General features: G+C 44.4%; 2 protein-coding genes and 1 pseudogene across 2 annotated transcripts; 2 read left to right on the plus strand and 1 right to left on the minus strand.

Annotated features, from left to right (window-relative positions):
• Positions 1-11,568: 11,568 nt before the first annotated feature.
• Positions 11,569-19,192, minus strand: LOC136527303 (LRR receptor-like serine/threonine-protein kinase ER1). The gene is made up of 27 exons (XM_066519991.1): positions 18,874-19,192; positions 17,954-18,083; positions 17,795-17,866; positions 17,628-17,699; positions 17,475-17,546; positions 17,309-17,380; positions 17,156-17,227; positions 16,848-16,919; positions 16,695-16,766; positions 16,541-16,609; positions 16,371-16,442; positions 16,174-16,245; positions 15,966-16,037; positions 15,810-15,881; positions 15,630-15,701; positions 15,475-15,546; positions 15,269-15,340; positions 15,118-15,189; positions 14,974-15,045; positions 14,818-14,889; positions 14,667-14,735; positions 14,485-14,556; positions 14,327-14,400; positions 14,105-14,233; positions 13,549-13,896; positions 12,893-13,266; positions 11,569-12,270 (listed from the first exon to the last, which is right to left on the minus strand). Exons 1-27 carry the CDS (start codon positions 18,962-18,964, stop codon positions 11,893-11,895), a joined length of 2,958 nt encoding a protein of 985 aa, XP_066376088.1. The 5' UTR covers positions 18,965-19,192; the 3' UTR covers positions 11,569-11,892.
• Positions 19,193-35,660: 16,468 nt separating this feature from the next.
• Positions 35,661-44,849, plus strand: LOC136525785 (G-type lectin S-receptor-like serine/threonine-protein kinase SD2-5). The gene is made up of 3 exons (XM_066518653.1): positions 35,661-36,432; positions 42,957-43,024; positions 44,433-44,849. Exons 1-3 carry the CDS (start codon positions 35,661-35,663, stop codon positions 44,847-44,849), a joined length of 1,257 nt encoding a protein of 418 aa, XP_066374750.1.
• A 3,809-nt stretch (positions 44,850-48,658) lies between these two features.
• On the plus strand, positions 48,659-49,469 carry LOC136525786 (uncharacterized; annotated as a pseudogene).
• Positions 49,470-72,089: the final 22,620 nt, after the last annotated feature.

Raw genomic sequence — 72,089 nt, forward strand, 5'->3', positions numbered from 1 at the left:
AAGTAATCTTTGGATTCCCAAGTAGCTTCTTCTTCAGAATGTTGATTCCAATGTATCTTGTAAAACTTGATTATCGTTCTTTGTGTGACATGATCTTTTTGATCCAGAACTCGGATAGGATATTCGAAATAGGTCAAATCAGGTTCAAGTTCCACTCCTTCAACCTCAATATTCTGCTTAGGCACTCAGAGACACTTCTTCAATTGAGAAACATGAAACACATCATGTACAGCTGAAAGATGTTCAGGTAGCTTCAAGCGATATGCCACTTTTCCATACCTCTCTAAAATTTGAAATGGCCCAATATATCGAGTTGCCAACTTGCCTTTAACACCAAAACGAGTAACCCCTTTCATCGGTGATACCTTCAGATATACAAAATCTCCCTTGTTAAACACCAATTGTCTACGTCGTTTATCTGCATAACTCTTTTGTTGGGACTGAGCTATCTTTAAATTACTTTATATTTGCCTAACCATGTCTTCTGTTTCTTTCACAAGGTCAACTCCAAAGAACCTTCTTTCCCCGGGCTCAGACCAACTCAGTGATGTTCTGCATCTACGACCATAGAGTGCTTCAAATGGAGCCATTCTAATGATCTCCTGATAACTATTGTTGTATGAGAACTCAGCCAAAGGCAAACATTCATCTCACTTCTTGGAATAGTTAAGAACACAACATCTTAACATATCTTCAAGTACTTGATTGACCCTTTCAGTCTGACCATCGGTTTGTGGATGATAAGCTGTACTATACAATAGTTTGGTACCTAACGAAGCATGCAATTGTTTCAAAAAACTAGAGACAAACTGTGTACCCCTATCTGACACTATAGTCTTTGGTACTCCATGTAGACTCATGATTCTTGCTAGATATATCTTGGCATACTAGATAGTAGGATATATACTCTTGACTGGAAGAAAATGTGCTGACTTAGTTAGTCGATCTACAATGACCCATATTGAATCAAAACCTTTTGATGTCTTGGGTAGACCAACAATAATGTCTATACTAATATCCTCCCACTTCCAAGCTGGAATAGGTAATGGATGTAACTCTCCTGCATACCTCAAATGTATAGCTTTCACCTTTTGACAAGTATCACACTTGGCTATATACCGGGCAATTTCTATCTTCATTTTGATCCACCAAAACCTTTGTTTCAAGTCATGGCACATCTTATTACTTCCTTGATGAATAGATAGCCTAGTAGCATGTGTTTCTTTAAGAATTGACTGTCGCAACTCTAGAACCTTTGGTACCACTAAGCGATTCTTGAACCATAACACACCTTCATCATCTACTTTGAAGCATTCCGCTTTCCCATTCTTGATTCTTTCTTTGATATGGGCTATACCCTTATTTTCTTTCTGAGCAGCAATAATCTGATCTCGAATAGTGGCTTCAACAGTTATAATGGCCAAACTACCTTGTTGAATTACCTCTATACTCAACTTTTCCATCTCTTGGCATAAAGTCAAACCCATTGTTCTTACTGTCAGAGAATTGCAATGACTCTTTCGACTGAGGGCATCTGCAACTACATTTGCTTTACCAGGATGGTAATGTACTTCCAAGTCATAATCCTTAATCAATTCTAACCATCTTCTATGTCGCATGTTCAAATCCGATTGAGTAAAGATATACTTTAAACTCTTGTGATCTATGTAAATATGGCATGTATTACAAAGCAGGTAATGCCACCAAATCTTCAGAGCATGGACAACTGCTGCTAACTCTAGATCATGAGTGGGATAGTGCTCTTCATGTTACTTGAGTTGTCTGGAAGCATAGGCAATGACTCGGCCTTCTTGCATCAATACACATCCAATACCAATACCAGAAGCATCACAATAAATGTCAAACGACTTCTCGATATTAGGTTGGGCTAATACTGGTGCAGTGGTTAACAGTCTCTTCAAAGTCTAGAAAGCTTCTTCACATTCAGATGACCAGACAAACTTGGCTTGGTTCTTCAACAACCTAGTAATGGACTTGGATACTCTAGAGAAATCTAGAATAAAACGACGGTAATACCCCACCATTCCTAGAAAACTCCGAACCTGATGAATAGTGGTTGGCGGTTTCCAATCAAGCACATCCTTAACTTTGCTTGGATCAACAGCAACTTCTTCAGCTAATAAGACATGTCCAAGAAAATGTACTTCTTTAAGCCAGAAGTCACACTTACTAAATTTGACATATAATTGATGTTCTCTTAAGCGGGTCAGGACAATTCTAAGATGTTCCGTGTGTTCCTTCTTATTCTTGGAATAAACTAGGATGTCGTCAATAAACACCACCACAAACTTGTCTAGCTCAGACATAAATACTGAATTCATCAGATACATGAAATGAGCTAGGGCATTTGTCAAACCAAAAGACATTACCAAGTATTCATATAATCCATATCTCGTGGTAAATGCTGTTTTGGGAATATCTTCAGGTTTAATCTTGATTTGGTGATAGCCTGACCTTAAATCAATCTTAGAGAAAACTTTGGCTCCGGCTAGTTGATCAAAAAGCAAGTCTATCCAAGGTAAGGGATACTTGTTCTTAATGGTCACTTCATTCAACGGATGATAGTCAACACATAACCTCAGAGTCTCATCTTTCTTTTTCACAAAAATTGCAGGGTATCCCCAAGGTGATGAACTAGGTTGAATAAATCCTTTCTCAATCAACTCTTGCAACTGAGTCTTCAACTCGGCTAATTCCTTGAGAGGCATCCTATAAGCTCTCCGAGAGATCAAAGCTATTCTAGGCTTTAACTCTATGTTAAATTGAACATCCCTATCTGGTGGTAGACCGGGTAAATCCTCAGGAAAAACATCGGAAAATTCATAAACTATCAGGATATCCCTAATCTCCTTGACAAAAGTTACACAAACTCTTTCTACTGATCTCTTTAAGGTTAGAAGTTGGATAAGAAGCTGAGAATTACTATCAGGCAAACTCACCCTTAATGTCCTATGCAAAGCATCTATAACAGCCTTATGCTGATACATCCAATTCATTCCCAAGATCACATCTATATCTTGATCCTTGAGAATAATCATGGTAGTGGGAAAAATATGCCCACCTAGGTTTATGGGTACCTAGTATACCATTTCCTTAGTACATAGACGTCCCCGGGCGACTGTATAAAGAAACTTTCCTTTGTTTCCCCAATTAGAATTGCATGCTTTACGACAAAGGTTCTATTGATGAATGAATGAGATGCACCAGAATCAAAAAGCATAACAGCAGGGTGATTGGCGACAGGAAACATACCCATCATCACTGGCCCCCCTTCTGGAATTTCTCCAGCTTGAATATAGAACACCCGTCCTGTCTTGCTCTCATCTTTGCCCTTCTGAGTTTTTTGATTATGGTTCTTGTTCTGTGCTTGACCTTATTGTTGATTAGCAGGGGCCTTCTGATAATTTTGATTAGCCTACTTGGGATACGGACATTCCCTGGAGAAATGATCGGTCCTTCTATAATTGTAACATGGATAATTGTGACCCAGGGACGTTGGAGCATTGCCACCAGGAGCATTTGTGTGTTGGGAATTCAGGTAGGTTATAGCAGGATGGACATTTGACTGCTGCTCGGCTTGGAACTACAGCGGACGATAAGGAGGACGATAATGGTTGACTGGATGATAGATTTCTTTTGCCTCTTTTGATTTCCACCAAAAGATCCAGATGGCACACTCTTCTTTTTCTTGATCTCCTTATGTTGCCGATACTTTTCCTCAGAAGCAATTGCAATATTCACTGCCTCATAATAAGTAATATTGGCACATGTAGTCATCATTGTCTGTAATTTGGTATTCAGTCCTCTCATGAACCATTTATTTTTTTTGACAGATATATTGACATGTTCAGATGCATACTATGACAGGTGATTGAATCTACCCACATATTGCATAACTGTTTGATCCCCTTGCTTCAAAGCAAGGAACTCATCCAGCTTCATGGCTATCACTCCTTCTGGAATATAATGAGCTCTGAAGGCAGTACGGAGCTCAACCCAAGTTATTAGAATGCCAGCTGGTTGCATAGCCACTAGATTTGCCCACTAGGCACCCGCTGCACCTCTAAGTTGCTGGGCAGCAAACACAGGCTTCTACATCTCCATGCATGGAATAAGATCAAATTTCTGCTCCATGGTCCGAAGCCAATCATTAGCCTCTAGTGGTTCATCTGCCTTAGTGAACACTGGGGGTCTTGTATCTATAAAATCAACATACGTAGCTCCTGCCTGTTATGATTTCGGCCACGGTTTTCTTGCACCATATTCTGATTATGCACCATATTCTGATTACTCTGAGCTATCTCTCGAAGCAATCGAGCATTTTCTACGGTCACATGGACCAGTGCTGCTATAGCATCAGCTAAAGTTGGCGGAACTGGTGGTGGATCAGGAACACCACCCTCTTCATGCGAAGAACTAGGAATATCCGAAGCACGAGTACGAGACATCTATTCATAACAAACCAAACTTTACTCACAAGCTTTTATTGAGATATAAAAGAGCTCACTGCAAACACATTACATTAGGTTTACTTATTTAAGCACAAGCCCGCACCTAAATAAGACTATTTAACTTAACTAGATCTCCTATTTTACAACTCTACTCTTCTCCTTGACCACATCAAACCTTGTGATCGGTATCCATCCCGAAAACATTTCCGCCTTCATTATCACTTTCATCCTTCATCACTAATTCTTCTGGATCTTCTTCTTCTTCTTCAAGTTCATCATCATCAGCAATGATGACACTAGGGTCCATTGCATCAGCTTGAGGTTCATGATTTGAATCTAGGAGGTTGCTCAGCCTATGGACTTCTTCATGCAAAGTAGTATTATGTTTTTCTAAATCTTCTATATAAAATTCTAGTTCATGCGCTCTAGCTCTAGCTACATCTTCCCTATGCCAAGCCTCATTTCTCCCTTCTACCATACAAACTAGCATACGCTCATAGTTCTTATAAACGGTGGTGCTACACTTCAATTGATCCTTTAACTTGCCCAGCCGAATGGTATCCAAGGCTCTATCCCTAGTAGCATGTGCTAACTCTGCTGAAAGCCTTTGTATCTCTGCCTAGGGATCAGGCCTAGAGTTGCTACTGCTAGCACCGTCATTTCTAAGGGCAAGCTAGTGATGAGGAACTCCTTTAGGTCCAACGGACTTATGGGACATTACCTTGGTGCGAGCCATACTGTAGGAAGCAAGATTAATCCAATTAAGGCCATCAGATCAAAATCTAAAGAGCAGCCAGGATGGATTACATAACTCAACCTAGACTCACTACCCAACCTAGACTCAGGGTGAAGGAAGTAACAAGTGAATTAATCAAGATGTATGAATCATTCTTACGGACAAAAACATCAAAGCTTATAAGGTACATAACCACAGTTATTTTTATATAGGGCATAATAAGATTACTACTCCACTACACAAAGCCTTTTTAATCAATTAAGGAATGGTGAGAATGAAATAAGATAAGCCAGAAGCAATTTGGACCAAATTAACAAGTTGTATTTATTTGTCCCAAATCATTTTGAAGTTTTTGTAAAACAATACAACAAAGACTTTGTAATGATCGCTCTGATACCATTCTGTGGCAGAACCTCCTAAATTATAGGACCCACATGCACTTGTCATTGTCCAACGACCTTTGACAACTATGCATATGTTCCTGGTAACTTAAGAAGTCTGTCGGGTGTCCTCGGGGAACCCCGAATCATCCACTATTTCCGAGCAGGATCACATTACAGAGTCATTGTAGTATTACAACATTTATTCAATTATATACATCAGAGTAAAATAGTGGAAGTCTTACGATAACTTAATTTACAAACCAGTTGTTTCAAACCTTACAAACTAAGTTCGATAATTATTACAAACCATAGTAGTAGTGGAGTGGCATAATTAAGATAAACATAACACACAAAATAAGCATCCTACCCAAGGATTACACATTCACTTATCGTCATCGACAGGAACAACAGTCATGCAGCAAGGTCCAAAACAGACCTGCTCATGAGGCTCACCTGCAATAAGGGTCAAGGAACCCTAAGTACAAAAGTACTCAACAAGACTTAACCAAAATAAAAACTGAGAAGACTCAGGAATGTAGGCTCAGAGATTCAAGGTATGGCTTTAGCAATAATCAAAGTTCTTTTGCGTAAAAGCTCCTTAGCAAAACTCTTTATATCAACATTTTTATCTACAAAAGATCATATACAAAGCTGACATGATCCGTAATGAGATCATGAAACTTCATATCCAACACTTTCTTAATCCTTACTCAAGTTCCAGTTATTAACTACGATGATGAACAGTGAGTTGAGTCTCCATAACCGAGGAGCAACGATGATTCGAACCGATTATTAACCCAGCTAGTGATTCTAGACCACACGACATATGCAGGTCCCCAACTTACATATATCAACCTACCCTCGGATCTTCTAAAATAAGAACAGGTCTGCGCCACCCGAGAGTACAGTACTCCACCAATCTAGCCCATTGCCACGTGGGTACACGCTATTCCCGCCATCTCTCCACTCCTAGTGCGCGAGTAGCCATTCTCGTAATAGAATAGCCGAGTTAAGGCTTACCAGAGTATGTGGTTAGTACTACAAAGTCTCATCTCATGCAATTCAACAATGGACGGACCTTAATCGACACAGGCGAAAAGAAGCTGCTCACAAGACCTCCATGTCTTGTGGCTCTCACACACCGAGTCCGCCCGGTCTAGATTTATTACTTCACGTTCTCATATCTCATGATAACATAAGTAACCAAAGATCCATTTAAAACTCACAGGTGACAGGTAATCACCCGGCTAAGCATGACTAAGCATAACTAGGCATTTACGAATTAAAACTGGTAACAAGGTAGATATGGACAAACAAGGTTGGTAATGCACTAATTAGGTTTCCACTTGACTCCTAATCACTTAATGCAGTATAGAAAAGCAAAAGCGATAAAATTTGTAAAACACAAGGTAGGGTTAAATGCATCCGGGGCTTGCCTTCGTTGACGGAAAAGTTAGATTCCTACGGCGTTCCACAATTATCTGATCCGACCTCAACAGACGGATTAACCTTCTCCGCAACTTGATTAACTACCATGTGTTCACCTTCATTCACTACACATAGTAATAATGCCATGTTTAACATGATGCGGAATACGAAACATGATGCTTGATGATGGATGTAAAATTAACAATTCGAATACAACTTTCCTTCGCGGTACAGTTGCAAGTCAATCGAACTAAACCTTTTTCGTAACACATACATCAATTGCCAAGGATCATTACCAACTAATGATTCAAGGTCATCACTCAATCCAAAATTTCAAACAAAACCTAAATCATTAAAGGTTACTATTTGCTTTTATGAATTAATTATTTAATTAAAACTTATGAAATAAATCAACTTATTCCAATTGAGCTCAAAATTTTTGTAAATGTTCATCACATAATAACTAAGTGGCAAAACAATTTTCATAATTTTTGGATAATTAATTTAGCCTAGAAAAATCATGGAAACTCATTTATTAATTAATTGAGCAATTTTTATCACATTCAAAAAATACTAAAAACTAAAATTTCATATTTTTCCTAAATATTATTTATCACAGAGAGGTCACACAAAAATTTTCATAATTTTTGGAGCTCTAAATAAATCTACACAAAAATAACAAATTACAACACTATTCAAACATTTCAGAAAAGGAGAAAATTCATTTTTCAACTACACAGTTGCTGGCAGGGTGACCCCACATGTCATCCCCGACCTCCCGCTTTGACCACGACGGCGACGGCGCTGACCGATGAAAACTCACCGACGGTGAGACCAACGGCGACGGCCAAAGTACCAAAACACTCCTCACACCACCCCGCATCGCTTGAAGGCACTAGCTTGAGCAATTATAGCGAGTTACGAGCTTGACGTCGGCCATGGCGGACGCGGCGGCTTAGCGACGCCACACCGGCGAAACAAGGCCGGTAGAGTGTAAACAAAAGGCACGGGAAGGTTCAGCAGCTCACCACGAACACGTTGGAGCAAAGAGCGAGACCAGAGAAGCAATGGTGATGCGGGTCGACGTTCACAGCGGCCACGGCAGAGCAAACTTCGGCGACGGCGGTGCTCAGGCGACTGTGATGGACAAAATGAGCAATCAACCGGCCATAGAGCATCTCGGGAACAAGGTGGAGCTAGAGGTGCACTGAGCAAGAGCAAAGGCTCACCGGAGAGCGCTGGCCACGACGGCACAAGCACGATGGAGAGGTTGCCGGCCGCGAGAAAGAAAGGCGGCTAGCGACGATTCCCGGCGAAATCAAGTGACCACAGTTGGATGGCTAGGCGCGCAAGGAGTAGGCGAAGCTATTGAGCGCTTTGCTGCGATGGCACAGACGCTGGTCGACGGTGAGGGCTCGACGGAGATGATCGGCGACGTCGGGAAAAGCAGAGCAAAGAAAGGAAGAACGGCAACGGCGTCTGAGCTTTATAGAGCAGCCAAGGGATCAAGGAGACGACACGCAGTGGCCTTCTCTGCGCCAGCGCGAAGCCAAGAGCGGCCACAGGCGCGTCTGGAACCGAGCAGAAGGATGCCGGCGGTGGGGCGGTGGTCGTGGTACTGTTCCACTTAATTACAGAATTGCCATTCGTTTTAAAATCCAAATTACTCCCAAATTTGTATAACAACTCAAAAATCTCCAAAAATAAAAGTTGCTCAAAATCCAAAGTTCTACAACTTTGCTTTTATAACCACCCCCTAATTCGGTCTACATTTTGAAATGAACTTTGGAATTCAATTAGGGGACTTTTAAAGAATTTCGCCTTTTTAAATTACTTCAAATTTTTCATAACAACTTTGAAAACTCCAAAAAAACAAACTTTACATAACTTGACAAGCTCTACACTTTTGTTTTTAGGCTCAACCCCAAAATATGCTTAGATTTTGAAATGAGTTTTCAGGGTAGGATTTAAATACCGAAAATCAGGGTTTTCTTGAAAATTCAAACCCAAACCAAATTTTGAACTTGATTCAAACAATACAATTCAACACATACCACATAAAGGTAAACTTGTTTTAGTGTATGCATATCAAAATTTTCACTAAATGCCAAATGCTTTGCAATGCATATGATGGCATGGCAGGTTTTAGTATTTAAACACCCGAGGTGTTACAGTCGGGCCGGGTCGGGCCAAAAAACGGGTCTCGGGCTGCATGGCCATATATAGCTGAAGCCTGAAGGAATGCGCTCATCGTCGTTCGTAGGGTGACCGCAAAGCGCTGAACGAATGCGCTGACGGGTGGGCCGTGGGCCACACGCTGAACGAATCCTGCTGAAATCGCGCATGGGCCAAAAACGCACGTGGCAGGGGATAAGGTGGTCGGCACGCCGACCGGTCGGCGCCGACGGTTTCCACAAAAAAGCACCCAAGCTAGCTGCATTGTTGAAGGGTGTGCACAAGTAGAATTTAGCCCATGTAAACGTTTTTCATTGATGATTGAGAAAGGGGAAGATGGGTGGGGTCGCAGGGAGAGCAGTAGCAGTGGTCTAATGGACTGGAGGCGTGGTAGCCGGAGGCCTTGAGCGATTATTAGGGATGACCGGACGGATAGAGATGACACCACCCACAAAAGGGGTGGTCGACGGCATCACAAGGTAGCGTCTAGCGTGGTGGATGTATCCAGTCGTCAGCGACGTCCGACGACATGTGCCCTGTTCGCTTGGCTGATAAGTCATGGCTGAAAGTACCGTTGGCTGATTTGTTGTGAGAGAAAAATAATGTTCGTTGACTTAAAAAGTACGGCTTATAAGCCAAGCGAATAGGACAATGATAGACGACGCCAGCCCATTGGTAACGATGGAGGAAGACGACAACAAGGGCCTCGTAGCCCGGGTGATTCATTCGTTGGGTGTGGTGAGACACAAGCACTACTTCCAGTGGCGGAGACAGGGGGAGGGTTGAGGGGGGGCACCCCATAACATTTCATGCCCCCATTAATACACTCCATTAATTAGCTACTTAATGGACCAATAACTAGTTAATGATGTTATTTTTATTCAAAATTTCTTCTCTAATAACATCTTATATAATTAAAATTGACTTTTTTTATTATTTTCTTCATCTCTTTTATTCCTTTTATTTATTATTTTCCTATCAAACATCTAGTTCGTCCTCACAGTATACTCTCCGATTAGTTTTCTAAATGTAATTAGTGTTTTCTTGTTTACTCTCCCTCTAAATTGAACGCTAATAGCATTTATATTATTTAGAATTAGTCTTCATATTATCCTTCTTATTTTCTTTGTTCATGTTATTATTGTGATCCTTTTTCTAGTCTAAAAATTAGATTGATCGAGTGAACGTTAAAGACCTAGGGCTAATTAATTTTATTCTTTCTTTTGTATCGTAACACAACCATTTATTTGGTTGTCATTTGTATACTCTGGCTAAACCACCGCTTAGCAATCTTGGGTAGCCGTCGGGCCCATCACTGAAGTGCAAAGGGGGTTTTTAATTGTATAAAAGAGAAACACTAAGAAATTTTAGATAAATATTTCTACATAATAAGATTTGTTTGAGCATGTAAAAATTTCTAGCTTCACTATTGTATATATATTTTGGCTGTGTATATATCTTCTCACACATGATCATTGGTTGTCGGTATGAACGCCCCCCTATGTTAAATCCTGGCTCCGCCGCCGGCAGCAACCAGAGTGGCATCATTCTGTTCGCTTGTTCGTGTTTTTCTCTCGCAACAAAACAGCATTAACCAACTTATAAATCACAGAAACTATAAGCGAACAAGGTGCTGGGCACTGCCGACGGTTTCTTGTGCGCTACCGTCTCCCAGCCTGTCCTACCACAGTACGCCAGAGGCCAGAGCCACGGCCGGGCGAGCTCCTCCTCATCCCATTCCCGTCCGCCCTCGGGTTCACGAGGATCGCGTTGCGCTGCTGCTGCACCGCCCCATCCTCCTCATCCTTGGCCCACGCATCAATCAGTCACCACCACGCTCGGCCCCAGCAAGCATCCTGCGCTGCCCCCTCACCTCGCATCATTTACGACGCCTCCCTGACACGCTACGGCCTGGTGCGTCCGTCCATGGGCTCGGCGACATCCGCACAGCACGAGCACATGCCGCTCTCCAGGTGCCCGGGGGCCACGGAATGGCAGCGGCAGCCGGCAGACGTACGGCTCGGATGAAAAGAACCCGGAAAATCATGGCTGCTCTGCTGTTCGCTCGCCTCAAGTTCACCGGTTACAGAGGTCAGTAAAAAACAGGAGCTAGTGGCTATATGCAGATCATGAGTCACCTCCCATGATTCCAACACGGCAGACACAAGAGACTGCGAGAGACGATCAATACAGCCTCATAAGAAGTTGCTAGGGCCCTGTCACATGGATGTTTAGATAGCAATTAAGAGAACTATAAACATGAACTAATTATAAAACTAGTTGCAGAAGCCTAGAGCTAATTCACGAGCCGAATCTAATGAACCTAATTAATCTATAATTAGCATATGTTTACTACAGCATCACAAGGGCTTATCATGGATTAATTAGGCTCATTAGATTAGTCTCACAAATTAGCCTAGGGGTTATGCAATTCATTTCATCATTAGTCTTCTTTTATAATACTCCTAAATAGCATCAAGGTGCTAAAAATTAGCCACATGAGATCCAAACGCACCCTTAGACCAAAGAAAAATGAGGGGATAAAACAGCTCTGCTCTAGAGGCACATGACTTTTTACAGTTAACAACACCCTACTGAGTCGTTAATATCTCCTACATCCCACAAAATGTCAGTCAACTGCTCCCACTACTCCCTCTTCAGACGCCTCAAGACTCCCCCAGTCTCCCAGACCTCTTCCCTACTCCATGATCTGCGAGATGGCCTCGCCGAACTTGAGGAACAGCTCGGCGTCTGAGGTGCTGGACGAGTTGGCGCAGGAGAGAGCGGCAGTGCCCCGCAGGCTGACGTACTCGTTGATGTAGCTTGGCACAGCTGGAGACGGCTGCGGCAGCTGGCCCAGCTGATGGGCGGACGGCTTTGGCGGCAGATCGGGGTTCGCCAGGCAGTCCAGGACACGCACCACCTCGTGCATCGTCGGTCGGTCCGAGGGTTGCCGCTTGGTGCAAAGGAGCGCCAGCTGGAAGAGCTTCTTCACCTCGCCGAGGTCCTTGCAGGTGTCTCCGATGTCAGGGTCCACGGTATCCATGACCTCGTTGCTTGCTGTCTTCGATAGGATCTGCAATTGGAGAAAACATTGATAACGACATACGGAAAAAGTTTCTTCCAGACAAGCTCAATATATGGAAAAAGTTCCTTCCAAACAAGTGGCGGCAGCAGCGGCGCATGTTATGATTTTATAAATGGACATATGATTTTATAAATGGATCGATTCTGGAACTACAAAATGACTCCTAATTTATCACACTGTTGCACATACCTACTGTCAATTTTGAGCCATGTTTGAAACTGAGGTGACTCAAAATGTTACATCAAAGCATGGAGAGCTATGGGGCACATGATAAACCACTGACATCCTGTTAGTTCATTTTTTGCTTTCCATCTACATTATTTATGACAGGGGGACACCAACGGTAGGCTTTAGGGGACAGACACACTGCTACTTATAATGAAGCTTTCAGTCACCAAATCCAATGGATCAGCTCATAAATCCACAGCTGGTCTACAGTGCAGATAGATCTACTCACATGCTAGGTTTCGTGTCGCTGGTCCCCTTGTAGGAACACAAGCCTAATGGTCATTGTTCAGCAATTATTGGGCGCTATTGGAATCCAAAGCGATATAAGATGAAGGAAAGCGACTTCTAATTGAACAAATGCAGGAGACTGAAGATTAGTTACCAAGTGATGGAGATTGCACTCGTTGTCCACTGGCTTCTTGCCAGTCAGCAGCTCCAGCAGAACAATGCCATAGCTGTAGACATCAGACTTTTCATTGAGACGGGAAGTGCGGGCGTACTCAGGATCAATGTAGCCAATAGTGCCCATGACATAGGTTGATGTGTGAGTTTTTGAGACACATAAGCTCTTAGCAATGCCAAAGTCTGTAAGATGGGCCTCATAATCTTTGTCAAGGAGTATATTCTTTGATTTTACATCCCGGTGAATTATTCGTGGACTGCAGTCATGGTGAAGGTAAGCAAGGCCTTGAGCTGCACCAAGAGCAATCCGTAGGCGAGTCTCCCAGTCAAGTTTTTTCTTCTTGGATGAACCTTCTGAAAGAAAATAGGTTTACATTATGAAATGGTATAGTAATTGCAGCCAAATATCCATGACCATTAAATAAGCAAGCCTTTGTCAAAACATGAACTGTCTTGAGAGCCCAACTGATGTTGTGTGACAGGTAAACAAACAAACACTATTGAGATGAAACAAATAAAGACTATTTAAATGAAAAGCAGCATAGTGGTGCTAGTTCCTGGTCGCTTTATAAACAGTTCTCGTGATTCCTTAACCACAAAAAAAAATGTCTGCATGGGTTTGGGACCTAGACTTACCATGTAAAACATCCCATAAGCTGCCACTTTCCATATAATCATAAAAGAGGAGGTTCCCAACAGGTGATAGTGAGTACCCTTGAAGGCTGACTAGATTCCGGTGCTTGATGCTACCAACAGTCTCGAGCTCAGTTTCAAATTCCTTAAGGCTGTGCGGGTAGTGGGCATACAGCTTTTTTATTGCCACTGGTTTGCAATTCTTTAGAACACATTTATAAACTGTACTTGACGCCCCGTATCCAATGATGTATTTCTCACTCAAGTTCTCAGTCATCCTCATTATATCATCGTATACATGAAGGGCCATGTTCATATGAAGGATAACCAGCTTGGGGGGAGCATTGCTCACTGCAAACAGAATGGATATCAATTACAGGATATCAATGTTGTTCTAGCATCAACTATAAGAGACCAGTAAACTACTGAGTTGAATCCAGACAATATTATTATTTGACAAAAACTATTAGTACATCAACATTACAAGTAAGATACTAAATAAGGTGGTGGACCATCATATTATTGTTAGAGGAGATTCCAAAGTTAGTAAATGCATTACCTTGCTTGCTTACAGTGACATCTTTAAAAGCAGGTGGACGGCGTGGTCTGCAAACAGCCACTAAGATCATCAGGAGGATAACAAGTCCACCCACAGCAACACCAATTATGGCAACCTTTGAGATTGGTGCTGAATAGAAAATCCAGGAAGAAAAGATCTTGGTTTATAATGTACTGATAAAATTCAGGTCAAATAAATTGATGAATGCAGCACTCTTCTTACGTTTCTCGCGGTGGCCAGTGGAACGACACGAAGAACCAAGCCAATATCCACAGAGTCCAGGATTACCTAAAAAGCTGAAGAAATAACAAGATCGCTAAACTACTATTTCCAAGTATAAGCAAAAAGATAGTCATGATTGAATTCATGGAGCACAATACCTGTCAGGTGAAAACCGTGTAAAGTTGTTGTCAGCAGGGACAACACCAGCCAAATTATTGTATGACACATTTCTGTCCAAAGATGCAAAAGGTCAATGTTAGAAAAATACCTACTTCAAAAAAAAATGTTAGAAAAATACAAAATTTTGTGCATCCTTTCAATATTCAGGTTATGAAATTACAAGATATTGAGGCTGAAGCAGTTCATCAGAGAAGACACATCGCCAGTTATATTGTTATTTTCCAGTTTTCTACAAGAGTAAATGATGATTCAGAACAAAGCTGCACTTGAAAAACTAAACTTGCAGACTAAAAAACTAGGATATAACTTACAACAACATCAGGTTTTGCAGCATTTCAAGTTCTTGAGGAATCAGGCCACCAAGGTGATTATAGGATAAATCACTAGAAACAACAGTCAAGTCATTAAAAATATAATGCAAGGAATATTCAATAAAAGGATTCACATAAATAAGGTCAAGTACTTACATCTCCATGACACTCCTCAAATTACCAAACTCCGCAGGGATGAATCCAACTAGACCATTCTTGCTCAAGTTACTAGAGAAACATGTTCAATGTCAGGATATGAAGCAGGAAACATACCAAGAAACCATAGCCCAAAAAACTTACAGCCTCAATAGATGCTCTAGGCTGCCAATGGATGATGGAATTGGACCAGTCATCATGTTACAGGACAAGTCCCTGGTACATATATCTATGTTATATATAGCATTAGCATGAAATGGATACTCTTAATACATATGAGCTGATGAAGGCTTACAACGTGTCCAAATTGTTGATCCTTGATAGCTCAATAGGAATAGATCCACTTATGAAATTTGATGACAGATTTCTGAAGAAACAAAGGAAACGGTTGAATGTGAGTTACGAATCAATATGAGCAAAACAGCATATCAGTACAAAAAAATGGAAATGTGTTCAACTCAATTTAGCACAGCATGAGGCTCAAAATTTATTGGAACTTACAAATAGGTCATGCTTTCAAGTTTCCGCAACGAACAAGGAATGGTCCCATTTAACTTGTTGCCATAAGCATTGCTGTTAAATAAAATTAGCATGTTATATAGATACTTGCAACATTGCACATGAGCTGCAAATTTTCAGAAATAATTTGTGCTTACAAGCTATTGAGATTCACACATGAACTTAGGTTGTCAGGAATTGGTCCTTCAAGGTGGTTATTCGCAAGGTTCCTGCGATAGAAGTAGAATCAGCGATGTTCATGCAATGTAGTTTTCTGGAGAACAAGAAAACACTGGTTCACGTGGCAAGTAATAAGAGGGTGCCTGAAAAGTACTTACAGGTCAAACAAGCCTGTTAGCCTTCCAAGCTCTGGTGGAATTGACCCAATAAGTTGATTATCGTTCAGTTCTCTGAATTTAGATAGTTATATCGAAGATAGATTAATGGTCAACCTGAATCTTGATATCCATAACAGAAGGAATACTAAAACTTACAGGTAATGAAGTGTTGACATATTTCCTAACTCTGGTGGTATCGACCCAGTTAACCTATTGCCTTGGATGTACCTATGAAGTTTTAACATGTATAAAGACAAACTTAGAAATATGTTCAGATCAAACTTTTTCTAGGGTTGAAGTGTATCAGTTCAAACTAAAATCTTGAAAATCTATGAACCAGATTTAGGGGGATAAGAATTCTTACAGCTTCTCAGTATATGTCAAGTTGCCTAGTATAGATGGTATAGGACCAGATAATTGGTTGTAACTCAGATCTCTGATAGAGTAAAAGTTCCATGAATTAGCAAACATATTTCTTTCACTACCAGCAATGAGAAAGCAATGTCTCATTTGTAGATTAGTCAACTATCTAGTAACTGTAGAATTCACTGTAGGACTTACAGAACAGCGAGAGCCTGCATAAGACCAATTACTGAAGGAATTGGACCGGTGAACATGTTCCCTTGCAAGGATCTAATAAAGGGTACATGCAGCTTTGCAGGTAAGCTTATATATGTTAGGCATGTAATTACATCATTTTCAGTGAAAAGAAACAGGCAAACAGCACATACAGTGTAGCCACTTGTAGGAAACCAATGTTGAATGGGATTGGTCCAGTAAAGCGGTTGTAAGACAAATCCCTACCAATATAAAATGTTAGGAAAAATGATATATATGAAAAGTTAAATCAATTATTTCAGGAGTGGCAAGAATGCATATACGTACAAGACCTGAAAACTTGTACAATTCCCAATGGTGTCTGGTATCACCCCAGTCAAGCTATTGTTCTTCACATCACTGATCAAATTAGTGGGAAGCTTAAAACCAGATTGAAACAAAAAAAAAACTTGCAGCAAACTAGACAAGCAGTGTACTTACAAGTACCAAAGGCCAGTCAGCTGGCACATATCAGGAGAGAGGCTTCCTTCTAAATGATTGCCCCGCAAGCCCCTAGTAATTATAGTTACTAATTTAGCCACAAAACTTAGGAGAAATTACTTGATGTTTCAGTAACAACTTATGTGTTTGAATGCCATTTCACAAGAATATATCCAAACCATAAAGACTTAATAATGCTGCCCAGCTTTTACTGAGCAGCCAGGCACTTAAATATATAGTAGCAATGTATGTACAGTACCAGCAGTCCAGCACTAGTACAAACTTTTTGAACCTCAAGGATGACTTACAGATATTGAAGAACCTCATTCCAGTAGATAAGCCTTGGTATCTCCCCAGTCAGTTTGTTTTGTGCCAAATCCCTGGAGTGCGCATCACATTAGAAATTCTGAACCATCCTAGTTGATCCACCTTATAAGAATCATGTAGCAGTAATAGCTTACAAAATCTTCAAATTTGGGAGCTGTGACAATGTTGATGGGATAGCACCAATCAGCTGGTTGTTCTTCAATATTCTAGAAATCACAAACAGCACCACAAAATCTGTAAAAACTTCAAAATCCCCAAATGACGTGTATTTCTATGGATTTCAGAGGGAAGAAGCCTCACAAGTTCTCCAGGTGCTTCAGCTTTGATATAGAAAATGGTATGTCGCCATCCAGGTTGTTGAAAGAAAAGTCCCTAAAGGTAAAGGCAAAGTTTGAATAAAAGCACTACCACCACAACCACAACTAAACATGGGTTACTCGAAGTTCAACTTACAGAGTCTTAAGTGATGAACAATCGCCAATCTCATCAGGGATCTGCCCGGATAGCCCATTTGACTTCAGATCGCTGAATGTGAATGCAAAGGAGACCAGTTAACACAGTTCAGGAAAGTAAAATCTAATCAACAGCAGTCGTTTGGACAAACAAGAAATCATCCGTACATGGAGACGAGGCTCTTGAGGCTGCCGACGGCTGGAGAGATCTCGCCCTCAAGGTTGAGGCCAGAGAGGTTGCTGCATTGCATTGGCGCCAACCCGCATCAGTGGCTACACATCGCAATCGTTGGGAAAGGAGCAAAGTTTAATGGACGCTCTTCTTACAGCGCAGCGACGGCGAATGTGACGTTGTCGCACAGGACGCCGCGCCAGGAGCAGTAGTCGTCGCCGGCCCAATCGTACAGTACGTTGCCGACGTTGCGGAAGGACTTCTTGATCTCCACCAGCGTCGCCCCTGGAAGATGCAGAACTAGCCGCATTAGCAGAAAAAAAATGGAGACACAGAACAGATTACAGACTGGTAGAAATCTGAACAGACGACTCGGCAAATGGAATATCCGCAGAAAGGGAGTCGGATAAACAAGATAGTTGGATTCTGACTAGTGTTTTCAGGCAGGAAAGCAAAGGAACTGGGGGACGTCAGATTTGGAAAGCCCAAATATGACACGATAGTGAAATATGAAGTTACTTGGATTCATTCAGATAGAAAATAGGATCATACTCCAGAATAGCAAACCAAACACAGCTAAAACACACAAGAATAGAACAGACTAAACAAAAGAGACCAAGCTTCCAACACTGAAGGGACAAATAAAGAAACAAGAATGTTCTGAGCATTTGCTCCAATAAGCAGCACAAGAAGCCACATGTAAAAAAAACAAAACAGAACATGAAGAGAAAAAAAAAAGATCACATTTTGAAACATGGGCAGACTAGTTATAAAAACCCGTAGGCATGAAAGAAGAGAAGAATAGAAGATGAGATGAGAAGAGGCACAACTCACAAGGATTAGTTAAGTGTGTTACACTCGGGTTACGGGCTTATAGGGCTATAAAAAAATGGGAATGGAACACTAGCGAATCACCATGCCTCCAAAAGCGCGTACTTGAAGCGCTAATAAAATACCAATCCTAACAAACCCAACCCCCTGAATCTTTGCTCCCCAGTAGGCAACCAGAGGGCTCCTCCCAGAGAAGAAAGAAATAAAGAGAAATGGATATAGAAAAAAGAAACAGATCACCAACCATCGTCGGCGACGGCGACGGCGACGAGGAGGAGGGCGACGAGAGCACGGGCGGCCGTCGTCGTCATGGGCACTGAGCTGCGGACAGGCATCGGGGGAGTGACATTACAGGGAGAGGACAGCGACGATGGAGCGCGAAGCGTGCTGCAGCGAGCCTGCCTCCTCTGCCTGCCTGCCTTAATGGGGCGGAGCTCTTGGTTGGTTTCGTGGGTTCTCGCGCTCCATGCTTATCAGCTTTTTCTCTCGCCACAAAATGAAAAGAGTGTAGAGAGTGTATAGACTTGGGAGGAGCCCTCTGGTTGGGAGAGTGGTTTCATAAACATCAAACGAAAAGAGTGTAGAGAGTGGTTTCATATGATGAGAGAGATTGGGAGAAGGACACTGCAGCGCCTGAAAGGTCACATCAATGATCTACAGTGATTTTCTCTCTCTATCTGGTTGGCCTAGGGCAGTAGAACTCGAGTAACAGATTGAGGAGCATGGCACAGCTGACATGTGGGTCCTACGGGTTTGGATTGGGTTAATGCTTAGCTGTGAGTCTACAGGGGCAACTGCAGCTGCAGGTGGACCACCACACTTCTGTATTTTCGATACACTGTGTTTTGGGGGTGTTTGTTTTCCTCAAACTAAATTTTAGTCCATGTCACATCGGACGTTTGGATGCTATTTAGGAGAACTAAATATGAGTTAATTATAAAACTAATTACATAGATGGAGGCTAATTTACGAGACGAATTTATTAAGCCTAATTAATCCGCCATTAGCATATATTTACTGTAGCACAGCATTGTCAAATCATGGACTAATTAGGCTTAAAAAATTCGTCTCGCAAATTAACCACAATCTGTGCAATTAGTTATTTTTTCGTCTATATTTAATACTTCATGCATGTGTCCAAACATTCGATGGAATATGGACTAAAATTTTCCTGTAGGAACCAAACACCCCCTTAACCTTCCCTGGTAGGGAAGGGTAAGGGTAACGGTAGGGCTAGTTTCACCAGAATCTCGACCTGCTTTTTTTTGCAATTCAAGTTTGTCAAAGTAAGCTAAAGCCACACAAAATGTTACTATAAATTTGACGAGCCAAATATAAGAGATTTTAAGTTTTGATGACAAATCAAATAAATACGAAAATCATGACCAGCCAAAATTTTGGCTTGGCATACTTTAGAGCGAACTAAGCAGACCCTTTACATCGTGTAAGTTTCTCATACGTCCTATAACGAGTGTCATTCTTATTTTTTCGGAAAATTAAATTAAATATTTTTAAATTTAATCAAATATATATATAATATTAATATTTATGATACATCATCATTAGATGAATCACTGGATATATTTTCATAATAAACATATTTAGAGATATAAATATTGCTAATATTTTCTAGAAACCGTAAACTTAAAAAATGACTAACACGAACCCCATATACGATATTCTTTTTGATAGAGGGAGTAATGATTTTGAAAAAATAATAATATAGAATTTGGTTAGCTACAATATTCAATTTTTTTCATTGTGTCGTCATAAAAAATATACTATACAAACTCTATGGTCATTTTGATATTATTATAAGCATTAGCATATTATTACAATTGGGTCATATTGGCAAATAGATATGTTTACCATACTTGGCGACTTCTTCTGTTTGAAATTTCACATGGTAAATAAATATTGCAAATGAAAACAGCGGCCATGCTTTCATCGTAGTTGGCCGCGCTTTCATCATAGTTGGCCGCACGAGATGAAAGAGATGAAACAATCAACCTTAGTGCGAATTTCATCACCTTCACAAGGCCTTGGAAATAATGCTAACAAGTGTGACAGAACCGTCCGAAATAACATACCTTCAGAGGTGCTCGTCTTCCACCAGACGCTAAGCACCCCGAAAGCAAGCTACATCAGAGGGATTCCGTCGAGCACACCCTAAGGGAGAACTCGAATAATCCACGTTTTTCCTCCAGGATCCAATAATGAGAACGAGTTTACAATACTTAGTCTATTTCATACAACAAGAGTTCTTAAAAATACATTATTACAATACCAAGTTCAGAGTGTGGAATTTAAACAGCGGAATTACAATAAACATCTAACGATAAGATACAAGGATCCGTCTGTGTCCACCAGAAAAATCCTCCACACAACAGCTACTCCTCAAGCCGCACCTACAATAGGAGTAAATGAACCATGAGTACATAATGTACTCACAAGACTTACCCGACTAGTGTGAATACTTTTCCGACTCCAAAGGATATGATATACTTTATGGTTTGCTGGGTTTCCTTTTTACAAAAGTGATACTAGTAGTGAATCCTTATGCATGTGTTTTATTAGCAGTCACGATTAGTTCATTAGCTAACCATTCTATGTAAGCATATGTTCTACTTTCAAGCAAGAGTTGAGCAATCAGATCTATTTCACCATCTTTCATTTTCCAGTTCTTACTACGGTGCTAGATCATAGATAAGTCGTACCGGATTATCCAGCGATTCGTGAATCAATGTGCCCAGCTAGGTTCCCTAAAACATATGCCCCGTTTGTATCTAGACACAAACAGGACCAACCCATCACTCTCCTGTCAAGGGGTCCAGGTCCTCGTCCAAATTTGAACTCCAAGCCCCCATATCTGAGTCCCGAACTCAGTGTGGTGCTTAGACCTCCACCATCTTTGCATCCAATCAGTTGGTCTAGAAAGAGCCGGAACCCACGATAAAAGAGTAACGAGCCTTCTCTACTCTCATAAATAAGTATGTGCTCAGAATAATAAGTCTGTGATCTGACTAGAATCCAATGCAACGGTCGGTCCTTAACCGACACGGACAGGGAAAACAGTGTAACCAAGCTATGTCCCGTTGGCCACGGGACACAACCTCTTACACCTACCAATACATATACCATATCGCTGCCCGGTCTCTATTTCTTTTCACCATTTTATCATGAAAGTGATAATAATCACCTGTTGTGAGTAACGACAGGTTACTCATGCTACCAAAAAACCTAAGCATAGCAGCTACTCGATCTAAGATAGTAGGACTCATAGGTAGGTATATCTATGCATGTAGTTTCAATATAAATCCTGTAATGTAATTGCATATCATATATATATTTCCAGTGATTATTCAGAATAAGGGTTATTCATCGGGGCTTGCCTTGGACAGGCACGGTGTCAGCTCAGTTTGTCCGTGGCGGCTCTGGGACCTCCTCCCGCACGAGGACCTCCTCCTTGTACTCTTCAATCACCTCTTTGTACTTTTGCTCGCCCTCAGTCACGAACTCCACCAACTCATTTTCTACATGCATGCAATGACGATGCAACGCTCAATATTAAGGCAATAGCAGTTCTTAAAATAAGAATATATCTACTAAGCCACTAAGCTAGCTCTAATGACTAAGATACTGAGCTAATCATCATTCCCATCAAACCAGCAGGGTTTCACCTACAAGTGCTACTTAGCAACTAAAATATATTCTCACTCTTATTAATGATTCAATATATACTACAGCAAGGAGTACTTAGCTACCATATTTCTCAATCGATTCTAAGGCTACAAAAATTACAGTAAGCACATAATAATACAATGAATCTACTGTAAAAATTTCATGGTCAAAGCAATTACCAATTTGCCACAAAAATTCCTACAAATACTAACCTAAATAATACTAAACACTCACAAATAATTTAATAGCCACTGGTATCAACAAATATATATGAACTAAATACACTAACAGATAGAGCACAATTTTAGGAACCTAACAAAATTACTTTCATAATTTTTGGACACATATGCGAATTGATATTAATTTTCAAAGTTTAGCTCAAAATTAAAATATAAAGCTATTTCTAATTCCTTAAGAAAAAGGAAAAACGAATTCCACCCGCGGCCCACCACCGCGTGGCCCACGCGGACGCGGCCCAACATGAGGCGGCCCACAATGGGGAGGCCCACGCGCGCGACACATATGCAAAAACGCCCCTAAACTCTGGGCAAACTAACCCACAGTCCATGTTACTATTCCTAGAAAGAGCAACTATGCAACAAAACCCTCGGAAACTCCCTCCTTTACAACGGCATGGTCCTCGGCCACCCGCGCGCGTGTCGACGTGGCGGCGATGGCATTGGATGGCCACGCTGGCCAGCTAGGACCTGCGCTAGCTCCACTAACGGTCCGACCCCCATCTACAACCCTAGCGCCTACACTAGCCTAGGTTACTAGAGTTCACGGAAGTGGTGACCACGGCGTGCGCCCATGCGCGATAGTGGCACGGACATGCCGGCCACCCTAAGCCACCGCGGGGTAAACTAACTAGTGCTATAGCATCACTATCTTACCCTGGTTACGGCTGCGGTGGTTCCCCGAACAGGGCTGGCCATGTGCGGGTGGTGGGATGCGGTGGCGCTCCGAGACGGCGCGGCCACGTCAATGGCTATGGCGAGGTGGTAGAGGTGCAAGTGAGGTGCGTAGGGTGAAGTGGTGGTGGAGACAGAGTTCGTGGTGTAGATGGATTGATGAGGGGTGGAGCGGTGGGTGGCTACTCTCGGCCACGGCCGGTCCCGGCCTTAATGGCATGGTGGAGGGGAAACTCTAAATTGGAGTTCATCGTGGCTCGATTCAAGGCGGGGTGGGGACAGTTGGCATGTAGACATCAATGCGCATACATAGGCACGCGAAATTGAAGGCAAGTGCCTACACCCCAGCTCACCATGGCCACGATGTGACGACGGAAACAGAAGCGGGCAGGGGAGAATGAGAGGACGGGAGGCGATGAGGACACGGCCGGTAGCTAGCGAGTGCACCTTGGCGCGATGTGGCTAGCGTAACTAGGACGGCCCACGGCCAGCACTAGCTGATGGCATGCGCTCGAGGCCAGCGTGGCCCATGTGCCACAGTGCCATAAATGGCATGGCGACGACGGTCTGGCCTTGTGCGCACAGCGCCTAGGTGGACCAGTGGCGTAGCGCGGTGCAGCGATAGGTGAGAGCGAGATGGTGACACGATGGCAGTGGCAGCGTCATGATGTGTGGTGGGAGCAGCGCGTGGGGTAGGTGGCCATGGTGCTTGGTTGTATGAGCAGCAGCAATGCGGCAACGGCAGCAGGAGGTGGGGCAGCACGACGGGATGAGTCGGGCAGCCATTGCTCCGCGCGGCGACAGCCTGAGGCGGTCAGTGGTGCGGCTAGAGCAGCAGTGCGACAGCGGAATGGGACATCCGTGTGGTAGCGCAGCTAGGCCAACCGGCCCATGGTGGACAGCCGAGCACGCCAACGCGTACACTAGCAGAATGCCCGATATGGTAGAACCGCCTAATCTAATGCCTCTCAGGAGTACTTGTCTTGCATTAGACACTGAGTACTCAAAGGAAGATACTAAATTACGTAGTTCTATAGAGCACACCCCAAAGGAGAACCCAAAAATCCATATTTTTCAATCAGGATCACCAATGAGAGAATAATGCTTACAACATTCTTAAAACATTTCTTACATTACTTTCCATGTAGCATCAGAGTATAATATTTATTGTTTATAATAGTGGAATATGATCATGATATTAGAGTTATGAATAATTTAATTTAACAGCGGAATATAAACAAGTGAACAGAGTTATCGCTTAAATAAACATCTATTTATGACATGATGAAACATTGATAAATAAACTATGATAACAGATTATAAAACTTTCATTTATAAAAAAACATTTAGTAAGAGTTATAAATAAAGACTATGATCGTAGCGTAAAGAAATTCTCTCTGAGCCCACTAGGAGGAATCCACACACAAGAGTCAGCTCTAGCATCTACCTGTCACCTGCAACAGGGGAAATAAAACCCCGAGTACTCAATTGTACTCAGCAAGACTTACCCGACAGGAGGAAAGAAAAGACTCCAAGGATATGCAAGGCTATCTGGCTTGTGGATTTATTATATCTGCAGTAGCATTACTAAACGTGCATCCTTATATTCAATTTTATTAGCAGTCATCATTAGTTCATTAACCAACTATTCTATGTAAGCACATGTACTACTTTCAAGCATGTGGTAAGTAATCAGAATCATTTTCCATCTTTCATCTTCCAGTTCTTACTATGTTGCTAGACTGTAGACAAGTCGTACCGGATCGCCTGGTGATTCGTGAATCAATGTGCATAGCTGAGTACCCCGAAACACACGCCACGCTTGTACCCCAGGCACAAGCAGGACCAACCCACCACCCTCTTGTCACAGGGTCTCGGTCCTCGTCCAAACTTGAACTCTAAGCCCCCGCTCCTGAGTCCCGAACTTAGTGCGGTGCTTAGACCTCCACCATCTCCGCCTCCAATCAATCGATCTGGAAAGAGCCATAACCCACGACAAGAGAGTAATGAGTCTTCTCGTGCTCATACATAAGTATGTGTTAAGGATAATAAGTCTGTGACCCGCGTAGAACCTAATGCAACGGTCGGTCCTTAACCGACACAGGCAGAACAAATGCAATTCAAGCCTCGCTCGAATGCCAAACCAAGTCTAGATCCAAAGTACCATTCCGTCCAGTCTCCAATTATCATTCATATATATATATTCTAGGTGATAATAATATAGTAACAACAATAATATATTTCCTATCTCTCGTGAGTAACAGGCAATCACTCGATTTCTATCGGAGTCCTGTAGCATAGCAATCTATATGATCCTGTTATGCTAGTAAAACTCATAGGATATATATATATATATATATATATATATATATATATATATATATATATATATATATATATATATATATATAGTTTCATTCAACTCCTTAAAACTTAATTTACAAACATAAATTAAAGTGCAGAATAATAGGGGTTATGCACCGGGCTTGCCTGGGTAACATATAACCAAAAGTTAGTATTCCATCTTAGTGTCATGATCTCCAAAAGTACCGTCTCACCAGCAACTCCCGATGACTCCGCGATCCACTATCGTCCCTATTTTGGTATGCAATGCGATGCAGAGATGATGCCGTAGTTGATTAACAAGGCAACAACAACTCTTAACACAGAGTACATACTATGAACTAACAAGCTAGCTCTATTGACTAATGTACTAATCTATGTATCAACATCATCGAGAAAGATGTCATTTTCAAACAAGTGTTTTAGTTATATAATTCCAAGGTGTTTCTTTATTCGAAATAGGGTATCATTATCTATCTAGCAGACTAATTATTCTAGAGCTACCAAAAATTACAGTGAACACCTAATAACACTTCTAACCTACTGCGAAATTTTTAAAGCTAACACTATCACCGATTTATCACGAAAATTCCTACAAGTTTATGTCTTAACAATATTAAGCATGTTAAAATAATTAGAGCAACCCTGGAAACATACAAAACCTATACGAACAAAATACACTATCAGATAGATCATGATTTTAGAAACTTAACAAAATTGGTCTGGCATTTTTGTGATTTTTCTACACTTTTTGGTGGATTTATGAAGTTTCTGCAAATAAGAAAAAGGAAAATACAATTCCTCCAAAGACAGGCTACGCGGCCAGCCCACAGCCACGATGGCCCACATGGACATGTGGCCCAGGCGCACAGCGCGCGCACGTGGCCCGGGCGTGGGCGGCACAAGGCCGGCCCAAGCAGCGTGCGCAGCCGGCGGCCCAGCAAGCCAACCCACATGCGGTGCAGTAATGGCCGAGGGCGTCCCAGTGCGAGCAGGCCGACCCACGATGGGAAGCCCAACAACAACAACACCAATTTGCGCCGAGGCCCCTGTACTATCCCCAAATTGACTAAGCCATTACTTGTAAATTTATGAGTCTAGCATTTTTGTAAAGTGAACACGGTAAAGAGTTCTATTTGTGCTTGAGTCCCTTTTCTACCTTGAAACAGAGCAGTGTAGGGAAGGCAGTGCGTCGGCCGATGGGCGGCTCGTCGGCGGCGGTGTTGTCGCGGGGGCCACGGTAGCCTCGCATGCGCTCCCGATAGGACGTGGCTCAGCTGGAGGTGGCCTGCGGTGGCGGCTTGGCCGGGCGCAGTCGGTAGTGGCCCAGCCACACGCACGATGGCCGCGGTAGGCGGTTGCATGACGACGGTGGCGCATTTGGTGGCTCTCGATGACAGAGACGATGGGGCGGCGTGTGGGGGCATGGGCGGCTCTAGCCGCACTCGTGGGCGGCAATAGCTTGGCTGGGCGCGGCCGGTGGAGCACCCGCCACGCGCGCAGCGGCAGTGTGCGCCTACGGCGTGGCCTGACGCTGCTCGTCGCAGCTGGACGTCCATGGCGCAGTCAACGATGGGGCGCTACGGGATCGGGTGTGCTCACGCGCGCGGTGGCCGGGCGATGGCAGCGGTCGCAGGTGCTTGCAGCGAGCCAGCCACGTGCACATCGGCGAGCAGAGGCCGTGGTACATGGCGGTTCTTGGCGTGGACGATAGCGGGAGGGGCGGCATGGTCAGCAGCGGCTGCGTGGCGCGCAGCTACAACTAGCCGACAGCCAGGCGATGCGCCCATCCATCCCCGGCAGTCCGTCGGGGGCACGATAGCCTGTAGTGCGAGGGCACGCGACGCAGGGAGGAAGAGGAGGGGGTGCCGGCACTACACACGGAGGAGCGGGGGAGGTCGCCATAGGAGGAGGAGCAGGGAGTGGCATGGGACAACACAGGCTCGGCGCGCTCATGAGGGAGGGGCCAATGACGGTGGGTGGGAGACGCGACATGGTGACTTCGGCGCATAGAGGTGCTGCGGACAAGCTAGGAGGGTGGGAAGAACAAGAGCGTGAGGGAGAGCGAGGAACCACGTGTGGGATCACCACCAACTTCAAGCACGACGAGGGGGCAGGGCAGGACGATGCAGTGTGGCCGATAGAGGCATGCCTGTGCACGCATAGGAAAAGGAGTGGACATGGCGTGGGTAGGAGCAGAGCCATGTGCTCTCTTTCTGATGCCCCTGCGCAGTGGACCTGTTCAAGATGTGGGCTCCGCTGCATTAGCAAAAGCTCTTCTCCACTAGATGACCAAGACCATTAAGACAGCGGACGCAAGGATAGAGCAGGGCAGGTGCCAACCAGGCTGGGGCGAGGCATGCGACAGTTGCAGCATAATCAGACAACATGGCAAGGACGCGGGCAGCAGCAGCTCGGTGAGTAGGTGGGATGAACGGCTAAAGAAATGCCACGTCGACTAGGTGGTGGCCGCGAACGCAAGTCGAAAGACGGAAAACGGTGCCATGCACGCTATTTAAAGCTTACCAAAAACCACTTAAAACTCGACTAAGGCTCAACCAACTACACGAACCTAAAGTCCACACCACCGGCTACCCAGCGAAGCAATCGTCCACACTAAAGAGTGACTAAAGAGGGAGAGAGGAGGATGCCAAGGTGAGCTCACCACCGAAATGCCGGTTCACGATCCGAGAGCCAAAGGCATGCTTCCAATGCATTCCAGCGAAGTTTGGCCAATTTTAGAGTGAGTATCGTAACCCTTAACGCAACTACGACCTGCACCACGTCCTATTATACACCTAAATGCAACCGATCGTGCGAAAACATGGATGAAGTGCTTAACCATTTTTGTTGGAAATCAAATGCCAAATTGGCATTATCATTAGGTTTCCATACTTAAATCGTTTAGTTCTAGAAGCAGAAATTATATTCCACTTCCAATTCTTGAGCTATCAAAAATATCATGGAACAACATCTATTCACCAAATCAATAGTTGCATTTTCATCTACTAAACTTGCACTTCAAATTTTATTTAAGTACCAATTACAAGTTATATTTTATTTTTGTTTATAAAAATTGCTTCTCGTGCCAAACAATTAAAACTACTTTTCCTATTTTCTTGTTAAGATTTCGTTACCACATTTAAGTAACTGACTCACTATATTGATAGATCTATTTCTCCGGCCATAATCTCAGGGCTTAGCGAGCTCATAACACCAGGAGTGTTACACTCAACACGGTGGCGTCGTGCCCCCGGTGCTGGTGACCTCGCTGAACTGGGAAAACAGCCCGAGAACATGCCAAGCACTGATTTTAAAGTGCTCGAGAAACCTAAACCGTTGATCCAATTCCCAAACCACCTTTGCTATACCTTAGAGGGTATATTAGGCTACTAAAACAAGCCAAAATACAATACCACTCCTTAACCCAATCTCACATAATAAATTGCCAAACATAGCAGTGTCTAACTGTCGGCAGACTTGAAATTTTCCAAGTGTTAGAGCTGAATTTGATTTCCAATTGCGATCTCTAAACTAGTGGAAATATTAGCTAGCAATATCATTTTTCGACCGTGAGTATTTCATTGTCATATAAAAAGTTTGCACTTCAAACCTTATTGAAAGCTCTAGTTTAGTTTTGATGAATTGATGGAACCCTAACCGTGTGTTTGGTTTAGGGATCAAGTGGAATGGGTTGGGTCCAACCTAGTTTTCTAGGTTGGGATGAACCCATCTCGTGTTTGGTTAAGGGGTTGGGATGAACCCAGTTCTGTGTTTGGTTGTGAGGTTCAAGAGGGATGAAATGGATGCCATTTTGATACCGTTAACAGTACCATTAGTGGGACCCGCCTGTCATCCTCCTTATTTTCTTTTCCCCCTCATCTTCTTCCTCTGCTCGCCCGTCACCTCCCAGCCCGACATCGCCATGGTCGTCACCTCCCAGCCCCGCCCTCACCCCCTCGGTCGCCGCCTCCCCACCCTGCCCCGCCCCGACCCTTCCCCGCGTAGGCCTCGGTGGCCATGGAGGCCCTGTCTCCCCGCGCAACCCCGCCCCGCCCCTACGGCCATAGAGGCCCCGCCCCGGTAGCCATGGAGACCCCTCCTCTTCGCACAGCCTCGCCTCGCCCTGGTGGCCTGGCGGCCCTGCCTCCCCGCGCAGGCCCCGCCGACACCCGCCTCAGCGGCCATGGCGGCCCTGCCTCGTCTAGCGCCAGCGCCCCAAGCTCGCGTGAGCTCGCCCGCGCAAGCGACATAGCACCGGCTTCCAGAGCCCGACGTCGCTGCTCGCCCACATCCGGAGAAATGGAACCACCGGCGCTCGCGACGAAGGGAGGGAGAAGGAGACGGCAAACGACGCCGTTCATCTAGGTCGAGATGGTCTGCCCAATTTGAATGGACCAAGGGAACCCGCATCTGAGGGAATATTCGGTGCCTGGTCCAACCCAATCCCACCTAGCTCCTCAACCAAACAGCGCACCATCTGGGTCGAACTCGGGATATCCCACTTCATCCCGCAATCCAAACAGATACTAAGTGTTAACCTAGTTTATCAAGTGATCATGATATAGGTAGTACATTCCAAGTGATGCAGCAAATGAAGATCATGACATGATGACGGTGATGCCATGGTGATGATCAAGTGCTTAGACTTGAAAATGAGAAAGAGAAAAACAAAAGGCTCAAGGCAAAGGTATAAATGATAGGAGCTATTTTATTTTGGTGATCGAGACACTTAGTGAGTGTGATCACATTTATGTTTGATAGCCATACTATTAAGAGGAGTGAAAGTCGTCTCGAAATGCGGTTATTAAAGTGCCACTAGATGCTTTAACTCATTGCATATGCATTTAGGATCTAGTGGAGTGCTAACACCCTTAAAAATGTTTGTGAAAATATGCTAACACATATGTACAAGGTGATACACTTGGTGGTTGGCACATTTGAGCAAGGGTTAGAAACTTCACCGGTGGAGTGTCCGCCCGTATAGTGCGGACAGTTCGATAGTGCCACTGGCACCCTAGACAGAAAAGACAGAGGTCACTATAAATGACCGGACGCTAGTCTCGGTAGGACCGGTGCGTTCGATCAGGTGGAGCATGAAGACGCTGGCGTCGGTCTCTGACCGGACGCTGGGTCAATTAGTGACCGAATGCCGGAGGGATGCGTCTGGTCCTGCTGATGTGGCAGCGCACAGAAGAGTCACCATGTGACCGAACGCTGGGTGAGTCCGGTCGAGCATGATCGAACACGTCCGGTCGTGAAAAGTCGTCTCTGGATGCTTACTAGAAACGACCGGACGCTGGGGCTCAGCGTTCGGTCACTTTGAGCTACTGTGTTCGGTCATCACTTGACTGTTGAGATCGGGCGATCAACATTTGAAGAGAGGGGACACGTGGCACACATCGCGTGACCAGACGCTGAAGTCCAGCGTCCGGTCGATATGATCGGAGCGTTCGGTCACCTCGTGTTGTGCCCAGTGAAGAGGTACAACGGCTCTATTTTATGGGGGCTTCTATTTAAGCCCTATGGCCGGCTCTAGCTCACCCTCTTGACCATTTACATTGACATAGCAACCTTATGAGCTTAGCCAAAGCCCTTCCACTCATCTCCATCATTGATTCATCATCTTTGTGAGGTTGTGAGATAATCTAAGTGCATTGCTTGAGTGTTTGCATCTAGAGGCACTTGGTGTTCATGTTTCGCTGCGGAATTCGCTTGTTACTCTTGGTGGTTGCCGCCACCTAGACGGCTTAAAGCAGCGAGGATCATCGAGCGAAGGTTGGTGATTGTCTCCGGCTCCGATCGTGGTGATTGTGAGGGGTTCTTGACCTTTCCCCGGCGGAGAGCCAAAAGGTACTCTAGTAGATTGCTTGTGGCTTGTGTGATCCTCATCTTATGTTGGTTATGCGGCACCCTATTTAGGGTTTGGCGTGTGATGCCAATTAGCGTGTGAACCTCCAAGTGAGTGAATCGCCACAACGAGGAGTAGCTTGTCGGCAAGCAAGTGAGCCTCGGTAAAAAATAATTGTGTTCATCATTTAATTTTGAGGTGATTGGTTTTCATTGGTATTTATTCTTGTGATTGATTGGCTCCTTCCTCGACACGGCGGTATAAACAAATTGCTCACTCTCTTTACATTACCGCAAACTAGTTATCAAGCTCTTTAGTGTAGCTAGTTGTGAGAGCTTGTTAGTTTAGTTAGTGTGGCTCTTTAGTTAGCCGTTGAGAGCACACTAACTTAGTAGAGTGACATAGCTATTGTGCGGATAGAAACTATATAAACTAGAATTATGGTAGATGGCTTACAATTTTAGTAGGCTAGCGCAACACTTGCTTCGTCTCATAATTGTATAACCGGTTTGTTAAGTGTTGTTGTAGAAACTTTTATTAGGCTATTCGCCCCCCTCTAGCCATTAGGACATTTCACTTATTTAAGTATCACATACATATTCTATAGCATTTTTGCTTAATAAAAATTGGTTTTAAACCCTAAGTGATATAACATGACTATTGAATTAACTTTCGTTTCGCACTTCCGTTGATCGTTTTGAGTTACGGAAATTGATCTACACTCTTTATTACATGTATTAACACATAAACATGATGCTCATGACATGTTTTAGTAAATGATTTACAGTGTAACACCGAGGGTGTTACAACAAGTTTCATCACTACTTTTGCTGAGCTATCACCCTGCTTAATGCCTTTAAAACTTTATTTTCAAAACATTATCATTGAGACGGATCTAAACGGTAAACGTGGGAGTTTGGAATCCACTCGGTCAAAAACCATGTAATTATTGTTTTTATAGTTCAATCAAATACAATAAAATAAACTAGATAATGAGTAAGTATTATTAGATTAGTTAAATAATATATTTTTATACTAGTTATTTATAGACATAAATATTGTACTATTTGCATAGATTCAGCAAAACTAAACAAATTAACTTGTTCTATATCTAGAATTACATTCTTTGTGATGAGAGAGTACACTGTATAGTAATTTCACACAAATTATTTTATTTTCACATGAAAAATAAAAAACAGTATTCTGAAGGGGATAAGTAGGTATATATTGACCTTTTAACTAAAGATAATAAAAGTTTCCAACTACGACTGACAAGAGGTCGGAGATGGCAAAAGGCCCCGTTTGATATGGAAGAAGCCAAATCCCAACCATTCTGTTCAACTTTAACCGAAACTCTTTGAAATATGGTGTTTGCTTGCATGGATAGGAGGTTAAGAACATATTTTAGGGCATGTTTAGATCTACTAGTTCTAATAATTAGAAACCAAAATTAGTACAAGTGGATCTAAATAGACCTACTAATAGACTAACTAACTATTAGATAGAGGGTTTCTAATTATTACATGCCAACCATCTATTAGCAACATATGAGCAAGTTAAAAGTTAGCGGCTATTAGCTATGTAATTATTAGAGTTTGTTTGGATCCACTAACAGTTAATAGTTAGCTAACTATAGCTCCTAGCTAAAATGAGCTAACTAACAGTTAGATGTTATTAGCCGCGTTGGTCTAACTAGTGAGATAGTAGTTTGATAGATATCCAACTAGCAATTAGCTAATTTATTAGATGTACATGTTTGGATGCAATCTAGCTATTTGTTAGCGGCTAACTATTAGCTCTATGAATATAAACAAATCCTTAATATTAATGGATCTAAACAAGATTTTATAGATGTCATCAACTCATTTGTGGGAGAATAACTCTATATAGTGCATGCAAGATATAGAAAAGCTGCTGAAGAATAAAAAAAGTATAAAAAGTGTTTTTTATTCAAATGACTCTTCAAATGAACCATTTCAGAATAGTGAGTTCAAATGATGATTGAAAGTAAAAAAAAACATACAGCCGCCATCTCTATATCTATGTAAGCGTCTTTCCGCACTATGTTTTATAAAAAAGTACGTAATGGTCGTCAAGTATGTTGTCATAAAGAAGCATATTGAGGCCCTCTCTGGAGTACAGGAATGCAGGAACATAGGCAATTGCACATGATTGAAAGTAAAAAAACATACAGCCGACATCTCTATATCTATGTAAGCGTCTTTCTGCACTATGTTTTATAAAAAAAAGTACATAATGGTCGTCAAGTATGTTGTTATAAAGAAACATATTGAGACCCTCTTTGGAGTACAGGAAAGCAGGAACATAGGAATTGCACAGGAATGCTATTGCAAAATAGAGGACTAAAAACACATGAATTTGAAAGGAATAATCATTTGTTGGATGGACTGAAGAAAAAACATAGGATTTTTTACCAAGAGGTTTTAGTGGATGCTAAAGTACCTGTAGTTTTCCTCCTCTATTTTTTCTATAACCAAAGGATACCTGATTTTTAAACTTAGAAAACCGTGAATTATGCTATTAACTACCCAAACAGAAATAATACTACAAGTTAATTGCTACCTAAACGGACAGATACAAGTAAAGGTCCCGTTCAGCTTACCTTATAATCCGCACTATTTAGCTTATTTTTTCAGTCGGAACAGTGTTTTTCTCTCACAACAATTCAGTCAAAACTGTATTTTCAGCCAATTCAGCCAAGTTTCAGGAAACCGAACGGGGCCAAAATGTTCCTAAATCCACTGCAATTCGGCATATCCTCCTCGGGCACAATTTAGGACATCGTTTGCTTCTAGTAGATTGTCAAATGCAACAAAACATGGTGATGAATTCCATAAACCAGTCAATCCAAGATAGCTCTTACTATTTAGGATCTGTTTAAAGCTCAAGACGGCTTTGGCTGCACCGTACATCGTAACCGAGAAGTCGTTTTTCTCTCTCATTTCAAAATAAATTAGGAACAGATAAAAATATTATTTTTTGCTTCACTCGCTTCAGCCCATCTACACTTCAATAGCAACAAGTCCAAGTGGTTTAGACTTTAGAGCCATACCATAAAGAACCTCAATTGATGAAACTTAGGGCTCATTTGGTAGGAATCCAGATTTTTATAAAAACATTCTAGATCTATATTCTCTTAAAAAACGTTTCAAATGGTGAATCGTATCACCAAACCATTTGGCTACATAATTAGAATTACTATGAAACCATGTTTTCACCAACTCACATTTATAGGTAGAAAAGTAAGAATCATTTGAAACCATTTCGAGCAGTAAGAATGATTTGAAACCGTTTCGAGCAGAAACATTTCACCTGCGTGTTGGTTTGTGTACGGTTTCCGCTAATTCTCGAAGAAACCGGAACCGATTATATGTGTGCCGAATGAACGCACCATTAGAAGTGACATGCTGTTACCTGTGGTCTTTAACCGTGCTGTGGGTGTGCGTCCGCGATCATGAGTGCTTGCCTAGGACACAGGCGACCGACATGTGGGGGCAAATGTTTACTATACCCCACGCGTCAGCGCTGCATGATTGAGCCCAACACGAAACGTGATCACGTGATGTTTATCAGGATTCTGCAGGAAATGTCTTGCTTTCCCCTCTCTATCTCTGGCTTTTGCCTCCTTTTGTCTCATGCCCTTTAGATTTATCCGTTCATTCTCCTCTTTTACCCCTGCTTAAAACAAGGATCATCCTCCAAAACCAAAACCCTCCGAGCAAACCGGGCGCAGACACCACTGCACCGAATGCTGCGACAGTAGACAAGAGCATCGGATCGGCAGGCAGCAGGCTGGAGATTCTGTGATGAAGGCCGAATTTTTTATTTTTCAGCTCTTTTTTTTTCAAAAATATGACAAATAGATTTCTGGTGGTTTGATTTTCGTTTATGGACTCTGATCTCGGCACCGTGGCTTTTAACGCCGAGGAGACACGTCTCGACGCCATGAGGTCTTGGCGAGACGTCAGACATGACGGTGACCTGACGTCGACATGGATAAGACCTCGGCGTCGTAGATCTTAGCGCCGAGGTATTACCCTATAGATTTTAGCGTTTAAAATGAAACAAGTATAATGGTTCCGAGGAACATACAATAACACCATTGTGGTTCAGTTGGTTAGGACGCGCGCGATTTAGCTCAAAGACCTAGATTTGAATCCAGCACTAAATCTTTTTTGCTACATTTTTATAAGCAATACAGCAGGAAAAATTATTTCCAGTAACATGCAAACTGGGTCCGGAGTTTATATATCCGAGCAGCTGGCGGTCTACACCAAGAACTACTTGTGCGAACTGGGGTCCGGAGGCTACGGCGTGGTCTACGAGGGTGAGCTGCCGAACGGCCTGCTGGTGGCCGCGAAGGTCCTGAAGGTGTCTATGAACAAGAAAGTGCAGGAGGCGTTCATGGCGGAGATCGGCACCATCGGACGTACCTACCACGTGCACCTCGTGCGGCTCCATGGTTTCTGCTTCGACGCGAACACGAAGGCGCTGGTGTACGAGTTCTTGGAGAATGGCTCACTCGAGAAGTACCTTTACGGCGACGAGGGCAGCACAAGCACAAGGCTGGAATGGGGGACGCTGCACAGCATCGCCGTCGGCACGGCGAAGGGGATCAGGTACCTGCACGAGGAGTGCCAGCAGCGGATCGTGCACTACGACATCAAGCCGGCCAACATTCTTCTCACGGCCGACTACACACCGAAGGTGCCCGACTTCGGGCTCGCACGGCTGGGCGAGCGCGAGAACACGCACATGTCGCTGACCGGCGGCGGCCGCGGGACGCCCGGGTACGCGGCGCTGGAGCTGTGGATGGCGCTGCCGGCGTCGGAGAAGTGCGACGTGTACAGCTTCGGGATGGTGCTGTTCGAGATCCTGGGGCAGCGCCGGAACTACGACCCTGGCCACGGCGAAAGCAAGGAGTGGTTCCCGAGGTGGGCGTGGGAGAAGTACGAGCAGCGGGAGATCGAGGACGTCGTGTCCGCCAGCCGCACGAGTAGTTCTTACGAGGGGGATCATTGCATGTTTCTCAAATAATTTTCCTGAATGTAGCACAAAAAAAAAAATCAGCACTAGGGTTTGAACCTAGGCCTTCAAGCTAAGTAGCGCGTATCATAATCAGCTGAACCGCAATGATGTTGTTGTAAGTTTTTTGGAATAATTATACTTGTTTCATTTCAAACGTCAAGATCTAGGTGTTAAGATCTACGGCGACAAGATCTACGGCGCTGAGACCTTGTCCACGTCGGCGCCAGGTCTCCGCCACGTCCGATGCCTCGTCAAGACCTCGGCGCCATTGGTCATGGCGCCGAGACGTGTTTCCTCGGCGCCAAAAGCCATGGCGCCGAGATCAGGGTCCATAAACGAAAATCAAACCACCAAAGGTCTATTTGTGAATATTTTTCAAAAAAAGAGCTGAAAAATAAAAAAAAATCGGTGATGAAGGTTGCGACAGTGGAGACCATAGAGGTGGTAAATAAAAGGATGTGTTGGTACACAGTGGAGGGCAGAGGGTAGCTAGGATGCTGTACGCGGTGGATCAGCGGTGCGAGGCGGTGGTGGCGTTTCGGCCGGGATGGCAGCAGCGCGCTCGGCACGTGATGGTGTCGCCTGTTGGGAATGGAGCTGGGAAGTGGGAACTGATGAAGCTCGCGCTCTGGGACATGTGGCCATGGACCATGGCCCATGGCTCCCTCCTCGCCTCCTCGCTGGCACCCTGACGTCCATCGTAGTCTCGGAACGGTCTACCTTGTTCGCTTGATCGTATGAACCATGCTTAACAGCCATGATAAAGTGTTTTTCTCTCACAACAAAACAGCATCAGCCGGTTTATAAGCCACAGAAACGATTTAAGCGAACATGGTGCTAGAGATGGTTGGTCAGTGTTATCGGTTCGACCTCGCAGGAAGCTGCTCTGCTCGACTTTCCACCATAGACGGCTTTCGAGAACAGCCATTATTAGCATGGGCACTCGGCAGTGGGCATCAGGGGATCGAGCATGTCAGGTCATGACGGCCAAGACGAAGAGAAGCGTAGGTTTTCTGACGAACCAAGACAAGCGTAGGGCCTACATGGCCAATTGGCCACCTCGACCAAGTAGTTCAGTGAGACCATTAGCAGTATTCTTAATCTCTCTCATTCAATGATGCTGTGGTCTCGGTCACCATTAGCAGCGGAGTGGAGGAGCTGCCAGGGTTAAGGATCAGTTTAGGGTTGCGAGGTGGAGGGGCAAAGAGTCCTTGGCTTTAGCGGCGGAGTGGGCTGCTGCCTGCTAGAGACAAAGGGTCTATATTTGGTTGGTGATTTTTTTTAAAAAAATTGGCGCTGCTAGCGTCTGGACATCCGGCGCGCGAGACGCCTCCGGACGTCGGGCCCATCGCACTGAGGCATCCCAAACCCGCCCGCCCTTGTTAACCCCCCCCCCCCGTCCCAGCCGCTCACTTCTCTTCACCGCCCGACCCCTGCGGGAATAGAACAGAACCCGCTCTCCCCTGCATCACTTGTTCCCCCATGCTAGGTGTGTCGCATCCTCACCGCGCTCCCATCAGAAAATTGTTTTGCAACATGTCGGGTTCATAAACCCGGGGTCTCTCATGGACCGGCTTCCCAGCAAGAGCTCGGCCCAGCAGACAACGATGCCAACGACGCGCGACTCCTGGTCGGCCCAAAAACCTAACAAACAGGACATAAGGACGATCCAATCTCCAACCAAAAGGCCTGGCCGAGGAGGAACGGTGCCCACTTCCAACTCCGGCCCGCCTCTTCGACCGGAAGGCCTCGCTTCTAACTCTAGCCCGCCTCTAGGCGGCCTCTCCGAATGGAAGGCCCAGCCAAACACCGCTTCCGACTCTAACCCGCTTGTCCGACCAAGAATGCACCGAACCTCTGCTTACAACTCCTCTCTGACTGGCACAATCTGAGCCAACTAGAACCAATCGACCGAGGACGCTCGCTTGGTAAGGACCAGGAAACGGATGGAGAAAGTAAGGCAGGGCACTCAAGTGAACCGCAAGACTAAGGACCATACCCTGTACACCTACAGGATAGTATCGACAGAACATGTCAGAAGATTGCCCTGTGAACTTCCAGGCATGTCAGAACAGCGTTGTAGGCGTCGACATTTGACCTACAGCGTTGTGGGCACCCTCAACAACTGCCATACCGGACAAGCACGGTAAAACACGTCGCATGCCTTTGGGCATCCATAGTAGGGTGGGCACCAACATCGGCCATATCAGAAGAAGACGACGCAGCCTCCCACGTCATCTGACATTAAACAGTATTGTGGGCGCCTATCATCATCTTGTACCTGACGGCGTGGGCAACAAGACTTAGTAACATACGTACTTTCTCCCCCTCACTTGTAAGGCTATCCCCTTCGTCTATAAAAGGGGATGCGCTCTTTACCAACAGGGAGATCGATCAGTTCACCTACTTTCATTCACCCACTGTAACTTTAGACACTCTAAAGTTATACCGAGCACACGCTCGAATACTTAGCACATAGCGGGGCTCCCGTCACTCTCGGCCCTTCAGACCAGAGTCCGATCGGACCTCTTATACCCCCCATCTTTCTCCCTTCCGTTTGTAACCCCACAGCAAACTTCAAGCACCTAGGCTTAGGAATAAAGTCACCAACCGACTCAAACTGGACGTTGGGCATGTTGCCTGAACTAGTATAAACCCTATGTCATTGAGTGCTAGGCCACCTTCGATCACAACGTACAGCAAAACTACAAATATTTACGTGTTGGTCACTTTCTGTACCAATAGTTGGTACAGCAAAACACTAATCAAACCAACAAGCTCTCACAACTAGCTACACTAAAGAGCTTGATAACTAGTTTGTGGTAATGTAAAGAGAGAGAGAGCAAGATAGCTATACTACCATATCGAGGAGTGAACCAATCAATCACGAGAATTAATATCAACGGAGACCAATCACCTCGGAATCAAATGATGACACAATGATTTTTTACCGAGGTTCACTTGCTTGCCGGCAAGCTAGTCCTCGTTGTGGTGATTCACTCACTTAGAGGTTCACGCGCTAATTGGCATCACACGCCAAACCCTCAATAGGGTGCCGCACAACTAACACAAGATGAGAATCACACACGTCACGAGCAAATTACTAAAGTACCTTTTGGCTCTCCGCCGAGGAAGGTCAAGAACCCCTCACAATCACCACGATCAGAGCCAGAGACAATCACCAACCTCCACTCGATGATTCTCGCTGCTCCAAGCCATGTAGGTGGCGGCAACCGCTAAGAGTAATAAGCGAATCCTGCAGCGAAACATGAACACCAAGTGCCTCTAGATGCAAACACTCAAACAATGCACTTGGATTCACTCCTAATCTCACAAAGATGATGAATCAATGATGGAGATGAGTGGGAGGGCTTTGGCTAAGCTCATAAGGTTGCTATGTCAATGCAAATGGCCAAGAGAGTGAGCTTGAGCCGACCATGGGGCTTAAATAGAAGCCCCCACGAAATAGAGCCATTATACCCCTTCATTGGGCACTGCTCGGGGTGACCAAACGCTCCGGTTAGATCGACCGAACACAGGACCCCAGTGTCCGGTCGCCCGATGCTCGCCATGTATCGTCAGCTTCAAACGTTGTTCATCCGATCTCAACGGTCGAGTGTTGACGGGACGCGCTGCTCAAACTGACCGGACGCTCCCGCACTAGCGTCCGGTCGTTTCTAGTAAGGTTCAAGCTGTGATCGGACGCGTCAGTTGGATCACGACCGGACGCATGACCTTAGCGTCCGGTCGTTTCTAGTAAGCTTCCACGCGTGACCGGACGCGTCCGATCAAGCCCGACCGAACGGACCTAGCATCCGATCACACACTGCCTCTCAGTGTGCTGCCACGTCAGCGTGGCCAGACACACCCCATCAGCGTCCGGTCAATTTCAACGCCAGCGTTCGATCGAAGACCGACGCCTGCGCATTCTCTGCTACCACTGACCGGACATGCCGGTCTAACCAAGACCAGCGTCCGATCAGTGCGTGACCATCGTGACTAGCTCATTTTCAACTCTATCTTCTTCACCCTTGCTCAAATGTGCCAACCACCAAGTGTATCACCTTGTGCACATGTGTTAGCATATTTTCATAAATATTTTTAAGGGTGTTAGCATTTCACTAGATCCTAAATGCATATGTATTGAGTTAGAGCATCTAGTGGCACTTTGATAACCGCATTTCGATACGAGTTTTACCCATCTTAATAGTATGGCTATCAATCCTAAATGTGATCACACTCACTAAGTGTCTTGATCACCAAAATAAAATAGCTTCTATCATTTATACCTTTACCTTGAGCCTTTTGTTTTTCTCTTTCTTCTTTTCAAGTCCAAGCACTTGATCATCACCATGGCATCATCATCATCATGTTATGATCATTATTTGCTTTACCACTTGGAGTGTGCTACCTATCTCATGACCACTTGATAAACTAGGTTAGCACATAGGGTTTCATCAATTTACCAAAACCAAACTAAAGCTTTCAACCGGCTTCCCAGCAAGAGCTCGCCCAGCAGACAACGTTGCGAATGACGCGCAACTCCTGGGCCAGCCAAAAAACCAAACAAAAAGGATAGAAGGACGATCCAATCTCCAACTGAAAGGCATGGCCGAGGAGGAACAACGCCCGCTTCTGACTCCGGCCCGCCTCTCTGACCGGAAGGCCTTGCTTCTGACTCCAGCCCGCCTCCGGACGGCCTATCCGAACGGAAGGCCTAGCCAAACACCACTTCCGACTCCGACCCGCTTGTTCGATCGAAAATGCACCAAACCTCTGCTTACAACTCCTCTCCGACTGGTGCAATCAGAGCCGACTAGAATCAACTGACTGGGGACGCCCGCTCGGTAAGGACCAAGAAACGAACGGAGAAAGTAAGGCAGGACACTTAAGTCAACCGCAAGACTAAGGACCAACCCTGTACACCTACAGGACAGTATCGACAGGACATGTTAGAAGATTGCCCTGTGAACTTCCAGGCATGTCAGAACAGTGTTGTAGGCGTCGACCTTTGACCTACAGCGTTGTGGGTGCCCGCAACAACTGCCATACCGGACAAGCATGGTAAAACCCCTTGCATGCCTCTGGGCATCAACAGTATGGCGGGCACCGACGTCTGCCATACCAGAAGAAGACGACGCAGCCTCCCATGTGCATCTGACATTAAATAGTATTGTGGGTGCCTACCATCATCTTATACCCAACGGCATGGGCAACAAGACTTAGTAACATACGTATTTTCTCCCCCTCACTTGTAAGGCCATCCTCTTCATTTATAAAAAAGGGTATGTGCTCTCTCCTAATAGGGAGATCGATCAGTTCACTTACTTTAATTCACCCTCTGTAACTTTAGACACTCTAAAGTTATACCGAGCACACGCTTGAACACTTAGCACATAGCGGGGCTCCCGTCACTCTCGGTCCTTCAGACTAGAGTTCGACCGGACCTCTTGTACCTATCATTTTTTCCCTTCCGTTTGTAACCCCATAGCAAACTTCGAGCACCTGGGCTCAGGAACAAAGTCACCGACCGACTCAAATTAGACGTAGGGCACGTTGCCTGAAACAGTATAAACCATGTGTCATTGAGTGCTAGGCCACCTCCGATCACAACGTACAGCAAAACTATAAATATTTACATGTTGATCACTTTCTGCACCGACACAACATCAAACAAAAAGCGATGCGAGGTGAAACATCAGAACAAGTCTACTACAACATCAGAACAAAAAGCGACTGCAACAGCACAACAAAGCTACTGCAACACGAGATGCAACATCTAAAAAAAGACTAATGCAACAAAGAAAAATTACTTGTTACAACAGCAAACCAAAACTACTGCAACAACTGAAACAAAACGCAATGCGAGATGCAACATTAAAAAAAGACTAATACAACAAAGAAACATTACTTGTTGCAACAACAAAACAACGCTACTGCAACAACAGAAACAAAAGGACAATACGAGATGCGACAATCAGAAAAAAGACTAATGCAACAAAGAAAAAATACTTGTCGCAACAACAAAACGATGCTACTGCAACGACAGAAATAAAAGCGAAACATGAAATGCAATATTAGAAAAAGGCTAATGCAACAAAGAAATATTACTTCTTGCAACAGCAAAACAAGCCTACTGCAACAGAGCTCGTCAGAACCCTAGCCACCGCCACGTCCTCAAATCCAAATCCAGGGGAGGAAGAGGGCTCAGATCCAGAGAAGGACCCACCTACCTCGCCGAAAGCCACCATCGCCCTTCTCTTCGGTGGCATGGAGGTCGTAGAGCGAGGGAGGGAGGGAGGGCGGCTCGTCGGAAGCCGCTGCCGTCGCCCTCCTCTCCAGTGGCATGGAGGTCGCGGAGGGAGGGGCGGCTCGCTGGAAGCCGCCGTCATCTCCGGTGGCATGGAATTCGCGGAGGGAGCTAGGGGCGCGGCGCGGCGCGGCGCGTGAGTGCTGCGTGCCAATAGCGAGAGAGTGGAGGAGCGGAAGAAGGAGATGGTGAGCAGAGTGAGAGAACTAAGTGCGCGGTCATGGGATGGAATGGGATGAGATTTGATGGGGTGGGGTGGGGTGGGGTGTCGAGCCTATGGATAAAAAGTGTTTTTCCTTATAAAAAAGAAGAGTTTTTCAGAGCACTTCTTCGATTTACTCCGATAATCCTCGCATAACCCCGGCGCCGCATCCACGTCGCACGGGGCTACATTCGGCGGCTAGGCTTTCCCTTCACCTGCTCCACCAAGCCCGGGCCGCACCGTTCGGCGCACTCGTTGCCCGCAGCGGCGCCATCGCCAGCTCCGGTGTACTACCGTGTAACCCGATCCGCTGGTCACTTCCGTGAGGCAGGTGCTCAGAGGGAGGGGCCGCGTGGGTGGAAAGGCTGCACGGCCCGGCCCCTCTGGCCGCTGCCGTGAGCCGTGCGGGCCCGTCTCGGCGTCACGACAAGAGCCTTTTTGCGTTGCTGCTGCAACTGCGTAGTACGAGTATTTTGGGCGCGTCATGCATGCATGCTTGCTTCATTAGTTTTCACTCATCAGCGGAAGCTTTTGTGCTGCAAGTCTGCAACCCTTCTGTCTTCCGGTTCGTCTGCCACGACGCGTCGACGCCTGCCGAAGTGCCGACTGACGAGCGAGATCCTGCCGAAGTACCCACAGTATAGTCACCATTCTACTACTCTTAGTACAGAGCTTTTAAGCCTGCTGGAACAGTTAGAGCGCAGCACTCGACACAGGGTTTATGTATGAGCTGTGTGGCCTCTGGCCTGTATACTGGCTGATGGGCAGGCAGGCAGGCAGGCAAGCAAGCTCTGCTCCGTAGCAAGCTGTAATTTTCAGTGAATAAATAGTATTTTTCTGGAACGCTAAATCAGTTCACGATACTTTCAGCCGACGCCGCGGGCGTGGGCGTGCCCTGGTTTTTTCAGGCCTGGCCCCGGTTTCCCGACCCAGTCCCATCGCCGGAACTGAATGGCTGTACAGTGCCACACATGACACACCTCAGCACTGACAGTGACAGCAAAGCAGCACCACCTGGCTGGCGCGGGCGCCGCTGCTGCTCTAGTAGGAGACTGTACCATAGTACGAGTACGCAGTGTAAACTTTCACAGAAAAAAAAGTAGAGTACATACGTGCAGTAGTATTGCGCGCGCGATGGCCCAGCGGCCGGGCGGGGCAGAGATTCTCCGCGGTAGTGGCACCTATGTGGCCGTTCCGCCCAACCCGTGTCACGCACGCCTTGCCACCGCTACTCTGGTTTTTTATTTATACACAACTTTACAAGGCCACTGGGCTCACCAGTCACTACCATGGCCACTGTTCGGATTCTCGCCGCATCGGAAGGCAGGCAGCCTTTGATTAAATAAATAGCAGCCTAGAGAGCCTTGCCGTGCAGCATTCAAGATCAAGCTCGGGCTGTGCAGCTGCCACGTCTACCCATCTAGGATCAAGCCTTGTTTGTTTTTCCCCTGCGAAGGCCGAAGGGGAGGCGCTGCTGAATCTGAAAGATGGGTGGACGGAGATACGGGTGCGCTGCCCGCTGCGCGCCCGCCTGGTTTTGCGTGGGCACGGCAGGTGCCTTTTCAGGCAGGGGTGGGCACCGGCATCACGCAGCGTCGCAGCGGCCTCCATTCATCAATCCGCAGTGCCCAGTGACGCAGAGTACTGTGTACTGCCCGCGCGCATCGGCTCTCTTGATTTCTGTTTCATCAATCAATCCACGGTGTTTGGCATTGGCGGAGGGATGGACCATGGACGATGCTCCGGCGCAGTGGATGCACATGCACACTGCACCATGAGCCCCCACCGGCGCAGTGGCGCTTCGCAGTCTGTTTTGGCTCCGCATGGCGTTGCTGGCGACCTGGCCCAGTGGCCTGTGGCCAGTGGTCTCTGACACGGGACACGAGGTGCGTAACGAGAACGACGCGCGCGGAGCTCCGTCACATGCGCTCCACTCCGGCTGTCGTCTCTTCGGTTTCCATCGAGGCCAGCCAGACCAGACCGCGAGAGGCTTCAGCGCACGTGCCATGCTGGAACGAGCGCATTGCTGCCCTGCATGGAAACCCGCGCCGCGATTATATACACGATGCTGTTCTTTCCGCCTTGCTATCTGTAGCCCTGGGCGTTCTTCGGTTTTTTTTCTCACAAAATCAGTACTGATCGGTTTTTCAAAAAACGTGGAACCGATCAAGTTGGTATTGGTTCTCTCGATTCGGTTCCGAGTAGAACCAAAAAATCAAACAGTACCCAAAATCCATGTAACAACATGTTCAGTAGAGTGCTAACTTTTAAAGCAAGGCATCAGCATTCAACAAGAGTGCAAGATACTAAGACAACACACTACTACACTAGCACAGCACAACACAAATACTGAAATACATCCGGCCATCCAGGTGACTAGGCAATCGTCAATCGGCAAGGCAATCAGCAAAGCAGCAAATTTCAGTTAATTCGGTTAGTTCGGTTAACCGAGGGAGGAACTGATTTTACCGAACAAATTTTGGTTCCTCTTAAATAAGAACCGAACATGGAACCGAGACTTCGGTTCTCGATAAATTCGGTTCGATTCTTGGTTTTTTTGTTTGGTTCTCGGTTCTCGTTAAAATTTGGCCAGAGCTAGCTATTTGTATGCATGCCTCTCTCGTTAATAGTGTAGGATAGCACTTTTACGCTATTTTGGAAATGCGGGAATGTTTGTTGTTCTATGTACCATTCTCTTCGTGAAAACGAACTACTCTACCGAGTGCAGGAAACGTTCGTCCTGTTCTTCATCGCTATTTAGTAATACTTTTTTGGAAGTAATATTTTTCTCTCTCGTAACATCTCTCTAGGTCTGGTTTAGATTGAGGTTAGAAATCAGTATTTTATACTATAGCACTTTCGTTTGTATTTGACAATTATTATCCAATCATGACCTAACTAGGCTCAAAAGATTCGTCTCGTAATTTACAATCAAACTGTGTAATTAGTTATTTTTAATCTACATTTAATACTTCATGCATGTGTCTAAAGATTTAATATGATGGAGAGAGAGTGAAAAAACTTGCAATCTAAACAAGGCCCTAACATATCAGTGTAAGGCGGTGTTTGGTTTCTACGGGCCCTCCTAAAATTTCTATCACATCGAATATTTAGATACATGCATGGAGTATTAAATATAGACTAATTGCAAAACTAATTACACAACTTGCGACTAATTTGCGAGATGAATCTTTTAAGTCTAATTAGTTAATGATTTAACAACGTGGTGCTACAGTAACATATGCTAATGTCATATTAATTAGGTTTAAAAAATCGTCTCGTAAATTAGCCTCTAACTATGTAATTGGTTTTATAATTAATCTATATTTAATATTTTTTATTAATATCTAAATATTCGATGTTTGATGAATTTTAGGAGTACCTGAATAACCAAACACACCCTGAGCATCGCCGTAAGGTAAAATTTCAGCGAAAGAGCCGTTGTTTTTCCCGGTGAACAGATGCGAGAACTGGCTCGTCAATCAATCCCGGGGGGAGCAGCGTGACGTCCCCTCAGCCTCGGGCAGCCCAACGAGATGTTTTGCACCGTGTCCGTGTGTGTCTCTGTTCGCTCGCGCCCGTCCTCGGCGTCCGGGCCAGCCCCGGCCTTTCGTACGTCGGCATCGGCTTCGGACGGCGGCGCGCGCGCGCCTGTCCTAAGGTCGCACCCGTCTGGCTGTCTGCCTGTCTGGTGGGCCTAACTCACCAGTCACAGGTGCAGTACTAGATACGGAGAACGCTGGTACAGGGGACAGAGCGGCGTCAGCTGTGTTCATGCCTTCATGGTGCTGCTGCTGCTCCACTTCCACGGCGTGCGAACTCGCTACGCGCTACAGAGTGGCGCTCCGGCGAGCGGGGGACGACGGCGTGGGGCCATCCTAGCGGGGCCGGCGGTGAGGCAGGCGGCGCTTGTGCTCCCCTGCCGGTGCTGCTGCAGATGGGGCCCACGGCCAGCTACCGCCGCTAATCCAAATCTACACTTCCACGGCGTGTCGGGAGCAGCAGCGCCCTGATTGTGACTGATTGCCTGAGTACTACTCCACTCGACATATAAAAATTTAAGAAAAGGCTAGGAGTATTATACTCCTCCCTACTATGATTCGCTGAGGGACAGAGTGGCGCAGCCTTTCCCGGGGGCCATTAGCATGTGGATTGCGAGGCAAGCCTGCCTGCCTGGGAAGCAAATGCAAATCCACCAGCGTGCTGCAGCTTTGCATATTCCATCACGCGCCTGATTTTAAAAAGACTCGCCGGGGTCGTATCCCAGTGGCCTAATCATGCCGCTTTCGCACAAATGCAAATGCCATTGTTGCAGCATGAAGGTGCAGGGTGGAGCACGCACCTCGGATAGAGGATGGCCAGATCTCCTCTATCAACTGTCCATCCATTCCCATTTTCCACTCCAGTTCCTCGCTCTCTCGCCTTGCCTTGGTACTTGCAATGCATGGCACTGGCTTGGCAAGGCAAAGGCATGCATGCATGAGCAGGAACGCAGCGACGGGTCAACTCACCCAGACCCACCAGCCCGATTCCTCCTTCTGACCGACGATTCCTCCTCACTTGCTGACTTGCGAGTCCGAGCGAAGAGCCGCGCTCCACGCTGCGTTTTCGGCCCGTTCATCGTTTTGATTTCTAGGCCGATAAGTGTGATGGGTGATTTATTTTAAGAAAAAATACTATTAGCTAACTAATAAGTCCTAACCAAAATCAACGAAGGAACAGGCAGAACAGGCTTTGTCTTTTGCTGGTGGTGCTGTTGGTGCGCCATTCCGTTGGCATAGCGCCATGCCATGCAGATGCAGCGTGTCCGGACGCTGCTGTTTTCCCGTACGTCACGTCACAAAACTGAAGGCGGTCAGGGCACTATAGACACAAATACAGAGATGCTACTAGTAAAAGTGTATAACCTGTTTGTTGATGTTGAAATTTAGTTTATACTAATGTTTATATTAAAACATTGTGAGAGAAAAATATGGATTCATAACCGAAAATTAGTTTTACATAAGCTCAAACGAACAGGGTCACGTGTACTTACATCTGGTCGGTACTGTACAACGGAATAGGCGTAGTACGGTACTAGTACTATGGAGGAGCACGTAATAATACGTCGGCTCGCATCACCACAGCACTACCGGTACGTCTCATATGCCCGAGCCACATGCGGCCGTCTCGACCAACTTTTTTATTTTTTAGAGTTTTTTTTTTGAATTTTTTTTTACAAATATGTACCGCACCGAGCTTACACATTTCGGCGTCATAGATTCTGACGCGTAGGTCTTGGGCTTGACGCAGACGTGACGATGACTTAGCAAGCAGCTTGACACCGTAGATCCTGGCGCCAAGCTTGAAGCCGTAGATCTTAGCGCCGAGCTTGGCGTCAATATCTATGACGCCGATGTGGTGTTTTAACCTGGCCCCCAACCTTTCTGCTCAAGCCTTCTTTCTCTTCTTTCTTCTTCCTCTTGGGTTTTTTCTCTCTCCAGTTCGCCCTACATCACGAATCGACATATTGGACCTTGGAAGCTTTGATTTGATCCGTAGATCTTCGAGAAAAGGTATCCTTGCTCCCCTCCTAGTTTTTTCGCATCGATTTTGTATATATTAGTCGAATTTTTCAATCTAAGAATCATCATTACTTATGGTTTCATGCAATTTTTAATATTTGTATTATACAACCGTAGGATGCCAAGTCATGGAAAAACTAGCAAACCAAGGTAACATCAGCGCATGTTGTTATGTTATGGGTTTATTGTTGTGCATCAAATGGAAAACCAAGGTTTAGGGTTTAATGTTAATAGCTTTCGGTTTTTATAACAAAATTGGTTGAATTGTAGTTATGGCCGGATGACCGAAAATGTCACCCATTGCCTGTACCTAGTGTTGTTCTAGTGCCCATGTGGTTGTGCGGTGATCCTTATAAGGTAGCCAAGTCCGATAAAGAAGACACGTATAGACAGAGGTATTGGATGTATTCTAATTTTACATTTGAGCCTACACTTCGTCAGCGCCGCATTAACAAGATGGTGAGGAATTGATGTTTGTGTCATATGATATCTTGCATGATTTTTTTTATTTTGTAACAATTGCATTTTTTTGCAGACCTCTCCACCGCTCTGTGATTGTGAGAAGTGGATCGACACTGAGATCAAGCCTGAAGACAAGGAATGGATGCAGAAACTGTTGCGGTGGGAGGCAGAGGACAAAAAGATGATGGAAAAGAGACACGGAGAGGAGGTTGCAAAAAAGGAGCACAAGGAAGAGGAAGAAAGAAGACGTGTTGCTGCATACAGGGAGGAGAGGGAGAAGAAGCTTGAGCATGCACGCCGAGCGAAAGCAGCGACGGAGGAGAATCCCAATGCACTAAGGAAGGAGAAGTAGCCTCGTTGCAATCAGTAGTCTCCATAACTTGCTAGTTCTATGGTTTATTCATGAACAATTTTGTCTACTGTCGGCACGTACTTCTAGTATTATTGTGTTGTTTAATGTGGCATAGTATTGGACTTTTCATTATGTAGTTGTTTTTATTATTTGTGGTCATAATATTTAGTATTATATTACGGACGTAGTGAAATGTGATCATGTGCTGCAAACAAAACCTAACGAAATAGGGCATTATATAATTCAACACACAAAACACATGAAATGACATATGAGAACATATACCGAACTAGGGTACAGAGTTCCTTCGACTAAACCTAACATGTCTTACGTAATTAATCCAAACAACAAACACATGGATGTGCCATGTGAATAAGATAGGGTCGTCCTAGTAGTGTAGCCACATAGCAAATTGTGCTGCACCTTCTCTATAGTAGCCTTCCATTGTTGTTGTTGGTGGTGGCAGGGTGACGGCGAAGGTCCCTTGTTCTTGTGGTTAGGGCAGGTGCAATATAGATCATTACAGAGTGCCTCCTTTGAATCGACACCATTATTGTTGTCGTCCTATTTATCGTCCTTGTAACCGCTGCTAACTTCCCTTTCTAGATCAAAGATACGGTCCTATAGGTAGTAGATATACTTCACATGTGGATAAATAGGCCGATGATCGATCCACCTAGTGAACCCATATTTTTCTTCGGCCAAGGAAGACTGTAATAAGTATGCCATGTAAGTTGTATAGAAGAGGAACATATTAAAGAAACAAATAGTAATAGCAATTACCCTTGCTCGCTGGCATTTGAAGAAATGACGACCTCCATCTATTGCCTCGGTGAACATTTACACTAGGCAGTCCTCACCATGCATGCATTTTGACCACTCTTCTTTTCGTTCATCGTATCCTCTCAGTGGTGCCTCTTTGGTGAAATCACTTTTGCTCCCAACTGGGAACATCTCATAAAGAGCTTCCTCAAAGAAATCGAAACCAAGAGAACCCTCCCACATAATAGTAGTTCCCTTCCCCTTTTCTCTCCCTTTGGACAACCCTCCAGACATTGTTACTACAACGAAAGAAAATACTAGTTGGGTAGTAAGTAGCAATGCATCCAGCATTACGTATATATAGACAGAGGTAGGTTTAGTTGTCATTTCGATGTGTTATAATTGGTCACCAGAAGCCTAATTAGTTTCACTAAAGAGCCTATTTCAATGGACACTGAAAAGCCTAGATTCATTTCCTAAAAAGTCTATTCGTCGTTGACATGATAAATCACTGAAAAGCTTAGATGCTATAGGTGTACTATGTAAGTAAAGTGATAAATCGCTGTTGTCATCGTACTCCTCGTCCTTGTAACTAAAAAGTCTATTTTCATTATTAGAAAAGTCTAGATTCGTTTACTATTACTGAAAAGCCTAGATGCTATAGGTGTACTATGTAAGTGAAGTGATAAATCGCTGCTGTTATCGTACTCCTCATCTTTGTAACTAAAAAGTCTATTTTCATTGTCTGAAAAGCCTAGACTCATCTATAAATCATTTGTACGATATGATTAGACTATACATGTTCTAATAAATTTACATTTAATCTGTGTACTATATTTGTGCCTTTTTAGCAGTGTAGTATAATTAATGATTTATGGAAAAAATTCGTAAGAGTTTTCCTTGTTTTAGGAGCATCCACAGTTATAAACAAAGATATCATTATATAACCCAAATATTTAATCATCCAAAAAGCACAATACAACCTCATTGAACATCACAATCAACATGTCGTACATAGTCCAAATAGTCCACAATGTCCATACAGTCCCAAATAGTTATAGGAAAGTAACTATAAAATTTATAATAGCACATACTAACATCTACCACAAACCCTCACTGCTTCCTAGTCTTACCCTTACCCTTTTTACGAAGAGCGCTGGTACCTGGAGTGTCAGGGTTAGGTGGACGGCGTCGCTGAAAGCTCCAGTTTGGTTTTGGATAATTGATGAAACCCTAAGTGCTAACCCAATTTATCAAAGTGATTATGAGATAGGTAGCACTACTCCAAGTGATGAAGTAATGGCGAAGATCATGACAATGATGATGGCATAGTGATGATCAAATGCTTGAGCATGGAAAAGAAGAAAGAGAAAAACAAAAGGCTCAAGGCAAAGGCATAAATAGTAGGAGCTATTTTGTTTCGGTGATCAAGACACTTAGCGAGTGTGATCACATTTAGGATCGATAGCCGTACTATTAAGAGGGGTAGAGCTCGTATCGAAATGCGGTTATCAAAGTGCCACTAGATGCTCTAACTCATTGCATATGCATTTAGGTTCTAGTGGAGTGCTAACACCCCTGAAAATGTTTGTGAAAATATTCTAACACATGTGCACAAGGTGATACACTTGGTGGTTAGAACATTTGAGCAAGGGTAAAGAAGATAGAGTTGAAAAGAAGTTAGTTGCGCTGGTTACAGAGTGACCGGACGCGTCCGATATGGTGACCGGACACGTCCGGTATTTGGCAACGAACTCAGCGACCGGACGCGTCCGGTCGCCACACCAGACACGTCCGGTGTAAATCAGCAAACGCAGTGTTCGGCAGAACAGTTGATCGGATGCTGGCAGCGTCCGGTCCGGTGTGACCGGACGCGTCCGGTCGAGCATGGATGCTTACTGTACTCGACCGGACGCTGAGGCTCAGCGTTCGGTCAGTTTCTAACAGACACGTCCGGTCGGCCCTAGGGCTTACTAGACTTGACCGGACGTAGTGCCTCTGCGTCCGGTCATTTGTGTTTGTGCGTCCGTTATGAGCGTCCGGTCATCGGCAGAATGAGCAGCAACGGCTATGTTGGTTTGAACTGGACACATGGTAGTTTGGGAGCTACCGGACGTGTCCGGTAGGCTGACCGGACGCATCCGGTATTCACGATCGGAGCGTCCGGTGCATTCTGACTGGAGCGTCCGGTCGATGCACAGTCAGCCAAATAATTGAGCCAACGGCTCTATTTCGTGGGGGCTTCTATTTAAGCCCCATGGCCGGCTCAAGCTCACCCTTTTGCACATTTTCATTGGCATAGCAACCTTGTGAGCTTAGCCAAAGCCCTCCCACTGATCTCCATCATTGATCCATCATCTTTGTGAGATTGGGAGAGAATCCAAGCGCATTGCTTGAGTGATTGCATCTAGAGGCACTTGGTATTCGTGTTGCGCTGTAGATTTCGCTTGTTACTCTTGATGGTTGCTACCACCTAGATGGCTCGGTGTAGTGGTGGAGGATCGGCACGAGTTGGTGATTGTTCATAGCCGTCTCTGGTGATTGTGAGGGGAGTTGTACCTTCCCCGTCGGAGTGCCAAAAGGTAACTCTAGTAAATTGCTCGTGTCATTGAGTTACCTCACTTGTGGGTAGGTTCTTGCGGTGTACAATCGTGTGGACGAGGTTTGTGAAACACCTCTTAGCCGCGCGAACCACCAAGTGTTGGTCGACACAACGGGGACTAGCGTGTTGGCAAGCACGTGAACCTGGGGAGAAAAATCGGTTGTCTCTTGTCATTTGCATTCTCCCAGTGATTGACTTAATCTTCATCTTATGATTAGTTCATTCCTCTACACGGTGGTATAATCATCTTACTCACTCATTTATATTCTTGTAAACTAGTTGTGGCAAGCTCTTTAGTGTAACTAGAATTAAGAGCTCGCTTTGTTATTTTAAGTTCATCTAGTGGAGCTCTTTAGTGTAGCAAGATTGATAGCTCTTAGTGAGTAGTATCATAGCAAGTTGTGTGTCTAAAAATCATTGTAACTAGAATTGTTGGATAGGTGGCTTGCAACCCTCGTAGAGCTAAAGCAAGTTTGCATTATGCTATTTGTCTTACTAATCAAATTGCTCTAGTTGATTTGTAGAATTTTAAATAGGCTATTCACCCCCCTCTAGCCATATTAGGACCTTTCAGTCGCCTAGTACCTGAAGGCTGTGTAGGCTGAGTCGAGAGAGCATCCTGGAGCTGAGACGGGCCAAGCTCCTCGTGTGCTGGTCCACGTCGTCGTCGTCCTCGTCCTTGTCCTCATCCTCGTCCCCTGTAGGTGCTTGGCTAGTGTTGACACAAAATGTGACGCACTGTGCCTCACACACAGCAAGCCGGAAAGCGTGGCTTCAATTGGGCCCCCGGGTGCTTCGTGATCCGGAAACGTGCCAGTCAGTTTGACCTAAAAAAACTAAAGGGATAAAACAGTTAAATGCCAAACCGGAACATGTCGGGTGAGACCAGACAGTTCCATATATACGGCCCTGAAGCCACTTACAACGACATACAGCTATAGGAAGCTGTCTGCCAACAAGTTTATAAACCATTCAGCTAATCGTAAAATGAGCACACGTAAAAATCCGATTGCTGAATGCATATGCATAGGAAGACATGTTTGAACAAGTGAAATTAATTATGAGTTAACGCATAACCAAGCTCAGCAGTCCAGCCGAGTTGGGGTCCATGAAGAAGGAACATGCAAATAAACACGATTAAACTAATCTAAAACCTACATCTGCCGCACGACACCTAGTTTTGTTAAAGCTTAAACGTAATTAACAGGCATGAACCCACAATATGTGACAATCTAGATTAAAATAATTCAGCCATTATGAGCATGTTATCTATTTGCAAAGGTAATATGAAAAGCAATGATCATTGAAGCGCGAATAAAACCATAAAAAAGGGCCGAACAATATTAATCTAGATTGGGCAGAAGTGTGTTACAAATATATAAAATATTTAAAACATGCAACACAGGATAACTTAATGAATCTATTTAGATTTTGCCGTTCTATTTAGATTTTGCCGTATCTAATAGAGCCGATAACTGTCTTACTTTCACTAAGCATATTGAGCAAACGTCTGTCGTACAGTGTCTATTCATAAACAAAGCATAAGCAAAGACTTCTTGATTGTCAAACAAAGATCCACCGCACGACCATTGAAAACAAACAAGACTACTTGCATCACGTCTAAATCCACCGCATGATACTAAACATGATAACAAGGTTGTCAGAACTTATGGAGGTCGACGGATCGATGACTCCTCTCGAAGAACTCGACGACACGACAAAAGGACTCGAAGGTTGGCACGGGGCCGGTTGTATTGATTTGGTTGTGAACCCTTATTACAATGGTCGAGGGTCAATATTTATACCCTAGACAAAACACGAGTCCTAGAAGACTACGATTTACAAAGGAACTATTAAACAAACTTGGAAACTACGATTCCTTGCCCTAAACTCTCAGAGTCCTTTATTATTACAACTTTCATCTTTTCGATCGGCTTTGCCTACCATCTTCTGCTTTCCCGAATGGAGTCACCACCTTCTAGAGTAACCGACCGCATAAGTATTTAGCCGACCGCTCGTTTTGTTTACCGAATATCCTTCTTCCTGCATGCAGGTCCACCTGTCATCCTCCAAAGTCGACCAAAATCCAGTGTTAACACATGCCCCCTCAATTTTGGGATAAAAGTTGTTTTATTCTGAAATTGACCACAAGCTCCTTCTTCCTCCTAGGTCAACACCGTTCAACACCGCAACCGTCGTCCAAGATTTCAAGCTTTCAGCGCAACCTCAGACCCACTTCGAATCTTCAATGGCGACCCAGGATGAAATCCCAGAGGTAAACTTCACTTATATTCGGCAATTTCCACTTGATCTTCCCGATCTTCTTTTGGCTTATTCCTCTTTGATTTCAATCACCCTTTAAAGGAATACAAGAATCAGATTTTGATCCCCTATGCTGCCAACCCCGATTCCTATTTCCTCAGTCCAATGGGAAATCCTGACCCTGTTGAAATTATCGAGAAGGAAACCCAAAGAATCCCTTTCAAATCTGGGATCACCTTGCCAAACCGATGGCCAAACACGTTCAAGAATTGGCCATTTCCCCCAATTGCTGGATGGCGGAATTGGTACAGGAGAATGCTGGAGAAAAGCAGCAGCCACTGGGAAAGTCAAGACATCAGCCATTGTCTGGAATTATCCTTAGCAGAAACACCCAGAAACGATTCCCTTTTGATAGCAGCTTCCCATTTTTGGTCTGACACCATCAATGCCTTCATTTTCGGCCATGGTATAATGACCATCACCCTAGCCGATGTGTTTATGATGACTGGCTTGAACGTGTCACTACCAGTATACCCTTATAAGTACAAGAGCAAAAGTAATCAAAGAGCCATCAGCTCTGGATGTGGATGGGTCAAATACATCCAGAACTACATAAATGCATCTGGCACCATTTTTGACAAAGAGTTGAAAGCCTTCATGAATATGTGGCTATGCAGATTCATCTTCTATGGAAAATCCAATGAACCAACCCTGAATCACATGGTGATGGCTGAAGACTTAGCTGCAGGCACTCAGATCCCACTAGGCAAATATCTCTTAGGGTCTGTTTATCATATGATGCATCAGATTACTCTTCAGATGCGCCAAGGTGGAGAAATCTCTTGTGTGAATGGTCCCTGGTGGCTAATTCAAATGTGGCTCTAGCAAATCAGGGAGATAGTCGAACGACGTCCGACTTAATCCATGCGTGGCCCAGCCCAGTAGCGGCCCAGCTGAAAGGAGAAAACCCTACTCCATCGTTCGACATTCTCGCCCCATGACTCCGTGGAATTCGCCACGATTCTTCGCTTCGGCTTATAAATAGACCCTTCCGTTAGCCTTCATCGTTATCTCCGTTTTAGCGTTCTCACATCTGTCTCCTCCACTTCCTTTGTTCGATTCATTCCAGAAGAAAACCCTAACCTCCACCAAAGCAAATGGTGAACAGTGGCAACCGTGGCAAGCGACCTGCTGACGGAGAGGCGGAAGGAAGCAGAGCATCGCGCTACCGGCGCCGTGGGTACGATTCGGCTTTTTGCCCCCTTGCGATTTTCTTGTTCATCTCTTAGTTTCGATTTTTTCTTCCTCATTCATCAGGATAAGGGTCATCAGCTCTAGCCAATATCATCTCCTTCCTCCGGTGACAGCAGCTCAACCGGGAACTCCATCATCCGGCTCTTCTGGATCCTCCAGCTCTTCAAGCTCCTATCATCCAATCCTTGGGGCCCGGTGGAACTAGCAGATGCATACCATCCATACTCTCACGAGGAAGCGCTCAAGTTTCGCCAGGAGAGGGACGAGGCCCGGGAGGAGCTAGGCGACGTCTCCAAGAGATTCGGCATCGAGCAAGCCGAATGGGAGGACCAGCGGAAGCAACTCTGCGACGCCATCACCGGTTTGATATCTTCATTTGGTTTTATCATTCTGGCTTCCCCCGCTTGCTGACCCATTTCTTCTTTTCTGCCCAGCTCTTTCTGCGGAGAATGACCGCCTGAAGGCGGCGGCGAATAAGATTGCTGACAAGGTGAATGCCCAGGGGGAGACATCCGAGGCACGCCTTGATGCTGTGGACGGCCGTATTGATCAGGCCATCATCCAAGGTGTGCACCTTGGCGCTTCTCTCGGGCTGGCAGCAATGACCTCCCGAACCAACGAAGACTACTCCTTCCAGCCAGTCGGCTTCGTTGGAGGACGTTCGGATGAGATCAACGACATCTATGAGCGTCTAGAGGTCTACGATGATCATGCCGCCGCCCTAGCCAAATCCACAAACCCCCAGTCCATCCTCAACAAGTTATTTGAGGAGTAGTTTGTATTAGGATGGACTTCTATAAATAATCTTGTCTTTTGGAAGAATACTTATTTCTTTGATTCTTTTCAGCAAAACTCTGCCTGCGACCATCAGAAAAATGCTGAAAACCCCCGGTCTTGCATAAACATTCTTGTGCTAGAGGCGATGCAAACTGCATCGGCTATTTTGTGCTAAAGGTGATATGAACAATATCGGCTATTCTCAGTCTTATTTATTTTTTTAGGCTAAAGGCGATTTTCCCTTTATTGGCTTTTCTGATCTATATTCATGAACCAACCTCAACACTGGGGTAATATTTCTTAAGAAATCTTCCATTGATAGCTCTGATAAACTCCTCCCCAAATAAAGTCTTCAATATGTATGCATTGCCAGGTACACATTCTACTATTCGGAAAGGACCTTCCCAATTTAGAGACCATTTGCCGAACGCTCTATCCTTTGTTCCAACTGGCAATATAGTTTTCCAAACCAAGTCTCCTTCTGCGAATTGCTTCAGCCTAACCCTTTTGTTATAATACTTGGCAACGCGTATTTTATTTTTCTCAATATTTTTCCAATGCCTTGAGACGAATCAAATGTAAATCTTCCAATTCATCCATCATCAGATTCTTATAATCTTCTTCTACCAATTCTTTCTGTAACACAACTCGCCTTGAACCTGACCGTAATTCCCATGGTAATACAGCATGATGCCCATAAACCAGTTCATAGGGAGACGTTTGAGTGGACCCATGACAAGCCATTCGGTAAGCCCACAATGCTTCATTAAGAACTAAGTGCCATCTCCTTGGTTTTTCATCAATCTTCTTCTGTATGATTTTAATCATAATCTTATTTGATGCTTCTACCTGACCATTAGCTTGTGCATAATAAGGAGAAGAATTATACAACTTAATCCCCATATCTTTGGCAAAATCACAGAATTCTGAAGAAGTAAACTGAGTTCCTTGATCAGTTGTTATAGTTTGAGAAATCCCGAATCTGTGAATTATATGTTCCTTAACAAAACTGATCATATTCTCTGACGTTACCTTCTTCAAAGGGATAGCTTCAACCCACTTGGTGAAATAATCCATGGCCAAGAGTACAAATTTGTGTCCCTTACTAGAAGGAGGATTGATCTGACCAATTAAATCTATACCCCATCCTCTGAACGGCCAAGGCTTGATTATGGGATTCATAGCAGACGCTGGAACTTTTTGAATATTGAAGAATTTTTGACAATTGTGACACCCTTTGTAATATTCAAAACAATCCTCCAACATTGTCGGCCAAAAATAACCAGTTCTCCTAATTATCCACTTCATCCGATAAGCTGACTGGTGTGCACCACACAATCCTTCGTGAACCTCATACATCACTTTCTTGGCCTCTTCTTGACTTAAACATTTTAGCAATACTCCATCGACGGACTTGTAATATAACTGATCATCAAGGAACACAAATTTGAGAGCTTTGTACCTAAGTTTTCGGGAAACTTTTTTGAGATGGACCTTTCAGATAATTGGTAATTTCGTATCTCCAATCACCATCTACTTGATCAGTATTTAAAACACCTTCTCCTATAGCAAAAACTTCCCGACTCTCTTGATATCCAGAAGCAGCTTGAGCTAACTTATTTGCTTTTTCATTGTACTCTCTAGGGATATGATGCAAGGTTACTACCAGAAAATTCTTCAAAAGTTCTCTACACTCCTCATAATATTCCCTTAACACATTGTTCTTGCATTCATACTGACCACTCAGTTGATTAATCACCAACTCAGAATCCCCAAAGATTTCAACAGCAACGGCCTTTACTTCTATAAGAAGCTGAAGCCCTCTAAGCAACGCTTCATACTCTGCCTGATTATTAGTAACATAAAATTCAATAGGAACCGCATACTCAAAAGTTTTTCCTTGTGGGGAAATTAAGAGAATACCAGCACCACCACCTTTGTTGCAAGATGATCCATCGAAGAACAAGGCCCAAGGCACAATGCTTATCGCCTCAACAGAAAGATCCCGATGTTGGGTAATAAAATCAGCAATAATTTGACCTTTTACCGCCTTTGCCGATTCATACCTTAAATTAAATTCTGACAATGCTAAAATCCATTTGCCAATTCTTCCATTCAAAATTGGCATTGATAGCATATGTTTGATTACATCAAAACTAGAAACTACCACGCATTCGGCACTCAACAAATAGTGCCGAAATTTGGTATATGAGTAATACATGCACAAGCAAAGTTTTTCTGTAGCCGAATACCTTGTTTCCAGGTCTAGCAGCTTTCGGCTAAGATAAGCTATGACTCTTTCTTTTCCTTCAAATTCTTGCATAAGGGCCGATCCTATCGTTAGGCTACCGGCCGCCACATACAACTTAAAAGGCTTGTCAAGTTGTGGAGGTACCAGCACAGGTGGTGCCTTCATATATTGCTTGATCTCATCAAAAGCCTTTTGTTGTATGTCACCCCATACAAATTTTTGATCCTTCTTGAGCTTTAATAAAGGAGAAAAGGGTAAAACTCTCTCTGATAGATTGGATATGAATCTTCTTACAAAGTTGATTTTACCTAACAATGATTGTAATTCTGTGAGATTGGTTGGCGGCACAACTTTGTCTATTGCTTCCATTTTCTTTTTCCCAACTTCAATTCCTCCTTTATGAACTAAAAATCCCAAAAACTCACCAGCCGAAACTCCAAAGGCACATTTGTTTGGATTCATCTTCAAGCCATGCTTTCTTGTGCACTCCAGAGTCTTTCTTAAATCGGCTAAATGTCCTTCATGATTTCTAGACTTGACCACTACATCATCGATGTAGATCTCTACAATTTTGCCGATCAGCTCGTGAAAAATATAATTCATAGCTCTTTGATAAGTTGCACCGGCATTCTTTAACCCAAATGTCATGACTATCCATTCAAACAAACCAATATGACCAGGACATCTGAAGGCCATTTTTGAAATATCTTCTATTACCATAAAAATTTGATTATAGCCGGCATTACCATCCATAAAACTAATGACTTCATAACCTGCTGCTGCATCTACTAGTAAATCGGCAACTGGCATTGGGTAACCATCCATGGGAGTGGCCTTATTAAGATTTCTGAAATCTATGCAAACCCTCATTTTTCTATTTTTCTTGTATACCGGTACTATATTTGAAATCCACTCTGCATACTTGCATGGCTGAATGAAATTTGCTGCTATTAATCTTTCAACCTCCTTCTTCACATCGGCCAATACCTCCTCTTTGTATATCTTCCGTGGAGGTTGTTTGTAAGGACGAAATCTAGGTTTAATGGGTAATCGCTGTTCAACAATGGAACGATCCAATCCAGGCATTTTCGTGTAATCCCAAGCAAAACAATCTTTAAACTCTTTCAACAGATCTATCAACTTTGATTTATATTCTGGGTCTAACTTTGCACTAATATACATCGGCCTTGACTTAGAACCATCACCAACATCAATTTCTTCCAACTTATCAGCCAACATAAAACCACGTCCCAACTTTCCTTTGTTGCCATCGACAGGATTTCCCATTAAAAATTACTATGAGAGCCGACTGCTTGGATCGGCTGTTGGCCCTCGCTGAAAACATTTACAGGACCTTCTTTCCACACTTTTCCAGAGAAACAATCGACGCCTTCATATTCCCAGTAGGTAGATTCTATGGCAGCAACACTTACCGAATCATCAGCATGTACAACTTCAACGTCATCTCCAATCCATTGAATGAGAATTTGATGCATGGTTGAAGGAATACATCAATTAGCATGGATCCAATCTCTGCCCAAGAGTAGACTATATGCCACCTTGCCATCAATGACAAAAAAGGTAGTAATCAGAGTTTTCGACCCAATAGTCATCTCGACATGGATAGCACCTCGTGTATCGAAAGGGTTGCCAGCAAAGTCCCTAAGCACCATGTCAGTTTTCAACAATTCTTCATTAGTCATCCCAAGCTTTCCGAAGGTAGTATAAGGCATGATATTGATAGCAGCCCCTCCATCGACAAACATCTTAGTTAAAGGCTTGCCATTGACATATCCCTTTAAATAGAGTGGTCTCAAGTGACGATTCTTGATTGGTTTGTCAAAAATAGCCTGCTGTGTTAATACAAGCTGAGCCATCAAATCCTGACATTCACTTTCATCAAAATCAGAGTACACCTCTTCTTGGACATCTTGGCTTTCGGGAGCTATAAACTCTGATGGGAGGAAGAAAGCCATGCAAGCATCAGCCGAAGGACCACATCCATCAGGCTTCTTCTTAGGATGCCATATTTGCTTTGTTTCGGTAACTTCCTGTTTCAACTCCCTATTTCTCAACCGTTGAACTCTTCTTTTCTGACTTTTCCTCAAACCTGGAGGACACCACTGTCCTTTTTGCCATACATATCTATAGGAATCAGCTCCTTCATCATGCACCCTATCATGAATCCAACCTTGACCTGCAAATCTTTTCCTTTGCTGATTCTCAAAATCATCTATTTCTAAGCGCCGATCATCTTGAGGAACCTTCGTTCCAAGTCTTTCATAGACGGGACGGCGGTTGACCCGAGATTGCCTATACTCAGAGTACTAAGCACTACACTCCGGACAATTATTCCTAGCAGGCAACCTCAAGCCTTCATTCCAACAATGCCTAAAGAATGAACAACCCCAATGAGACTGCTCTTGTTCTGTCATGTATTCTTCTTGCTCCCTTTGGTATACCTCTTCCTCATACCTCCGGTATTCTTCCATAAACCATTGCTTCTTATAGTATTCTTTCTCTTGCTCTCTCTGCCACTTGTTTAGCAAAATACATGATGTAACTCTTTGTTTGGAAGTTTGACCTCTCTCGGTTCGGCTATTTTGAAACCGAACTCGTTGCTGCAGCTCTCTACTGGTGACTTGCCGATCCAGGTCAACAGCACCACTTTCCTTTGCTCTATCAAAAGTCAACACCTTCATCTTGCCTTTACCGTTGAGATCATTGGTAGAGACCATATTCATAGAGAAAGAAATCATATTTTGTGGAAAGGGCTGATCATCAATTCTCATCTTGCCATCAAACTTCAAATGTCCCTCTTGGATAGCTTTCTGGATCCGTATTCTGAATACTCGGCAATCATTGATAGAGTGAGAATTAGTGTTATGGAAGTCACAATACTTTTTGTCTTTCACTCCTTCAGGACGTAGCATGGGATGTTCTTCTGGCAGCTTGATGCATCCTTCCTTTATCAATAATGCAAAAAGTCTGTCTGCCTTAGTAACATCAAAATCATAGGTTCCCTTTTGTTGTTTCAATCAGCGTTGACTAACTTGAGTAGGCTCCTTTGCCCAATTCAACTCAGCTGCAGCTATCTCATCTTCATCAATATACTCAGTCGCTTCCTCCAGAAAACCTTGATACACCTCATTAGTGGCATTGTTCTTCTGAAAGCGATTATCTCTCTTGAATCCTTGGACCTGATTACTCATAGCTGCTAAATGCTGTGCAAGTTGGCCAAGATCATCAAACTCCATGCTGAACAGCTTCTCCCTGATATTCGGCAACATTCCTGCTATAGCTATTCCAGGTAGTTGATCATCTGGTAAATTCAGAGAATAACACATATTCTTGGTCTCTCTAAACCTACGAAGATATTCCAATGGTGTCTCATTTGTTCTCATCCTCAGACTCATGAGATCGACCAACTTCTTCTCATTAGTACCCGTGTAGAAATATGAATGAAACTTCTGCTCTAGTTCTGCCCACGTACCAATGGAATGAGCTGGTAAAGATGTGAACCACGTGAAAGCTAGTCCTGTAAGAGACAAAGGAAAATATCGAATCCTCCAAGCTTCATCTGAAGCAGCTTCTCCCAGCTGCACTAAGTACCGACTGACGTGCTCTATGGTACTAGTATCATCTTGATCAGAAAACTTGGTCAAATCCGTTGGAGGCTTCACCCTTGGAGGTAACGCCACTCTATTGTACCACTCTGGATAAGGAGACTTGTATGAATAGGATTGATTTTTTGGCTTCAAGCCGAACTGATTCTGCATCATATCAGCCATCCTGTGCATCAAAACATCAATGTCTGAATCCTGATTTCCTTGTACTTGCACTCTAGAAGGCAACCCTAAAACACTCCTATACCCTGGATTTGGCACAGCATTGATAGCATTGTAATCAGTAAATTCTTGATACCCATCTCCATACATATTCTTCTGCAATCTGTTTGATGCTGGAGAAACTCTATAAGCCGAAGGTGGTACTTCTCCTGTAGTACCAAATGTTACCTGGCCATAGGTGGGATGGGATTGCTTTTCAGTGTGAATCAATCCACCTATATTTGAAGTCGATGCTATTTCTTTTCCAACAGGCTTATCTTGATGCTTTGGAACATTGAAAAGTGTCGGTCCACTGAGTGGGCCAACATTTTCTTCAAAGTATTTATCAACCATTGGATCAAAAGTACTGATCATGATTGCCCAAAAAGTATTCAGAAAAGCTGTGTGATGGTTTGTCATGGTTTCTCCCATAGCTTTATAAACCAGGGCTGCCATCTTCTGAGCATCCTCCTCTTCAGTGTAATCAGTTTGATGTGGAAGAAGAACCCTTGGCATTGACTGCTTTTGAAACACTTTATTGCTCTTGTTTTTGGAAAAAGACATCAAACACTTCCGTTGGTATTGCTCACATGCTTGTAGCACTAAATCCCTGTAATTATCTGGCAGTTCTGCCATGCTCACATCCAGAACATGATCATTGTTGATCTCAGACGCCATCTTGAACTAACAGATCGTCCCGCTGGGCGTGCCAAAAAGTGTGTTGACATAAAATATGACGCACTGTGCCTCACACACAGCAAGCCGGAAAGCGTGGCTTCAATTGGGCCCCCGGGTGCTTCGTGATCCGGAAACGTGCCAGTCAGTTTGACCTGAAAAAACTAATAAGGGATAAAATAGTTAAATGCCAAACCAGAACATGTCGGGTGAGACCAGACAGTTCCATATATACGGCCCTGAAGCCACTTACAACGACATACAGCTATAGGAAGCTGTCTGCCAACAAGTTTATAAACCATTCAGCTAATCGTAAAATGAGCACACGTAAAAATCCAATTGCTGAAAGCATATGCATGGGAAGACATGTTTGAACAAGTGAAATTAATTATGAGTTAACGCATAACCAAGCTCAGCAGTCCAGCCAAGTTGGGGTCCATGAAGAAGGAACATGCAAATAAACACGATTAAACTAATCTAAAACCTGCATCTGTCGCACGACACCTAGTTTCGTTAAAGCTTAAACGTAATTAACAGGCATGAACCCACAACATGTGACAATCTAGATTAAAATAATTCAACCATTATGAGCATGTTATCTATTTGCAAAGGTAATATGAAAAGCAATGATCATTGAAGCGCGAATAAAACCATAAAAAAGGGCCGAACAATATTAATCTAGATTGGGCAGAAGTGTGTTACAAATATATAAAATATTTAAAACATGCAACACAGGATAACTTAATGAATCTATTTAGATTTTGCCGTATCTAATAGAGCCAATAACTGTCTTGCTTTCACTAAGCATATTGAGCAAATGCCTGCCGCACGGTGTCTACTCATAAACAAAGCATAAGCAAAGACTTCTTGATTGTCAAACAAAGATCCGCCGCACGACCATTGAAAACAAACAAGACTACTTGCATCACGTCTAAATCCACCGCATGATACTAAACATGATAACAAGGTTGTCGGAACTTACGGAGGTCGACGGATCGATGACTCCTCTCGAAGAACTCGACGACACGACAAAAGGACTCGAAGGTTGGCACGGGGCTGGTTGTATTGATTTGGTTGTGAACCCTTATTACAATGGTCGAGGGTCAATATTTATACCCTAGACAAAACACGAGTCCTAGAAGACTATGATTTACAAAGGAACTATTAAACAAACTTGGAAACTACGATTCCTTGCCCTAAACTCTCAGAGTCCTTTATTATTACAACTTTCATCTTTTCGATCGACTTTGCCTACCATCTTCTGCTTTCCCGAATGGAGTCACCACCTTCTGGAGTAACCGACCGCATAAGTATTTAGCCGACCGCTCGTTTTGTTTGCCGAATATCCTTCTTCCCGCATGCAGGTCCACCTGTCATCCTCCAAAGTCGACCAAAATCCAGTGTTAATAGCTAGAGGAACCTAAGCCTCATCTGCCTGCGGAAGGAACATACACATCTTGTGTCATAGCTGTCCTACAACCACAATGAGCAGCCGCACGGCGTAGCCGACATGACAGCCTCTGTTGTACAAAATTATGCTAACTAAAAGAATCTAACGTATTAATAATATGTTTGAAAGAATATTTTGAATCTTACGTCTAGGTAGCTACGCGTGTTGTCATCCATAAATCTTGGACGAAAGCGCTCAATGTCTTCAACGGAGCATTTGAGGGTATTGCCCTGCAACAAAGTTCTCAGTAATAATACTTCTCAACAGATAGCAACATGTTTTGTTTTCTTTTGTACAAGAATCTAACGTATTATAAGGATGCTATGGCTCGAAGGTGCCACTAACTAAAATAGATACCTCTAACGCATAATGTATTGGTATACAACTTAACGTAGAAGAATAAGGCAATTGACTTACCACTATGTCCAAGATTGGTCCTACCTCCACCTATCTTCCTGCACGAGTAGATTGGTCGTACGCCGTGTCTTCATCGTCGGAGGACTCGATGTCGGCGTAGTCATCTTCTATCCATTGTAGCCTCAGCCTACAATGTGTCACACGTTGGTACCAAGCTTGGTAGCGCTTGAACTCATGGTTCATGTGTGGCTTGTTGTTCTTGTCCACGTTGTCGTGCAATAGCTCCCATTGCTCAATGTAGTACTGGTGGTGCTTCTCCTAGTAAAAAATCCTTCTGTTCTTCTGATGATCCAATCTGCATGTATGTCATCATTACTTGAATCCATGTTCATGTCACCATATTAATGGAAATAGACCATCACGAGACAATTGAAATAGCAGAACACTTACTTGTGTAAGTCAACGCCAGTCGAGAACGGAGCCGTTGGCCAAAGCTGTCTCACTCCAAATTGACGTGCAACTCTATCTGGCAGGTGGAACTCGACAACATAGAAACATATTAGAGGTCACCTCATCCTATAGAAGTCATCGTCGCACCCACACATGTTACTCAACGGAAAAGGAAGTGCCCCCTCTCCATCGTATGGCTCCCACGACACCTGCAACATGTCCAAATAAGATGTTAGATGCTATACTAAACCATTTCAAACTAGCATGGGAAATAAATTTTATGTACACTAGACGCCGTGAGCGTGTCTAGCTCGTTCGTGAACTCAATGTACACCTGCTGTAACCTCGCATGCGGAACCCTAACCTGGTACCAAAGGTACGCCCACATTGGCTGCCGATGTGGAGGCTGACCTGGGAACCACTCACGACGAGCCAGAACCTCAGGACGACCAACTAGTAGACAAGCACAAATCCACAACTAGAGTAGGTACACGCATCCACTAAGTGACGCTATGGACGAAGTCCAATGGCACGCCTCGCAAAGCTGCCGATAAAGATAACCCAACACTGTAGAGCCCCAGCTATACTGACCCGCCTGGTCCTAGTCACTAAGGCAGTGGACCCACATCCACGACGTAGTGTCACTCATGGCATTGGGGAAGAGAACGTAGGCAAATAGGTGTAGGATCCACGCCCTGCAGTAGTACCCAACTGTCTCCTCATCTGCCTCCTCGGGACACTGTGCGAACTCTTACCGAAGCTAGGAGATTAGAACTCTAGACATGCGAGCCCCTTGCTCGCCAACCTCATGCCCAAGGAAGGCCTCTACTCATGCTCTCTAACCTTTAGACCTGCACTTCCCAGTCACTGCGTTGCCGTGAATTCTCAGGCCTAGCATATTCTAACAGTCCTAGAGCGTGACTGCCATCTCTCCAAAAGACAAGTGAAAGCTGTGAGTCTCTGGCCACCACCTCCATTTTAGACAAAGCAAGACTACATGTTAAAAAGGCAAGCACATGAACAAATGGCCATGAATGGAGGCAATGATTGAAGATAATACCTATCAACCAACGTAGTTATGGCCGCTGAGTTGAACTTGGGCAACCCACGACGAACTTAAAAAGAGATGATGTCTAGGCTAGCTCTTTGCAGGAAAGGAGTGTACCTATTGTCGTACTGCATGTCTAAGGACCCATTGTGGGTTCTAGGACAAAGGAGCGGAAGGTCCTATATGGAATAAAACATAATCTCCCATTACTTCACGAACACATGTATGCTCAGAAAAATTTGAACAAACCATATAGATTATTACCTACCCCTTCGCTATGAGACGTCCTCGGTGGGTCACCTCGTACGTTGGGTCGAGCAGGTGGAATTGCGCCATCCTACAAAAAAGTCAATGAAATCAAAATTCAATATACAATGAAACTTAAACTTAGAAATGTACAAGTAATTGACACAATTACAAGCATAAATTGAGACATGCATAATTAATTAAATGAATACGACAAATATGAAATAATGAAAACAACCAATAGTCGCACCTCACTAATCTGCCAATGGCAAGTGCGTGAATTATGGCCCAGTCTACCACACTTGACACACTCGTACTGCTCAGGGTCAGTAAGAAATGGGGTTCCTCTCCCATGCCTCGTTCTTCCGGATATCTAATCCATAACCATCATGTGTCTCGTCCTCTTCCTTGATCCACGTTTGTTCCAATGGTAAGCTAGATCCGCAATGTACTTTGGCCCATCATATGGAGGCCACTCTCCAGGATCCTAGAAAGGCACGAAGCGGGGGCTCCATGTGTGCATAAGTGTGTTGACACTGAACTCGTGAGGTCCTGCTCTCGATATTATAGTTGTGATGCCTAGCTGCGGCCACCAAATGAGAACATAGAAAGTGGTACTGCCTTGGTTTACCACAAGTGCATGTGAAATCTTGGAGGATTACCACATGCATCCTCGACTCTCGGACCTCGCCATCAGACGTTGTACCACCCCTATGCTCGACCTGATAAGTCCCTGTGGTGTGATCAAAACATGTAACCTCATGTGTGCTGGCCCTTTCATTTGCCTTCTCTAGGTGTGCCTTTGGTTTTAGAGCTCATATCTCTCCATCACTCTACAACTTCAATGCATGGGCGTGTCTATTATTGAATCAGGCAACAAGCTTGTGGGAGGTGAATTGAACGATTGCATTCATGGGCATACCACATATCCCCAATAGCAACTTATTGAAAGACTCCACCATATTGCTACACTGAAACTCGTACCTCCATCCACTGGTATCGTGAGCTCTTGTCCATTTCTTCAAATCCCTTATAAAACCCGTGAGCCATTGTCTACCTTCTGCATTTGATGCGGTTTTGACCTGCTCTAACTTTTTTCTGAAAGTATTTGTCCTCAAGCTATCGAGCATCCTCCCGGAACAGATCAAAATTATCCTTCACACTATCCTTCCAGAGTAGATTTTCGGCAAGGTGCCGAGTACACCAACGATGGTGCAAAGGTGCATACCCCTCTATCTGCTCTCGCACAACATTAAGTATGCCCTAGCGCCTATCAGATATGACGCCAACCTCCCTGGTAAGCCCAACCATATGTATCCGGACTAGCCTCAAGAACCATCCCCAACTGTCATTGTTCTCCTTCTCAACCAAAGCAAATACCAAAGGAACCAACTTGTTTTTTGCATCATAGGATATGGCTATAAGAATTATGCCCTGGTATTTGCCAATCAAGAACATACCATCAATGGAGAAGACGGAACAACAGTGCCTAAAGGCCTCAACACACTAATTTAAGCACTAGAAAACACGAAAGAATATCTACCTCCCATCCTTCTATACATTTGGTTTTGGGATGTACTCATAATACATGCCTAGATTCACCGATTTGATTGCATTGAAAAGTACTGGCAGCTGCTCATACCCATCCTCCCAGTCCCCATATATTATCTTCCACGTTCGTTGCTTAGCCCTTAAAGCTTTACCATAAGTTATCACATAACCTCCATAAAACACCTCAACGGTCCTAATAATTGTCCTAACCTTCATGTTGGGTTCTCCCTGCAATATTCTCATCAACCGCTTGGCAATGAGGGTAGATGTCAACTATCGATGCTTCAGTGTCAGCACAATTGTGTGCCCCGATAACTTTTGTGATCTTCCACTTTTCGGTGACCTTTTGCTACCTTGCACAAACCCTCCATGTAACGACGTTCCTTGTCACACACAACTATATAACAGCGCTCCGCATATGAATGCAAGACTTTATAAGGTCTCTTTTGTATCACTACAAACGCCTGCAACCATCTCTTCCATGCAGGGAGGTCCTTAAATACCCTCCCATTCTCAATTACCATGTTAGGGCTGGCCTCAGGAGTCTCTAGAAGCTCATCATCACGTCCTTCTGCACACGCCTGATCGGAATGAGCAAGATCGCTGAACTCGTGAACTCTTGGATCATGGCGGCCGGGAAAGATACGCCTCAGCATCTCAACATCACTCTTTGTCAGCTCTCCAACAGGACGATCATCATCAGAATCAAGAGCCCTTGCCATCTCATATGACTCCGAATCATTGATAATTTTAACACTATTGGAGCCACAGAATCCATCTCCACATAGCACTTGCGCAGCAACAGTGGGCACATCCACATTGTCAAGAATGTCTACTGCAACATAAGTAGAAAAATGAGGAAAGAATGAAAAATTGGATGTAAGAAATGGGGTAAGCTTCCAATAACCATGTGGATAAGACACTTACTTGGATGATTATATGTCAAAGGGATCTCATGAGGAGAATCTGCCACAACATCATGAGTATGACAAGCATCTCCAACTGGCATATTGGGGGCAGATTGAGCATCGAAAACCGTAGGTACAATCTCCACATCCATATTAGGTTTTGGGACGGGAGGGTCAAAGTGTGCCTGCTGATCCATTAGTGGGGAAAACCCATGAGGGATGGGATCAACTAACACCCAACGCACAACCACGTCTAAACTTTGGAACTGGCACTTCATAGCCGATCTAACATAGTTCTCCCACTGGTCTGCACATCCAATTGGGATCATCTTCCAAAGGATGTTGGGAGGAAAACCTAGGTGAAGTACACCCTCCACTACGATGCCACCATCATCATCAGCTCCATGGCAATGTAGCTCCTTCCGAGCCCTTGCAACCAACTCGCTAAACGATGGCTTCTCATTGAATAACACAGGCACGCTTTGCATCTCAACAAACTCAACATATCCATAGCGATCTCTTTCCACGATGCCTCCATGATATATGCTCACTAGATTGTCTATCTAGTAATTCAAACAAAAATTAAAATACAGTTCGTTTAGTCCCAAGTAGCTGTTATGGATAGATATTCTTCCTTATAATACCTAGTCTAGGTATTACACTATAGGGAGATAGACTTTCCTCTGGAAGAGGGAAGTCTATCGATAGAGCAAAAGCTAGGCAGAATTAGGAAGCATCAGCCCGGAATGACCCCAAGACTTATTTGCTGGAATCATAGCCAGCCAAGAGGTGGGGACCCACTCCCGAAGTGTCTCCTCCTAGGCCGAATTTAGCGAGCTCCTACCCGTAGTGGCCCCCTACGTTGAAACTGTAGTTGATAGTACCTCTCTAATAGATACTAACCAACTACACCCTAAATAACTGTCACTAGCTATCTAACTATATTTATCTCACTAACTAAATCAACTAGCTATCTAATAACTATAACTATGTCCCTATGTCACTAGCTATCTAACTATATTTATCTAACTATATCTATCTCACTAACTAAATCAACTACCTACATCATGTCATTTACCAGAAACTACCAAATAGTCTAAGTAGTACTACAATTCAAGCTAAATAAGTAACTATATTGCATATTCAAAAATTTTACATGTCAAAGTCAATGCAACGATGCGACGCGGACGTGGAGGACGGGATCGACGGCGAGGTCGCGGCGTGCGGGGAGCAGGGACCGTGTCGCGGGCGTGGGACGACCGGCGCGGTCATGGGCGTGGGCGGATGCGGGCGGCCGGGGCTACGCGCGGCGGCGGCGGTGCGGCAGCGCTGGTTCGGGGAGCGTTAGAGAGAGAGGAAGAGAGAAAGGAAGGGATGGCCCATACGTAAGACAGGGCTTGGTGCCAAGATCTACGGCGTCAAGCTCGGCGCCAAGCTGCCTGCCAAGTCACCGCCACGTCTACGTCGAACCCAGGACCTAGACGTCAAAATCTATGACGCCGAAACGTGTAAGCTCGGCGCCACTGCGCCGAGCTAAGAGTCCAGATTTTAAAATCATATCTTCAGAGGCATATTTGTAAAAAAAATTCAAAAAAGGGCTAAAAAAAATCGGCCGTCTCTACACGTCGTCGTCGGCTGTACTCCTACCTCAGTGCAGGTACAGTATGCTACTAAGTATGTACCGCGTAATTAGGAGTCTACACATGCATGCTTTGTCCGTGACGAGTTCCCGGTCAAGATCCGCGACCAAATCCTCTTCATAATATACGTACTGTACTCACTACTAGCCCGTACAAGTACCGTGAAGTCCACAACGCCTACTCGCCGTACTAGTTGTGGTACGTGCCATTCCCTAAGTCCAAAAACGAGTTCGCCCGAGACCCGACTATGGTTGTCGCCTCAATGCCTCCGGACGACCGGACCTCACACCTCAGAGGCATCTCGTGCCGCGGCGAATTATTTGGCATGGACAAGCATAAATGGCACGTCTCATAAATTCGCCTGTCTGTAGGTCGTCTTTCCAAAAAAAAATTTCGCCGTCGCGAGCTCGAGAGCCAAAAGGGGCAGACAGTACCGGACGATGCGCAGTTAATACGTACGTACAGCACAGTGTGGTAGTAGTAGAGCTACCAAAGTGACGACTGGCGAGGCAGGCAGGCCAGCAGAAGACGATGGAGAGCTTTTAATTTTTGCTTTGCTCCATTCGGGCCGGCCGGCGGGTCCTCTACCTGTTGTCGTACGTACGTAGTATGGCATCAGTGCATCACTGCTCTGCTCGCTGGAGCTTGTAGCTAGCGAAAGCGACGGACGCACAG

The sequence above is a fragment of the Miscanthus floridulus genome, chromosome 19 (genome assembly GCF_019320115.1).
Source record: "Miscanthus floridulus cultivar M001 chromosome 19, ASM1932011v1, whole genome shotgun sequence".
Classification (NCBI taxonomy): Eukaryota; Viridiplantae; Streptophyta; class Magnoliopsida; order Poales; family Poaceae; genus Miscanthus; species Miscanthus floridulus.

Coding starts and splice junctions, on each gene's coding strand:
- LOC136525785 (XM_066518653.1), top strand. CDS start 35,661: ATGCAAACTGGGTCCGGAGTTTATATATCCGAGCAGCTGGCGGTCTAC. Junction 36,433..42,956: donor CGTGTCCGCCAGCCGCACGA/GTAGTTCTTACG, acceptor GAGCGGAAGAAG/GAGATGGTGAGCAGAGTGAG. Junction 43,025..44,432: donor ATGGGATGAGATTTGATGGG/GTGGGGTGGGGT, acceptor TCCCCTGCGAAG/GCCGAAGGGGAGGCGCTGCT.
- LOC136527303 (XM_066519991.1), bottom strand. CDS start 18,964: ATGCCTGTCCGCAGCTCAGTGCCCATGACGACGACGGCCGCCCGTGCT. Junction 16,920..17,155: donor AATGAGGTTCTTCAATATCT/GTAAGTCATCCT, acceptor TATAATTACTAG/GGGCTTGCGGGGCAATCATT. Junction 15,341..15,474: donor CTTGAAAGCATGACCTATTT/GTAAGTTCCAAT, acceptor TTGTTTCTTCAG/AAATCTGTCATCAAATTTCA.